General features: G+C 41.2%; 1 protein-coding gene across 5 annotated transcripts; it reads right to left on the bottom strand.

The window, feature by feature from the left end:
• Positions 1 to 44,984: 44,984 nt before the first annotated feature.
• Positions 44,985 to 57,453, bottom strand: nkx2.3 (NK2 homeobox 3). 5 transcript variants are annotated; one of them, XM_072557122.1, is made up of 3 exons: positions 57,041 to 57,453; positions 48,385 to 51,139; positions 44,985 to 47,156 (listed from the first exon to the last, which is right to left on the bottom strand). In XM_072557122.1, exons 2-3 carry the CDS (start codon positions 48,716 to 48,718, stop codon positions 46,522 to 46,524), a joined length of 969 nt encoding a protein of 322 aa, XP_072413223.1. In that variant the 5' UTR covers positions 48,719 to 51,139; positions 57,041 to 57,453; the 3' UTR covers positions 44,985 to 46,521. The 5 variants fall into 5 exon arrangements, with proteins under 5 accessions (XP_072413223.1, XP_072413225.1, XP_072413222.1 ...); XM_072557124.1 differs by having other exon boundaries at positions 48,385 to 48,817; XM_072557121.1 differs by lacking the exon at positions 57,041 to 57,453 and adding an exon at positions 54,538 to 56,013.
• Between the last annotated feature and the right edge of the window lie 14,636 nt (positions 57,454 to 72,089).

Below are 72,089 nucleotides of genomic sequence, written 5' to 3'. Positions count from 1 at the left end.
GGAATTGGGATGTCATGGCTGTATAGTTCATTGGTGGAGGCCACTTAGAGAATATTGCACAGAATTCTGGTTACCCTTCTATAGGAAAGATGTTGTTAAACTTGAGAGGGTGCTAAAAAGATCTACAGGGATGTTTCCAGAACTGGAGGGTTTGAGTCATAGGAAGCAGCTGAATAAGCTGGGGCTTTTCTTCCTGGAGCATCAGAGGCTGAGGGGTGACCTTTTAGAGGTCTATAAATCATGAGGGGCATGGATAGGTGCTGTATAACTTCATGGTTCTATGACACTATGCCTTATCATTTTCAACATTGATGATTTTCATTCACCTTCTCCTAAGGTTTCCTGATAACAAACAAGCAACTGAGCAGAAACTTTGCAAATTCCCTCATAAAATGCCTACCATTCACAATAAGTGGAAATAATGACAACTAAAGATATTAAAATGAATACTTAATATTTGTTGGCCAGCATTTAATTTGTTGATGAGATAATCATAAAGGTAAAAATCACCCTTGAAATGTCACCTTGGCTCACTGCTAGTACCTTTAAGTTCTAATCCAGGTTTTAGGCACTTAATTTAGAAAGAGACTTCATTGCAGTACTGAGGCCATATTGTGTTATCAGAGTTGTTATTTTTCTGTTGAGAATTTTGAAGAAAATCATTTTTCATTAACGTAAAACAAAAGTTGGGAAGGTTCTTCAGGTATTTTTGTTAATGTTTTTTTTCCCAGTCAAACCACAAAGTTTATTAATGGTATTTTTATATCATTACTATTAGCGGGAGTATGCTGTGAACAAGTTGGCTTCTGTACTTGCCTTCATAGCAACAGTGACTATGCATCGAAAGTAATTAATCAACGCTGAGTGTTTTGGCACATTCTGTGAATATGAAAATGACTCCCTTCATGTCTATTCAATGTTTAAAATGAAACATGTCAAATTAACAAAATGTGAAGCAATATTACAAAGCCAAACACTCAACTATATCACCTAGAAGAACAAAGGCAGCAGAAACATAGATACAATCATGTTCCCTCCAAATCACTCAGCACAGACTTAGAACTAGATCACTTTCTCACTATCACTGGATCAATATCCTGGAACTCCCTCCCTTCCTAAATAGCTGCATGTGGAAAGGCAAGGACTGATTAGAGATAGTCACCATGATTTTGTGCATGGGAAATCGTGTCTCACTAACTTGTTTGAGTTTTTTGAAGAGGTGACAAAGAAAATTGAAGAAGGCAGTGCTGTAGACAATTGCTTATATGGACTTCAGCAAAGCATTCAACAAGGTTCCACATAGTGGACTGGTTAACAAAGTTAAATCACATGGGATCCAGAGGTGTAGCACTTGGACAGCAGTATCATAGTCAGAGTCATTCAGCATGGAAACAGACTCTTCAGTCCAACTTGCCCACATTGACCAGCTATCCCAATCTGACCTAATCCCATTTGCCAGTATTTGGCCCATATCCCTCTAAATGCTTCCGATTCATATACCCATTGAGATGCCTTTTAAATGTTGTAATTGTACCAGCCTCCGCAACCTCCTCTGGCAGTTAATTTCACACAAGCTCCACCCTCTGCATGAAAAAGTTACCTCTCAGGTCCTTTTTAAATCTTTCTCTTCTCACCTTAAATTTATGTTCCCCAGTTCTGGACACCCCTATTCTCCAAAAAAGACCTTGACTATTCACCATATCCATGCCTCTCATGATTTTACAAACCTCTATAAAGTCACCTCTCAGTCTCCAATGCTCCAGGAAAAAAAGTCCCAGCCTATTCAGCTTTTCCCTTCAAGCTCTTCAACCCCAGCAATTTCCTCATAAATCTTTCCTTCTACCTCTCAGGTTTAATAACATCCTTCCATTATCAGGGCGACCAGAATTATACGCAGTACTCTAAAAGTGGCCTCACCAAAGTCCTGTACAGCCGCAACATGACATCACAACTCCTGTACTCAGTGTTCTGACCAATGAACGCAAGTATGCCAAATGTCTTCTTCACCTCCCTGTCTACCTGTGACTTCACTTTCAAGGAACTCTACACCGGAACCGTAGGTCACTTTGATTGGCAGTATTCCCCAGGATCCTACCATTAATTGTATAAGTCCTGCCTTGGTTTGCCTTACCAAAATGCACTACCTCACATTTATCTAAATTAAACTCCATCTGCTACTCCTTGGCCTATTGGCCTATGTGATCAAAGTCCCATTGTACTCTGAGAAAATCTTCTTCACTGTCCACTACATTTCCTATTTTGATATTATCCGCAAAATCACTAACCATTCCTCCAATATTCACATCCAAATTGTTTATATAACTGATCCTTATGGCACACCATTCATCACAGGACTCCACCCTAAAAAGCAACCTTCAATCACTACCTTTCATCTCCTACTTTCAAGCTAATTTTGTATTCAATAAACTAGCTCCCTCTGGATCTCATGTGATTTAATCTTGTTAACCAGTCCACTATGTGGAACCTTGTTGAATGCTTTGCGGAAGTCCATGCAGGCAATGTCTACAGCACTATCTTCTTCAATTTTCTTTGTCACCTCTTCAAAAATCTCAAACAAGTTAGTGAGACATGATTTCCCATGCACAAAATCATGGCAATGATCTCTAAACAGTCCTTGCCTTTCCACATGCATGCAAATACTACAATCCCTCAGGATGCCCTCCAGCAACTTACCCATCACTGATGTAAGGCTCACCAGTCTATAGTTCGTTGACTTTTCCTTACAACCTTTGTTAAATAATGGCACCACATTAGCCACCCTCCAGTCTTCCGACACCTCACCCATGGCTATCGATGATGGAAATAGCTCAGCAAAGGACCCTGCAATTTTTCTCTGACTACCCACAAAGTTCTGGGAAACACCTTATCAGGTCACAGGGATTTATCTACCTTTACGTGTCTTAAGACCTTCAGTACCTCCTCTTCTGTAATATAAACTCTTTTCAAGACATCACTACTTATTTCCCCAAGTTCCCTATCTTCCATATCCTTCTCCAAAGTAAATACTGACACAAAATATTCATTTAGAATCTCACCATCAGTGGCTCAAGAAGAATTCTTACCACCAGGATATTTCTCAAGAACAATTAAGTGTGGGAAATAAATGCTGGCCTAGTAAGTGATGCAAACATCCCATGAACAAATAGAGTCATAGAGTCATAGAGATGTACAGCATGGAAACAGACCCTTCGGTCCAACCCATCCATGCTGACCAGATATCCCAACCCAATCTCGTCCCACCTGCCAGCACCCGGCCCATATCCTTCCAAACCCTTCCTATTCATATACTTGTCCAAATGTCTTGTAATTGTTGCAATTGTACCAGCTTCCACCATTTCCTCCGGCAGCTCATTCCATACACGTACTATCCTCTGTGTGAAAAAGTTGCCCTTAGGTCTCTTTTATATCTTTCCCCTCTCACCCAAAACCTGTGCTCTCTAGTTCTGGATTCCCCAACCTCAGGGAAAAGACTTTGTCTATTTATCCAATTTTAAAAATATGGAAATGCACTGAGACGTTTTCATCTGAATCAGAATTGATCTCAAGCCCAACAAAATGAATAGGAAACTGAACTAATCCTCACAGTCTGCTAGCTTATTTAGGTTTTATTAACAAGATTTTTCAACAATAATGCACCAATTTTAAAAATGTTCAGTTGTTCTTCCTGACAGTTACATTGCTGTTTGTTGCGGTTTTTAACATGTCTCGTTTGGTGAAGAGAGTCTGCAAACATTGATTAAAATACCTGACAGAAACTGTAAAGCACTTGCTGATGCATGTCATATTGACTCCCTAAGTACACACTGTTGATAACAAATGAAATATATGCTTGACAAGAATCTGCAATCAACAACCATTTCAGTGAGATTAAAGGAATGCTATCATATGCTTTTGAAATTTATATGATAAATTAAAGGGTGCTGCTTTTCTGCATTTCAACTAAAATGAAACATGTGGCCAACTGATTTGCGTTACCTGGGTTTCTTCACAAAAGGTGTTGAATTTTTTTTACAGTGCAATTGCAGTTAAGAAGAAATGCAGTGAATGTGTTGGCATATATGTGACTTGGCTTTGTGTTGCATGCTGGCTTGCAATAAATACTTTTGCTTCAATGTGAGGTGGTTTCACCTTTACATCAAAAGCACTTGGAGTATAACTATATAGAAGTCACCAGAGTTTGATGTGGTACCATGTCAAGGAAGATTCAAACATTAGTCACTAATGTGCCTTTAATAGAATAGACAGGAATAATAAAGTGCTTCAGCATATTTGATGAACTTGTCAGATATATCTAGTTATGCCTGCCAAATAATTGTCAGCAATATCAGACTATTGAACCCATTTTGTAACTGCAAGCTATACAATTTCATTCTTCATTTATTGAGTGTCACCAAGGAATATGGCATCCCTACAAGAATCAATAACATTACAAGTTTATTTAGCATTCAAATAACTTTAAGCATGAATCTGTTCCTGTATGTAACCTATACAAATACATGAACAGGAAAAAACTTACCTTCTGGCACATTCAGTCTGTCACATCTGTACCCTGAGATCCATATTTTATGAATAAGGAGGAACTTGGTGATAGAATCTGTTGGCATTGGGTCAATCTAGAAGCAGTGAGAAACCAATGATTTTTTTTAGCAACACCACTAATTTATAAAGGCTGCCAAAAAGACCATCACCAAAGGAAAGAAATTTCATTAATGTTGTGCCTGATGTGATTTCAAGATGCTTCAAAGCTCTTTACAGTTAATTAAAAACTGTAATTAGTGTATTAGTGTAGACACTGATTTAATATAGAAAATATGGCAGCTAACCTGTGCACAGTATGGCCCCACAGACAGCAGTTAAACAAATGACTATGTCCTATAAATTTACGTGTTGATTGAGACATAAATAATGAGAAAGAGACCTTGTCTACCCTGTCTCAAAGAGTGCCTTGTGATGCTTTACATCCATCCAAGAAGGGAGATGGTTTAACAGTCCATCAAAAGGTGGAAACTCCTATATGACAATATTGTCTCAGTACAAGACTGAAGTGCCAGACTAGATTATATTGCTTTGAAAAACAGAACCAAATTAACTAATGAACAAAAATTAACTAGTTGACAGCCCCTTAGTGAGATACTGTAACAAAATTCAAGCCATCAAAGGAAACTTAAACTGAGCAAATTTAGTTTTTGGCAGAAGTGATGCATTCCAGTCCGCAGGATGATCACCAGCATACTGCCAGACATTATATGCCTTCCCTCCATGGACATCTGGGGACAGACACAACTGCAGAATCAATGCTGGTAGTCAGTGAGGGTGGGTTTGAATGCATAACCTTCTGACTCAGAACAAACAAAATGTTCTTCATTAATTAGATGATTGCTGACTGCCAATTTGGGCGGCACGGTGGCACAGTGGTTAGCACTGCAGCCTCGCAGCGCCGGAGACCCGGGTTCAATTCCCGCCTCAGGCGACTGACTGTGTGGAGTTTGCACGTTCTCCCCGTGTCTGCGTGGGTTTCCTCCGGGTGCTCCGGTTTCCTCCCACAGTCCAAAGATGTGCAGGTCAGGTGAATTGGCCATGCTAAATTGCCCGTAGTGTTAGGTAAGGGGTAGATGTAGATGTAGGGGTATGGGTGGGTTACGCTTCGGCGGGGCGGTGTGGACTTGTTGGGCCGAAGGGCCTGTTTCCACACTGTAAGTAATCTAATTTAAGATTAAAGCATGCCCAACTAATCAGTAATAATCACAGAAAATACTTGATCTACAATGAACACAAATGTTTGCATTTATTCAATGCTTTTGATAATTTTATCAGGGTGTAAACTCAGCTACATTCCCCAGATGGATGATGAAGGTGTACTGTTTTGCTATAAATATAGAATGTTTGTATGGGTAAATTGGCCACTGGGTCACAACCTCTGCTACAAGGGCTACAACAAACAAGATATAGAGACGGTGGACTCTGACAGCAGAGAAACAGTCATTGAGACTCCTAAACCACTGCTGGTAGTGTTTAGAATTCCTGATGAAGAGCATTTGCCTGAAACATCAACTCTCTTGCTCCTTGGATGCTGCCTGACCTGCTGTGCTTTTTCAGGGCCATACTTTTCAACATTAGCAATGAATTGACCACCATGGCACAACTCATCATTTTACAAGATGGCATCAAATTTCATCATTTCAGAACCAGTGTGCTTCAAATGTCATTTCACTTCTGCATGGTAGAAAATACACTAGCTAATTCATAGACAACAATATTCTGGGAAACAACAATGAGATAATTGGCCTGAAATCTTCATTTCAGATAGCTTAATATCTGTGAGTCAATTATGAAAGATGTAATAGTAGAGCATTTTAAAATGCATAATATAATCAAACAGAGTCAGCAGGACAAGGGAAAATTATGCCCGAAATATTTATTAGAATTGTTTCAAAAGTTAACAGGCAGAATAGGTAAAGAAGAAGCACTGGATGTAATGTATTTGGGTTTTCAGAAGGCATTTGATAAGGTACCACACGTTAGGTTACTTAAAACGATAAGAACCTATGGTGTTGGAGGTAGTATATTAGGATATATATGGACCAAGGACTGGTTAACTAATAGATTGGCTAACTAATAGAAGACAGAGAGTGGTTAAGGGGCCACATTTAGAAGGGATGGAAAGCTAAGTTGCAAAGATGACACAGAGAGTATTTAGAGGATTATAGGCAGGTTAGGTTATTGGACAAAATCTTGGTGGATGGAATACAATGTGGGAAAATATGAGAGTATGCGTTTTGGCAGGAAGAATGCAGGAGCTCAATATTATTTCAGTGGAGAAGAACTGCAGAAAGCTACCACACAGAGGCCATTTGTAATCCTTCGCCATAAATCACAAAATCACTAGCACATAAGCACAGTGGGTAATAGCTAAGGCAATACTGCTAAAACCATACAGGGCAAGTGTTGGGGCCAGATTGGAATACAGTGAACCATTCTGGTTATCTGAGGAAGGATATATTGTTATTGGTGGTAGAAAAAGTTCACTAGATTGATTCTGGGCATGAAGGGATTTTCTTATGCACTTATTGGACTTTATAAAAATGAGAGTCAACCGTATTGATATGCCTGTTAAGGCATTTGACAGGGTAGATGCAGAGAGGCTATTTCCCTGTGTGGGAGAGTCTAGGACCAGAGGGCATAATCTTGGAATAAGGCATTGCCCAATCACCACAGAAATAAGGAGGGTTTTTTTCTCAGCTGGTGGTGAATCTGTGGAATTCTTTACTGCAGAAGGCTGGGTCATTAAGTATATTTAAAGCTGAGTTAGAGAGATTTTTAATCTAAAAGTGAATTAAAGGTTGTGGGGAAAAGGCAGGAAAGTGGAGTTGAGAATAAGCAGATCAACAATGACCTCACTGAGTAATGGAGCAGAGTCAATGGGATGAATGGCCTACCTCTGCTTATATATTTTATCTAGCATTTCTTTGGTCCTGTGCTGAATTAGAGTGGAAAATGTTACTGAGGTCTCTATGATCTGAACTCACTACATTCCAATTCAGAAGGAAAACCGTTACCCACTGATCCACTGTTGACAACAGGTCAAACATTTTCTCAAAAGAGAGAAGATAAGGTGATATTTGTATGAGGAACATATTCAACAAAATATTTATTATCAAAGACCTCCAGTATTGGCATTATAATTCTCTCTCTCTCTCTCTCTCTCTCTCTTTCTCTCTCTTATAGATGGGCCTACTGTATATAGATGTATGGAAGATATATAGAATATAGAAGGATACATAGAACATTACAGCGCAGTACAGGCCCTTCGGCCCTCAATGTTGCACCGACCTGTCATACCAATCTGAAGCCCATCTAACCTACACTATTCCACGTACGTCCATATGCTTGCCCAATGACGACATAAACGTACTTAAAATTGGTGAATCTACAAATGTTGCAGGCAAAGCATTCCATACCCTTACTACTCTCAGAGTAAAGTAACTACCTCTGACATCTGTCCTATATCTATCACCTCTCGATTTAAAGCTATGCCCCCTCGTGCTCGCTGTCACTATACTTGGAAAAAGGCTCTCCCTGTCTGCCCTATCTAACCCTCTGATTATCTTATATGCCTTTATTAAGTCACCTTTCAACCTTCTTCTCTCTAACGAAAACAACCTCAAGTCCCTCAGCCTTTCCTCGTAAGACCTTCCCTCCATACCAGGCAACACCCTAGTAAATTTCCTCTGCACCCTTTCCAAAGCTTCCACATCCTTCTTATAATGCGGTGACCAGAACTGTACACCATACTCCAAGTGTGGCCGCACCAGAGTTTTGTACAGCTGCAGCATAACCTCATGGTTCCGGAACTCGATCCCTTTATTAATAAAAGCTAAAACACTGTATGCCTTCTTAACAACCCTGTCAACCTGGGTGGCAACTTTCAAGGATCTGTGTACATGGACACTGAGATCTCTCTGCTCATCTATACTACCAAGAATCTTACCATTAGCCCAGTACTTTGCATTCCAGTTACTCCAACCAAAGTGAATCACCTCACACTTGTGCGCATTAAACTCCATTTGCCACCTCTCAGCCCAGCTCTGCAGCTTATCTATGTCTCTTTGTGACCTACGACATCCTTCGTCACTATTCACAACTCCACCGACCTTAGTGTCATCTGCAAATTTACTAACCCACCCTTCTGCACCCTCATTCAGGTTGTTAATAAAAATGATGAACAGCAGTGGCCCCAACATCGACCCTTGCGGTACACCACTGGTAACTGGACTCCAGGATGAACATTTCCCATCGACCACCACCCTCTGTCTTCTTACAGCAACAATGTAGTTGCAACAATAGCAAATATTTAAATTACATAGCACCTTTAATGTTCTCAGGTGCTTCATAAGAGCATTTAAATACAAAATGTAACTTCAAGTCATTTGAGGACATATTAAGTCAGATGACCAAAACCATAATCATTTTTAAAAATTCATTTACAAGATATAGCCATCATTGACTGGGCCAGAATTTGTCACCATGCCTAATTGCAAGGTACATTTTTCATGTTTGACATCCTACTTTCACAGCAACAATCTGGGATTGTTCCATTCCAGACAGAGAGAAAAGGAGAAAGTGAGGACTGAAGATAGTGAAGATCAGAGACAAGAGTGTGGTGCTGGAAAAGCACAGCAGGCCAGGCAGCATCCGAGGAGCAGGAAAATTGATTTTTTGAACATAAGCCCTTCATCAGGAAGCGCTTATGCTCAAAATGTCGATTCTCCTGCTCCTTGGATGTTACCTGACCAGCTGTGCTTTTCCAGCTCCACACTCAACCCCAGACAGAGTTGGTTCCTGAGAGATTGCCACTGAACTAATGGGGATTGCTTTACTATATAACAGTGAGTCTATTTGGCTGAAATTTGAAATAATGTAGAATGAAGATTGCTAAGACCCCCGTAATAACATTCAAATTCACCTGCATCAGCCCACCTTCATTTGGAGCCGTCAATTCTGCTATTGATATCACCAGACTTGATTGTTCCAATGCACTTACTCATGGCTAGCCCCTAACATTCTATCCTTCATAAACTTAACATCATTCAAAACTTTCTGCCTATATCTTAACTCACAGCAAGACTGACTCCCCAGTCATCCTTTTACTTGCTGACTTGTTCCCAGTTCACAGCAATGTTTTGGTTTTAAAACATTAGCTTTATTTTCAAATCCTTCCATGGCCCTCACCCCTTCCTCCCTCTGCAATTATCTCCACCCTCAAAACACTCTGATATATCTGCTCTCCACCAGTGTAGCCACTCATGATTTGAGTCCACACCGACCCTCCAAAAAGTCACCCAGACCCTTTTCCCTAACACTCTGGGAAATTTAGCATGGCCATTTCACATGACCTGCACATGTTTGGACTGTGGGAGGAAACTGGAGCACCCGGAGGAAACCCACGCAGGCATGGGGACAATGCGCAAACAGACAATCACCTGAGGCTGGAATTGAACCTGGGTCCCTGGTGCGGTGAGCCACCATGCCACGACATATCATAGATTCACAATTTTAATTTCTCCATGATCAGTGGTAGCACCTCCAACTGACTAAGCCCAAGCTGCCCCCTTATCCCTCTCTGCTTCACTTTCCTTTTTTAAGTCACTGGCTTCAAATCTACCATAGCAAATGGTAGATTTAAATTAAACAAAAACCTGGAATTGACAGTCTAATGATGACTGTGTTGATTATTGGGGAAAAAACTCTGCTTCAATAATGTCCTTTAGAGAAAGAAATCTGCTGTCCTTACCTGGTCTGGCCTACGTGTGACTCTAGACCCATGGCTATGTGATTGACTCTTCTCTGCCTGGTCCTGGCTCAGAAACTCATGGACTTACAGTCCCATCCCAAACATTTGAGCACAACATGTAGGCTGGTAGGGGAGGGCTGCATTGTTGGAGGTGCCTAAAAAATGCAGCAATGCAAAATTCAAAGTGGATGGAATAGATCCCATGGCACTGTTCAAAAGAAGTTGGGGGAGTTCTGGCCAGTGCCCTGTTCTTCAAACGGAGTCACAAAAATAGATAATCTACTCATTATCACACCACTGTTTGTGTAACTTCACACTGGTGGGGGTGGAGATGTCAAACCAGGGTTTTGTAGATAACTTTATATCTATGCATATTAATTTTAGATGTTTCATAAATAATTATCTGAAGATGTCTTTAAGTTGTTCATATATCGGTTGAGAAGAATCAATATTCTCTTCAACTAATAAAATGTGCAGATCAAGCACAATGCAGTTTCACAGGATCTGCATTTAAACCCTTAGCACATCTGCCTGCCCTGATTTTAATGGATAGACCCACATTAATAGTGATAGAAGATAAATTTCTTTTGATTTTCTTAAAAAATAAAATGTGGTTCTTGCATCTCGTTATCCAATCCTTCTATGTTATGTATAGGACTAAACTAACCCAAGTCCAGTTGAGATTTGTTTTGTTGTGTGGTGTGTGTATCTTGCAGGACTGCCTCTTGAAAGCTGGGTGGTCTCTCTCCATTTCACAACTTTGCTGACAAGCTTCTCACCTCCTGCAAGCAATTTATTGCCCGCCAGTCTAGACCCACCACCTCCACCAGAACTTAATTTAAGACAAGTTTATTTGTTATAGCCGTGGTCCTAGCAGTTTAACGGGCTAATCACTATGTGACAAATTCAAAACTCTACAGTGCTGAAAGTTTTATGAAGAGGCTTTTTCATAAACGTGTTTAGTTACAAGGTTTAGAAAAGGAATCACCTGAATATACTTAAACATCCCCACCTGAAACATAACCTTACTGTCTGTTAATAGACACTCCATTTACATTGTAAGCTGGCTTGTTACCCTGATAGGTTAGGTGACTGTTAATATCTGGAAATGTTGACATTTAAAAATAATTAAAAAGGTACAGTGCATGAATTATTTGTTGCTGGGTCTATGTGGCTGGAAACAGTTTTTCAAAAAAAAAAGGATCGTTTTAGGTGAGATTTCTCAGTCAAGCTTGAAGATAGAAACATTCTCGGTTTGTTCTTTGCATTGAATATTATTGTGTCTGGGAATTTTTTAAAAAATGAATGTTTTCTCTCTAAATTAACACATTGATAATAGACAGTCCTGACTGCAATGTAGAACCCCAGTTAACATGTTTGCCTCATCATAAGATCACAAATGGTAGACTGTTGCAGGAATGTGGGCAATTTCTGTACGAAATGAACCATTAAAGTATATACATGCATAATCATTATGAAGTATACGTACATAAGAATCGGTAATTGAAGGAATAGACAAACAAGCTGCTTGTATTTACAAGCGATATACCCCGATAGAATTGTCTTTAGCATGACTGTAAGAATATTCATGCTTGCATTTTATATACAGAATGCATGTCTCTCTCTGACTGTGCATTGTATATAGTGCTATTGTTGAGATATATCTATATCTATACACACAAATACCGATGGAGATCCAAACACAGATATACATACACAGACACACATGCATACACATAGGCACACATAAACATATACACAGAGACTCACACAGACACAGCCATACCCACAGGCGCGCACACACAGACAGACACAGACACCGTGCGACAGCGAGTATTTCGTACATTTCAGTCACCGATGCCACATCGGAAGCGTTAGCCACTTACATAGTGGTCATCGAAGTAATTAAATTTTCGATGCCTCTTAATCAAAATGGACAGCCAAAGTTTGAAAACTGCTGCTAGTTCACTGATACAAAAATATCAGGATGTGTATCAAAAGGGAATTCGGACATATGGAATACATTGCATTTTCACTGGTAACAGAAGTTACGATTATCATAATGTTTCAACCAATTGGGGGGGGATCAACTATTTCAAAACAAAAGCTGCTGGCGCGAGGTCACTCTGGAGCCTAGCTCCTAAAATTTACAACCGTTCACGAGCTGAGGAACAAACCTTTACATCTACCCGTTTTTCCCAAATCTTGCAACTTATCTGTCTCCATATCTAGAACCAGGAAAACTTGATGTAGAACAACGAAATTAGTCAAAAGACGTGAAACCATTTAAAAGTACTTTTTTTTAGAATTCAGTCGAAAGGTTTCTATGATAATTATGCGAGTTTTACATTTCTTCATCAAAACAAGTAACGGCTTAAGGCATGACTAATGAACCTTTCGTTTTCCTTTTGAAGTTTAAGACACCGTTCATTAATACGTTGCAAATGATTAAATCTCAATTTTTGCCATACTCACATCACAGAAATGCTCCTGGAACGAGATGTGATTCAGACGCTTGTTATCCTTCTGCATTTGGCAGAGTTCATAGTTGATTTCTTATCACACAGAAAAATGATATGAAATCAAACTACACAAGAAGAATGGCATTTTGCTTTATCCATAGAACACTGCCGTAGTTAACATAGGAAACTAATAAGGAAATGTGGGTAACAGCGTCTCATGGTGTTCAAAACCGGTATAGCGTCTAACCGGAAAGCTGGTGGTTTAAACGCAGCAAATACAGTTTACCTGCGCTGGATAATTATGTAGCTTCTCCTGTTATGATTTCAAAACATGGCAGACAATACTTCAGACTCCAAGTTGTCTTTACTCCACAATTAGGAAGACAGAGGCTGGTCGTTTCAATTTGTGAAATCTTGCTCGGAGCGTCAATGCAGATTCTACAGCCCTGAACAATTTTACCCATCCTCTGCTCTTTCATTACAAATTGTTTGTTTCCGAGGCAGTGAACGATGAATTCATGATCGAAAACCATCACAACTGGCTTCAAAGCGTTAAATAAAACCGGAAAGTGCTGGGGAAACTCTGGCCAACATCTGTTGAGTGAAAAGAATTAATGTTTTGAGTCCAATTCGACTCTTCAAAATGTTCATTAGTTTCGTTGAGATACTGTTATTTTGCTCTGTTCTGTTTCTGTAAAATTGGAGGATAAACTAACTTCTTTCAAGCAGTTAAACAGGCTTGATCCAAACATGAACTCCAGAGGTAAATCAAGGCAGTACCTGAGCGTGATGGATTCAATGGGAATGCGAGGTTGGAGGGTGGGAACTGTCTATTTGTGGGAGACATAACTGACAAAAAAAGATGGTCGTGGTTGTTGGGGGTCTGATATCTCAGCTCTATGCAAAAAATTCTCAATACTGAAACCATTCACCTTAAAAAACGTACAAAAAAACTGGTGCACTATCACTTTAAGAACCAACACACGTTTCAGTTGGCCCATAGTTTGTAAAAACAGATGCATTAACTGACACAAATACTTTTTTTTTAGCAGGCCTCTTCATGCTGAATATGCCTGTGGCACTTAGGAATCTGACATAGAAGCACCTGCACTCTTGGAAGTGCCTATAAGTTTGCAGGCCAAGATTCTTGTGTATTTGTAATAGGCTCGGTTTAGAAAAATAAGGCAGATCCATGCAAAGCATGGAAGCGATTCCCTCTGGAGAATTCATAAATGGAAATCGGAGCAACGTTTTCCAAGGAAGTTTACAACCTCCTGTCAGGCTGTCAATCCAGTTTTTGCCGTGCAAAAGCTCCTGAGGTACATGGAAGGGCTGCCTTGTCAGCCCAGCAGCCTTGATGGTATGCATTTGTCCAATCTCAGATTCTTAGCTGCCTTCTTATTTTAGAACCCACACAGATATTTAGATGGAAACTATCTGCAGAATCTGACAGAAGTCAGGTCAGTTTCTGATCTGGTATGGGAGAATGGTTGGTTATTTTAAAAAGAACATCCAGGCCATTTGAATCAGACAGCAAACATGTAAAAGAGAGGTCTGGGAGGATGATACTTGTCCTGCAAGAGGTCAAGAACACAATCTCTCACCACACCACCCCTAAGAAAAATGTACAAGAGACAACCAACACTTGTTAAACTATTTACAACTTTAGTAAGTACAGGAGGTAACCAACACCTTTTAAGCTGTTTACAGTAAAAAAACAGTGAAAAGGGACAAAAAGCAGGCTAAATTCATGGGAGCAAGTTGTGAAATAATTGGAGACCAGCAAAGCAACGAGCTATTCCGTTTAAGGCAGCTCCTACTGCTGCTCGAACATCAGTTAATACGTTCACTGAGGACACTTCCCCAATTTGAGACATGCACTGGCACTAGTTTAACTGAAACTAATTTGAGGGCATCATCTAAATATGAAAAACTGCTTTGCTCAGATTTTTATTCAGCCAGATTTTTTAATTATGCTGACTGGTCAGATTTTGCATTGTACACTTTTTAAAATTCATTAACAGGATGTGGGGGTTGCTGGCAAGATCAGCATTTGTTGTTCAACCCTAATTTTTCTTTTATTTGTCCATGGAATGTGGGCATCACTGGCTAAGCCAGCATTTATTGCCCATCCCTAATTGCCCTGAGGGCAGTGGGGAGTTAACTACATTGCTATGGGTCTGGGGTCACATGAAGGCCAGACTAGGTAAGGATGGCAGTTTTCTTCCCTAAAGGACACAAGTGAACCAGATAGATTTTTCCAACAATTGACAATGGATTCATAGTCACCATTAGACTGTTAATTCCAGATATTTATTGAACTCAAATTCCACCTTCTGCTGTGGCAGGATTCAAACCCGGTCCCAAAAACATTACCTGGGTCTCTGGGTTAACAGTCCAGCAATAATACCATTATGCCATCACTTCCCAGAAGGTACATAGCACATATGGAGGTCAATAGACCCATCCAGTCCAGCAGGGATTTCCTAAGACCCCGCCAACCTAGTCCCACTCTCCTGCTCTTTCTCCATACCAGCATGTTTTGCATTCAGTCATTTATCCAGGTATTAATGAATTTCTGTCTACCAGGCTATGCATGCCTTCAGTGCAATGAAGGTTTACCAGACTAATGCCAGGAATGATGAATGAAGAGAGACTGGATGAGTCAACACTCTTGTCATCCAGATTTGGAAGAATGAAGGGTTATCTCCTAAAAACCGATAAAATTCTAATATGATTGGACAGGATAACCACACAAAGGATGTTCCTAATGACCAGAGAGTCCAGAACCTGGGATGACAGTTTAAGCGTGTGGGCTAGGCCATTTCGTACTGAGGTGAGGAGCAATTTCTTCACTCAAAGAGCAGTAAGCCTGTGGAATTCCCTGGTACTAAAGAAACTGAGACAAAACCACTGAACATTTTCAAGAAGGGTTAGATATAGTTCTTAGGGCTAAAGAGACTAAAGGGCATGGGGAGTAAGCAGGAACAGGGTGCTAAATTGAATGATTAGCCATGATCATGTTGAATGGCAGAGCTGGATGAATGGAATGTATTGACTATTGTCTCTCCTCATTGATACGATCAAAATGCATTACATTATTCTGCTCTGCATTTCATTCAACATTCTACCAGTCTGTCTACATTGCTCCAATTTTCGATGCGACCAACCACATTTTGCATCAAAAAAGTTGTCCTCTTGTAATCTCTGGATCTTATATCAATCACCTAAAATCTGTGGCATCTTGTTATCGATCCATCGGTCATTGGAAATAATTTCTCTTTATTTACTTCATCTGTCATGACTCTAAGCAGCTGTGTTAAATCCCACTTTATCATACTCTATCTCAATGAGTAAAACCTCTCGAATTATCCACATCAGTGTAATTCCACTTCTCTGGAACTACTTGGATAAACAATTACTGTATCGTCTGCAAAACATTCACATTATTCCTTAAAGATTTGTGCCAAAAATTGGAGACAAAATCCCAGCTGGGACTGTATGTCTTTTATATAAGTTTAACAAAATTTCCTGGCTTTTGTACATTATACTTCTATTTATAAAGTCCAGGTTCCCATACGCCTTGTCCACTAAAATCAAAGCTGAATATTGTGGATGCTGGAGATCTGAAATAAGAGCAGAAAGTGCTGGAGAAACCCAACAGGATCTGTAGAGAGAGAGTTAATGCCATGAGTCAAATATGACTGTTCTTCAGAACTGAATCCAGAGAAGTGTAATAGAATTTGAATCATTAAATGTTTATATCTCCACAGATTTAGTAACAGGAATAAGAAATGTTGTGAAAATTCAACCAGCTCAGTAATGTCTTTAAGGAATTGAAAGCTGCTAGCCACAGTCAGTCTGGCCTATGTTCAATAAATAAATACATTTCTCTTTCCCACATTAGGTCTTAATGGCTTCTCTGGAAGAAAGAAACTCTCATTTAAATAGTAACATGACCCACTGGGAAGAGTACACTTAAATTATGCTCATTATTCTATGAGTCATAACAAATGTGAAAAACTAAATTGCATCAGTAAGATGGTTAATGTCTGACTGTGACCACTATAACAGATAAAAGAAACTCGCACCAGATTCATCAAAACCCAAGTAAACAGAAATTTATTTATTATTGCAAACATATCCACTACCGCATGGTAAAATGGTTTATTAATTACATATATATAAACTAAAGCTTTTTGCCTTCTCCATTCAATCCAAATGTACAAACATTTGTCCATAAATAGGACAGACAGGAGAGATGAGACAAGCAAGAATATTGTAGGTGGCAAATATAGACAAAAAGGAACAAGAGTCTCTGTCTTAGGAGATAAACATACAAGGGGAAAGGAGGTAACTTACTCACTGTACTGTTTTTGTGATTGTATCATATTGTTGCCAACTGCAATTATTTTCAATTCAGTGGCTGGTCAGTTGGACCCAGGTCTTGCTTTGAATTAGACATTTTTCTGTTTGGAAGTCTTTGAGTTTTATTTCTTTTGCACTCACAACACGAGAGATTGATCTGGCCTGCTTGCAGGCTTTTGGAGTTTTGAGAGCCCAAGTGCCCTCTGTCCTCTTCGTTCTGTGGGAAACTGTTACTTAAAACCAGTCCAAAAGCTGTTGTTGGGCAATTTCCTTTTCCATAAACAACACAAAGACATCCGGTGCAAGATTGTCAAATGAAATCAATCAAATCCAGCTTCTTAGAACTGTTATGGATTAGGCCAGGCCACTCAAAACAGTCTTAAGCAGGCAGCCCTAGACCATAACTTCACAACTTGTTTCGGTAAGTGTACAGTGAAAATTACCCGGAGTAAGATAGCTAGATTGGCTAATAGGTTTTAAAACAGAAAAAATATATTCACAAAATTGCACAATGAAGCACAAAGAACAGAATAAAGAACCCGTACAGAACTCAATCTCTCCACCTAGACTTATTTATGCTGTTTCAAATATACACAACAGTCCCAATAATCAAACTCCCTTTAAAAAAGCCAGTATAAATGGAACACATGCTTACAGGTTAAAGGTGAAGGGCAGAAAGAGAGAGAGTTTCCACTTTTGAACTCCCTAGTTCAAAACTGAACTAAAATTGCTCAGCCCAGCTAAAGAGTTGACCACTCCCCTTTCATTGTATAAGTTACTTCTAAAACATGGTAAAAACAATGACTGCAGATGCTGGAAACCATGTCGTCTGAAGTCTCATCTGTTTACATATAAACAAAAGGCCTCTCAAAATCCTTTACATCTCTGTACCAAACCAGACTGATTGGAGCCCGGTCTGATTTATTGCCCTCTGAAAAGAAATCAAGGAGAGAGTCTCCTTGAGCCAAGAAACAGCATTTTTAGAAAAAGGGACTAGCTTTGTGACACCTACCCCCTTAAAAAAAGAACCATCAATACCAAAAGGTAGCTTCATTTTTAACCCTTCAAAACCTGGTTAGTAGTCTAAATACACATTCACACTATACTAACTATAACCATGCAAACATGCACAACCACATACAAATTCAGGCCGCGGTACACCCACCACTGAACACCTCTGTATCTCATTCTCGTCTTGATCACACATCGGCAATCACGTTTTACGCGATCTGCCACATGCACAATTGTCAAATTGAATGGTTGCAGCAACAAGCACCATATAAACAGTCTGGCATTTTGTCCTTAAATTTTCCCACAAATGCCAATGGGTTGTGATCAGTGTATACGATTGTCTCAGATGCATTGCTGGTAATATAAACACCAAGCTTAAAGTCTCTTTTACATCTGTTGAATATTTCTGTTGATGAACATTCAACTTCCTGGAAAAATACCCAGTGGGTCTTTCTATCTCTTCATCATCCTCCTGCAGGAGCACCGCACCAACACCCACATCACTGACATTGATAGCCATCTTAAAAGGTTTTGGGTAACCCGGTGTGGTTAATACTGGGGCAATGGTTAACACAGTTCTTAGGTTGTCAAATACCTTTTGACAGTCCGCTGTCCACTAGAACTTCTTGCCCTTTTTTAACAATTCGGTGAGTGGAGCAGCCACACTGCGAAAGTTCAATACAAACTTCTGGTAAAATCCACTCAATCCCAGGAACCGCAGTACTGATTTTGTTGTTGATGGTGTGGGAAATTCCCCAATTACTTTCATTTTCTCATCCAGTGGGGCCATTTGTCCATGTCCAATAACATGGCCCAGGAATGTGACTTGGGCTTTGGCAAATTCACTTTTAGCCAAGTTTATCACCAAACCTGCCTTCCGAAGTTGATCAAACAAGCCCAATAAATGCTGTAAATGTTCGTTCCACGAGTGACTAAAAATCACCAGTCATCAATATACACCACACAGTTGGGTAATCCAGCAATGACCTTATTAGTCAGTCTCTGAAATGTGGCTGGAGCGTTTTTCATACCAAATGTCATGACTTTGAACTAATATAGTCCATTTGGCATTACGAAAGCCAAAATCACCTTTGCTTTCTCTGACAGATGTACTTGCCAGTAGCCTCTGAGCAAGTCTAACTTAGAAATGTAAGTTGCTTGTCCCGCTTTTTCAACACAGTCCTTCTACCGTGGAGTTGGATATGCACCAGTCTTTGTAATGGCGTTAACTTTGCAAGAGTCCACAAATAACCGTTGGCTACCATCTGCCTTTGGCACCATAACTATAGGTGAGCTCCAATCACTGTAATCATTTCAATTATGCCATCTTGGAGCATATGCTCTATCTCCTTCTGAACTTGTGCCAACTTTAGAGGCTTATGCCTATAAGGATGTTGCTTAATTGGAACAGCATCTCCTATATCTACATCATGCACAATTAGGTTAGTACTTCCTAGTTTTTCAGCATACCGCCCCATGCGATAATAATAACTCTTTCAGGTCATTTCAATTTTCTTGTGGAAAGTAACTCAATAATTTATCCCAATTTTTGACAATTTCCTCATTGTCCAATTTAATTTGAGGAATATCCACTTCACAATCTGCTGAACTTGGTTCTTCCTTCTGTGCTGTAATCATGAATACCTTCTCCTCTTGCTTTCCTTCCCTATCAAAATAACCTTTAGAGCAAATGCACATGACACACTCTGTGAGATTTCTTCCTGTCTGGAGTCCTTATCAAGTAGTTCACCCCACTCAATTTCCTCTCTATTTAATACGGACCACTAAACCTTGCTTTTAAATGCTCACTTGTTCCTGGAAGTGACATCAATACCTTACCCCCATTGCAAAATTGCAAATTTGTGATTTCTTATCCATTTCTTGTTTCATTGTATGCTGTGATATTTTTAAATGTTTTATCTTAGCCTGCTTGGCACACCCTCCTCATTTGTGAAGAAGGGCTTATGCCCGAAATGTCGATTCTCCTTCTCTTTGATGCTGCCTGACCTGCTGCGCTTTTCCAGCAATACATTTTTAAGCTATTTTTAAATGTTGTCTAGCCAACTCTCCAGCTCTATTTAATCATTCTCTAAAGTTTGACACACAATCCAAATGGATGGTCTCTGAATTCTGATTTTTTAATTTCTCCTTAATCAGCTTTAATGGTCCTCTTACTTCATGCCCAAACTTTAATTCAAATGGGCTGAATTTTTGATCGATTCATTCATTGTATCTCTAATCGCAAGAAGTACAAACGGAATTCCCTTATCCCAATCATCTGGATACTCCTGACCATAAGCCCTCAATGTGGTCTTGTGTTTGATGCCATCTCTCTAGTGTTCCCTGTGATTCCAGGTTGCACACAGTAGATTGAATTGCTTAATTTCTAAGTTATCCATAACCTCCTTGAATAGTTTGGATGTGAAGTTTGATCCTTGATCTGACTGGATCTCTATTGGCAGTCTGTGTCTAGTAAAAAAAATTAAGTAATTCTTCTATAACCCTTTTAACTGTGATGTTGCGAAATGGGATTGCCTCTAGAAATCTAGCCGACACATCCATTATTGTTAATAAATACTTATTCCCACTTTTTGTTTGAGGTAGAGGACCTATGCAATCAATCAAGACTCTTGTGAAAGGTTTTTCAAATGCTGGGATCGATATTAAAACTGCAGGTTTTATTACTGCCTATGGTTTGCCGATTAGCTGGCATGTATGACACGTCTGGCAAAATTCAATCACATCTTTATGTAGTCCAGGCTCGTAGAAGTGACTTTGTATTTTAGCCTGTGTTTTCCTCACCCCTAAATGATCTCCAAGTGGTAGCTCATGCGCCATTTGCAGCACCTGCTTCCTAATACTGTACTGGTAAAACAATTTGATGAATCTCTGCCCATTTCTCATCTGCATGAATGTGTGATAGTCTCCATTTCTTCATTAAGACATCACTTGTTAAGTAATAACATACAAGAATGCATTCACTTTCTTTCTCAGTAAATGCCTTTTCATATAACCTTTTTAACTCCTCATCTTTCTGCTGTACTTCAATCAGTTCAGCAGAGCTAAAAATACTGGCATGTTTACCTATTTGTTCCTTCTCTGTTCCACTTTTCTGATCAAAGAGAGTTTCGGATAATGCTATGTCAGCTTTCTTACCTGTGCCATTTGATCTCTCCTGCTTCAGTTTGTGCCTCTGTGATCTTGTGAGCACACAATCAGGGAAAATTCCTGGATAAATATTCTCCATGTCTTTGGTTGCCTGCGTCTCCACAAGCTTTTCAACTAGAGTTGGCAGCACTCCTACCGGTGAATCAGCTATATCATTTGCAAGGGCAAATTGTATTCCTGCAGCTGCAAGTTTATCCAGTACTCCTACCACACATTCTTCCTTCTTCTCTGGACTCTCAAGCCTCACTTTATATAACTGAGCACTTTTTGTCTCACCATGAATTCCTGTTATCAGTGCCTTCTCTGGCAATAGTCTCTCAGGAGTGCATATCTCCTCATCCTTCAGCTTTACAGACTGACAGGATCCTGTGTCCCTTAATATTGTAACCTCCTTACTTATTACTCCTGGCCTACGTGAGTAAACTCTACACTTGCATGTATATTTTTTAAGCAGATCTGGCCCTTCCTCCTTAATTAACCTCTGATCATCTTGTACACTCTGAGGCAGTTGTCTAACTTCTCTTGTGCTTTTTGTTACTAGTCCAACAAAATTCCCAGGCTTGTCTGGTTTTCATACATGTGGCTTTCTCCTAGCCCATCAACACTGTGATTTTATGTGGCCTGCTTTATTACAATGAAAACGCCACAGCTTTTAAATTTCTTTGTACCCCTCAAGGGTTTCTTTCTTATCCTGTGGTAAGTTATCCTAATGATCTTCACTGACATCTACCTTCCCTTTACACGTGAGGATTTCTCTTTGCCTCCAATTTCTATCCCTCATGGACTGAAATTGATTCTGGAAGCCAAACTGAGTTTTATGGACCAGCTCATAATCATCAGCCTCTTCAACTGCTAACCTTGCTGTTTTAAGTCTCTGCTCTTTCACATGAGTTTGCACTATTTTAGGCAGTGAGTTTTTGAATTCCTCCAAAATGTTTACCTCTCTAAGGGCATCATAGGTTTGCTCGATTTTTAAAGCTATTTTCCATCTATTGAAATTACTATGTTTGATCCTTTCAAACTCAATATAGGTTTGACCAGGGTCCCTCCTTAGATTCCTGAAACATTGTCTGTTGGCTTCTGGTACAAGCTCATATGCACTTAAAATGACTTTTTTCACCTCGTCATACTCCCCAGATACCTTGTCTGATAGGGATGCGAATACCTCACTAGCCCTACCTATACTTTTCAGTTGGATCAACAAAAGCCACATTGCCACTGGCCACTGCATTTGTTTAGCCACCTTTTCAAATTAGATGAAAAAGGCTTCCACATCCTTCTCATCAAATTTAGGCAATGCTTGAACATACTTAAACAGTTTCTCACTGGGCTTCTGACTACCAGGGGCTTGCTCATCCTCACTTTCTCCCTCACTAAGCCTATCTTCAGCCTTTATCTGCAACCTTTTATGTTGACTTTCCTTTTTAAGTGTCAGTTTTTGAAGTTCAAAAGCTCTCTCTCTTCCTCTCTGTTCTGCTACTCTCTTTTTCTCTCTGTTCTGCAGCTCTCTCTTTTTTTCCTCTCTTCTCCTTTTAATTGTAACTCAAACTGCTTCATTTCTGCTGCCCTTTCCTTATCTCTTGCCTCTAACTCAAGCTGCTTCATTTGCAATCGAATTTTTGCTATCTCTATAGATTCTGATGGTTTCTCCAGCAAGCAGGCAGTTCCAATTCCAGCTTCTCTTTTAATTCTTGCAACTTGGTCTTATTCGCTTGTTGCAAAATTTCCAAAGTCACAGCATCCACATCCAGAAAGCTTTTGGCAACTGAAAGAGCCGTTACTATCCCAAGCTTTGACTACCCAACCAAACCAACACCCAAAATAAAGACACTAGCACCTACCACTGGCTTTTTAAAATCCCGCAAAGAGCCCCCAATTTGTTATGGACTAGACCAGGCCACTCAAAACACTCTTAAGCAGGCAGTCCCAGACCATAACTTTGCAGTTGTTTCAGTAAGTGTGCATTGAAAATTACCTGGAGTAAGTTAGCTCGGTTGATTACTAGATTTTAAAAACAGACAAAACTTTATTCACTAAGTTACACAATGAAACACAAATAACAGAATAAAGAACCCGTACAGAACTCAATCTATCCAACAAGACTTCATTATCCTGTTCCGAATATACACAACAGTCCCAATAATCAAACTCCCTTTAAAAACCAGTATAAATGGTTGAAGTTGAAGGGCAGAAAAGAGACAGAGTTTACATACAGCCCCCTGTTGAACTTCCCAGTTCAAGTCTGAACTAAAACTGCTCAGCCCAGCTAAAGAACTGATCACTCCCCTTTCATTACACAGGTAACTTCTAAATAAAAGACCACTTTGGCCTGAAGTCTCATCTGTTTACATATAAACAAAAGGCCTTCTCAAAATCCTTTTTATCTCTGTATCAAACCAGACTGATGGGAGCCCGGCCTGGTTTATTGGCCCTCTGAAAAATATCAAGGACAGAGTCTCCTTGAACCAAGGAACACCTTTTAGAAATAAAAAGGGACTAGCTTTGTGACAAAAAACAAGCCCTTATGTAACCAATAAGTTCCCAAGAGTTACACTTTTCCTTTGAGTTGTAATAAAATTATAACTAATTCAATCTCTGAAGCAGAACAGTTCAAACTTCAATTATCCAATTTATATTTCAATAAAATATATGTCATCCTTACATTCCTGCATACTTGGAGGGATGAAACACCATTTGAATTGCATTTCACCATGAGGTAAAGTTAACATATATACAACAAAACATGCACAAAATTATATTCATTCATCCTCATTCACTCTTTATGTAAACGTTTGTGCAATTTCTTGTTATTATTTCTTCTTCTTTCTACCTACTCCAGAATCATAACATGCTTAATTATGCAATTATGTTATTCTTTCCAGCAATATGAACAATTTTTACATTTTAAGGTTGAATTCAGCAATGGAGCAATCTCACATTTCAAGTTTTAACTTTCTCAACAGAAGCTAAGGGATGATGGCTAATTAGTATAAATGTTTCTTTGTGATTATGGTGGCCGCAATCAACAAAAATTTCAAAGCCAGTAACATTCTCTGAGTCATTTATTCCACAGCAGATTTTTTTATCCTGATACTGGTTTATGTTCTTAGAAAGATACCCCATTGGTTTCTTGTTCCTGATTAATTATCTTACAGAGATATTTGACCTACCTTCAGGTCATTAGTATCAATTGCCATTTTAATAGTTTAACACATTCAGGGACAGCCAACACTAGTTCATTTATTAGGGCTGCCTTCAGTTTCCCAAAAGTTAGATCAGCTCATAGTTGTCAGCCATTCCTACTGCCTATCTTACTTTGCAATCCTGTGATCGTCAACATGGGTTCTAATTATTAAATATATTTGGTTTTTGAACTCTTCTAAGAGAATGCTCTCTCTGAGAGCTTTCTAAGTGATAGTTATTCCTATTAGTTCTACCCATAGAATTCCTACAATGTGAAAGCAAGCCATGCGGCCCATCAAGTCCACACCGATTCTCCAAACAGACGCCCACCCAGACCCACTAGCCTATCCTAGCACCCTGCTTTTCCCATGCTTAACCTACCTCAACTGCACATTCCTGGGTACCAAGGGCAACTTTGTATGGCCATTCCACCTAACCTGCACATTTCTGGACTGTGGGAGAAAACCAGAGCACCTGGAGGGAACCCACACAGTGACAGGGAGAATGTGCAAATTCCAAACAGTCATCCGAGCATGGAATTGAACTGGGTCCCGAGTGTTATGACGCAGCAGTGCTAGCCACTGAGTCGCCATGCCACCCTGTGGCTTACCCATGAGACTTTGCTTTGCCCTTGTAAATTCAGTCTAAGTATTGCCATACTATTTGCTTAAGTTTGAGACTTTTGGCTGTATACTTCATGAATGAACTCATATGGACCCAGTCAAGCTGTTTTTACAGCATCATAATCCAAAGAAACACCCTCTGACAGTGATGCATGAATCTCATGAGCCCTGCCAATCAACCTGCTTTGTGGGGCAGTGTCCAGCTTTCCTTTAGTCATTTCAGTTATTTTGCTACCATTTCAAAAACATAAAGAATGACTCAACATCCTCTTCCATTGTGGTGGACAGCACCTTTATAAATTTAAACATTTTCTTTTATGATTCAGACTAAGGTTTTCTGCAGTAGAGTATTTTCATACATCTGAGCTGTCTTTTTTAACTGCAGCTTTCTAAGCCACTATTCTTTTCTCTTTCTATGACTCTTTCTTTCTTCCCCTCTCTTTCCCTTTGTACTTCATGCTCCAGCCTCTTAATTCTCTTTCCTGTTCCTTTTCCTCTAGTTCTTTTTCTTTTTTTTCTGGACCCCCGAATCTCTTAAGTTCCAATTCCCTTTCAATTGTTTCAATTTCCTTTTGCACTGCAAACTGCTTTAATTCTTTCATGTGTTCAAATTGGTTTAATGCCAAATGAATTTTTGCTAACTCAGGTGACTCACCACTTAATGTACTTAGTTCTTCTTGTATTTCCACCCATCCCAAATGGTGTGCTGATATTTTAGTTATCTCTGCCTTGTTAGCTTTTACAGGACATTCCACCTATAACGCCTTTGCCAATTCAACAGCCTTAACTTTAGTCAGAACTTGTAAATCAGTCAGGAATATCTACTCAACCTGCCAGGCAGTTTTTGTTGCTTCCAATGTCATCTTATTTTGCTATATGAGAAGCCTAATATCTGTCATTTTATTCTTTACCAATCAAACTTATTCCACATCTAATCTCAATATTGTTCATATTCAAAGATTGCACCGAACCCCTAAACTCCTGTCATGATCATGATAAGAAAACTGTAATGGGAATGAAGCCTCACTAGCTCAGGGGTAATTGCAAATGTGAAATGTGACCAAGTTAATCACCAAGATGGTTAATGTGACCATTATATAAGAAAAAAGAAACTTACACTACTTATTGTCAAATAACAAGAAAACAAAAAAGACCTTATTATTATCACAAACGTATCCTCTAACACTTGGCAAAATCGATTATTAACTTAATATGTGCAAAAAGTTAGGCTATGCCTTTTAAATTCAAGCAAGCACACAGTCATTACAGGATAATAGTACCAATAGGATGGACAGGACAGATTTTCAGGAGCATTGTGGTTGAGGAAGAAGTGAACAAATTCTGTGAACCAAGAATTCAAACCACAAGGGGAAATTAGATGACTTTTCTCACAATATTTTTTGAATTTTGGTGATGATATCAAGTTGCTGTTGAACACGGCAATCTTCAATTTGGTCATCGGTCAGTTGGACCTAGGTCTTGGCTTGATTTTCAGTTTTCCCTTTGCAGAATGTTTGAGTGTTAAGTCTTTTCCACTGACAGAAGAGAGAGACAGAGAGTTCTGCCTTGCTTGCAGAATTTTTGCCATCTGAGAGATAGGCTGCTTTCTCCTTTCACCTCTAAAGCAATTTGCCACTTAAAGCCAATCCAAAAGCAATTGCTGAGCAATTTCTCTTTTTTCAACCCCAATGATTCCCAGTACCTGCTTATGTATTAAATCCAGCTTCTGAAAAAAATGTCCTTGCATAACCAATAAGTGACTACAGAGTTGCACCTTTCCCTTGAATTGCAATAAAAAATGTCATCCTTGTTTGAACGTGATGGACTGAAGGGCCTTATTTTGTGCAGTAGATCTCCAAGACTCCATGATTCTATGACACTTCAACAAAGTAACCCAAACTTCCATTTTCCAGATAGTTTCAAATAAAAAAAATGTGGTATTCACAATAGGACCGCAGGAACATTGGACCTGGAGTAGGTAATTCAGCCCTTCAAGCTTCCTCTGCCATTCTAGATCATGGTTCATCACCTACCTCAGTGGCATTTGCCCATGCTATTTCCATATTCCTCTGCGACTTTAGAACCAGACTTGTGCACTTTTCACAGTTCTGCATAAGCTGCAGTGACCTTGCATGGTTCATTAGATTAGAACAGTGTCCCTTATTAAAAACAGAAGTTTTTAAAAAATAATTCATGTCTCAGGGATCTCCAGTGTAGAGAACAGTTTCAATAGAAACTTACATAGCTAATGAGATTAAGGGTTATGGAGATGGCGCAGGTAGGTGGCATTGAGATGATCAGTCATGAGGCTGAAACAAAAACAGAAACTGTTGGAGAAACTCAACAGGTCTGGCAGCATCTGTGGAGAGAAAGCAGAGTTAATGTCTCTACTCCAGTGATAACTCTGCTTTCAGTCCACAGATGCTGCCAGACCTGTTCAGTTTCTACAGCAAATTCTGTTTTTGTTTCAAACTTACAGTATCCATGAGATTGGTTTGACAGGCTGATTGTGCTAACACTGTTCCTTTAGTGCCCTACAGGCGGGATTATGAACTGACCATAGGTGGGTCATTTTAATGCACTGCTCGTTCTAATATCATGACATTGTGGTCACTGTATGGTGAATCTTGATGTGAAGCAATGGCCTGGGCTTCTATTTCAGACTAAGGTTGATATATATTTAGGGTGGAGGTTTGTTTGCTGAGCTGTAGGTTTGATATCCAGACGTTTCATTACCTGGCTAGGTAACATCATCAGTGGTGACCTCCAAGTGAAGCGAAGCTATTGTCTCCTGCTTTCTATTTACATGTTTGTCCTGGATGGGGTTCCAGGGGTTTGTGGTGATGTCGTTTCCTGCTCGTTTTCTGAGGGGTTGATAGATGGTATCTAGATCTATGTGTTTGTTTATGGCATTGTGGTTGGAGTGCCAGGCCTCTAGGATTCTCTGGCATGTCTTTGCTTAGCTTGTCCCAGGATAGATGTGTTGTCCCAGTCGAAATTGTGTTTTTTTTTCATCCGTGTGTAGGGCTATGAGGGAGACAAACCTTGCAATATATATGTATATGTCTAGTCTTCGAGAGAAGGCGATTGTGTGTCAGTTGTTTGCAAGTGCCTATGTGTACAAACAGGCTTGTGTGTCTCTGCAAGTTTTTGATTTGAGTTTTTTTTAGCGAGTACCTGGGTGAGTTGTGTGGGTGGCGGTGTGATCATGAGTGTATGTGAGGGAGTTGTTTGCGGGTTTGTATTGTGTACGGGGATAGAGTTGCATGTGCGTGTGTCTGTGTGGACAGGGCGGAGGGTAGGGACGCTACATTTATAATTGAGAATGGTAAAAGTATACGGAGGTTGTTAAGTAGGGACCCGGAGGAATATGTTAAAAATAGAGAGTATTTCACTTTAATAGTGAAAATTCAGACAGGGAACAGCACATAGCCGAGATAGCTGGAGTTCCAAGGTAAGCCTTATCATTCGCTCAGCAACCACTGTTCCCAACTCACCCGGGGCGATGCAGATCGATTCCAACTTCAAACCAAAGGGATTGACACATGGATCAAGGTCACTACGAGCTGTAGTATTTACATTTTTCTGTCCAAGACTTCAAGCTGGTGTTGCTCTCCTGAGAGAGACTCCCTGTAGGGAGTGCAAAGTAGGAAAGGAAGCTGCACTTGCAACTACATTGAGTCTCGATCCTCTGTCCTGGCAACAAAATATGTTCATAGATATGTTCACAGTGTTGCTGGAGTGAACTGTTCCTTTCTGATGCAGGAAGCTGGGTCAGTTTGATTAGGTTTCACATCGCATTGACAACTCAAGGTGAAGTCACATCTTCCTAACATTCAATCGATTGAGGAATCATCGACAGAAATAAAAGCAACAGAAAGTATCTATCTATCTATCTATCCATCCATCCATCCGTCCTTCGATCCACCCATCCATCTATCTATCTATCTATCTATCCATCCGTCCATCCGTTTGTCTATCTATCTATCTACCTACCGGCAGAAACTTGTTCAGTCTTTTTCATTATGTTCCCTTATAGACATTGTCATTGATCCAATTGTATGTACTTGCTTCTTTAGTACAGGGAGAAATTTGACTTGCAATCCCCAGTCTGATACTTGTTTTAAATATTCTGCACAGCTAAGTGTGGTCCAGCGGGATTGCTGCTGGTAAATGTCAGACTTGTACCTGGCATATGTCAAATTGATGTAAGTATCACAAACTACCAGATAATCAATGCTGAAAAAAGATATATTTTTGTCTTGCACTTAACAGGACAATTCACAAGAAATGCCAAATACTGTAAGAGAAGTGATTAGTGATTGTCTAGCAAGTGAACTCTATTTAGGGATGTTGCCATAGAGAATGCACCAATTAATGATGGTTGACAGTTAACTGTAAAACTTTGTTTAGGTTTTAAACAAGAAATGGTGATTCTGATTAGTGAAGGCATTGACCCTGAGAACTAAATTGTAGCCAGTTATTTTGTTGAGTTGAAACAGGTGCAACGTCTGTACATTTTTTTTTCTGTCTCACTGCAAAGAACTGGCTCTGTGCATTAATATATATACTTCAGTACACAAAAGTGAACCATATTGCAAGCCTGGCTGACAACGCTAAATTGGTTTGCAAAGTGATTATTCATACATTCAAGCAAATATTGTCCAGAAATTGTGGAAACACGTCTAATATTAAGGACTGCGCAGTAGCTTTGCAAGTACAAGTTAGTCAGGTGCAGTCATCACCTTTTGTTTTGAACAGCCAAAGGGATAAGCTATTTGATACAATTCATCAATTTTGGAATGCATATTCTGCATACCTTGCATCACAATGCTACTAGTTTAGTTATAAAGGACTTCACAGAAACACTCTAGTTAAATATTTTTGATGCACAGTAAGTATGTGAAGTATTTCATTATAAAAATGGCTGTAGGGTAAATGTACACAAAATCCACTTATCGATGAACTGGCAAGATGAAATACGACTGTATAAACTTGTTCATCAATAATGAAGTTATACGGGTCACTATACTGCCTATTATAGAAATAAAATGCCTGTCTTTATCCCTGATTCAGATCTACTTTTCATCAACTGATCAGAAGTCCAAGCAACTTATTGGCCCTGTAACCAAACTGCACTTCATCTTCCCACTCTTCCAACTCCTTGTTCTTTTATTGATATTAAATTAAACAGCAAGGTTCCCTATTCAACTTGTGCTCTATCAGGCTTTAAACTTTCTGAAGCTTCGAACCTTCCCAGGTTATATCTTCTTCTTAGGAACTGCCCATTGAGCCTGCTCTTTTGTATAATATGATTGCAGCTAATCAAACATATCAATTTCTTTTACCACACTACTCCTTAAATTCTTTGCATCACTTTTAGAAGAACAAGAGGTGATCTCCTTGAAACATGTAGGATTGTTAAGGGGCTTTACAATGCTGCAAGGATTGTTCTCCTCAATGGAGACTCCAGAAACAGAGGGCATATTCTCAGAATAAATGGGTACTAATGTAAGACTGAGATAAGGAGGAATTTCTTCTCTCAGATGCTTGTCAGTCTTTGGAACTCTTTGCCACTGAGAGCTATGGGGGCAGAATGTTTGTGTATATTTAAGACTGAGGTAGATTTTTGACCAGTGGGAGAGTTAATGGTGGTAGGGAAATGACAGGAAAATGGACATGAGGAATGTCAGATCAGCCATGATCCTATTAAATGGTGAAGTAAGAGTGAAGGGGCTGCATGGCATACTTTTGTTCTTATTTTCCCTGGACCTGATGGGATGCATCCTCGGATATTAAAGAAAGTAGCTACAACAATAGGGGATGCACTGGTAGTAATCTTTCAAGAATCCTTATGTTCTGGAAAAGTCCCAAAGGAATAGAAAACTGTAAATGTAAGACTGTTATTCAAAAAGGAAGACAAAAAGCCAGTTCATTTCACATCTGGTTTTCAGAAGGTGTTAGAGTCTGGTATAACGAAGGTAATAGCAGAGCATTTAGAAATACAAAATATGATCAAGCAGAAACAGCATGGCTTCATGAAGGGGGAAATCATGCCTGGCAAATTTATTAGAGTTCTTTATTTGAGAAGGTAGCAAGGTGGATACATAAAGAAGAACCAAAAGATTCCTAGAAAGCAATTGATGAAGTACCACACACAAGGCTATTGGCCATGCAAGGACACACAGAACACATGACCGGTGACATGGAAATTTCTAGCTGGGCAGTCATTCTCAGTAACATGTGATTGCTGACAATGATGACTTAACAGGAAAACAGGCCATAGAGTTGGAGGTGGCATATTAATATATGCTAATGCAATTCCAATCTTCTGGGATAACCACCTCATAGAAGGCTGAGAGTTGGGGCAAAGGGGGCATTTTTAGGATGGCAGGAGAAAGTGAGGACTGCAGATGCTGAAGACCAGAGTCAAAGAGAATGGTGCTGGAAAAGCACAGCTGGCCATGCAGCATCCAAAGAGCAGGAGACTCAATGTTTTGGGCATAAGTCCTTCATCAGGAATGAGGGTAGTAACCAAGAGGGCTGAGACATAAATGGGAGGGGGGTGGGGCTGGGAGTGAAGGTGATAGGTCAGAGAGGAGGGTGGAGCAGATGGGTTGGAAGGAAGATGGAAGGTAGGACTGTTCAAGAGATTGGTGCCAAGTTGGAAGGTTGGGACTGGGATAAGGTGAGGTGAGAGCAAGTGGGGAAACTCACATTAATCCTGTGTGGTTGGAGGGTCCCAAGGTGAAAGATGAGGCATTCTTCCTCCTGGTGTTAGGTGGTGAGGGTTTGGTGATAGAGGAGGCCTGAACCTGCATGATCTTGGCGGAGTGGGACAGGGAGTTACAGTGTTCAGCCATAGGCTAATGGGGTTGGTTAGTGTGATGTCCCAGTAATCTGCAAGTTCCTGTCTCCCCAGTGCAGAGGAGACCACATCAGGTGCATCTGTCAGATGTAGGAGAATCCTTTGGGGCCTTGGACTGAGGTGAGAGGGGAGGTGTGAGTGCAGGTTTTTCACCTAGAACAAGTGGAGTGGCACCAGGATCAATGCTGGGGCCACAGTTATTTACAATATATTTTAATGACTTGGATGGAAAAAGTGAATGTACTATCAGGCTCCTTGGATGCTGTCTGACCTGCTGTGCTTTTCCAGCACCACTCTAATCTAGATTCTGGTTTCTAGCATCTGCAGTACCCACTTTTGCCTAGGCAATAGAAAAGACAAATTGATGGTTGGCTTTTATTTCAAAGTAAGTGGAATACCTAAATAGGGAAGTCTTGTTAAAGCAATAGCAGGTATTAGTCAGATCACAGCTGGAAGAGTTTTGGGCCCTTATCTAATTGAGGATATACTGGCATTGGTGACAATCTACAAAATACTCATGAGGTTGATCCCAGGTATGTGAAGAGGCTAAGGAGATTAAGTTTGTACTCACTGGAGTTTCGATGAGTGAGAACGAGACCTCATTGAAATATATGAGATTCTAGTGTGACTTGGCATGGTCAATGCAGAAAGGTTGCTTCCCCTGAGGGAGAGTTTAGGACCAAAGGCTTATTCTTCAGAATGAGTGGTCAGCCATTTAAGACAGAAATAAGGGGAAACCTCTTCTCTCAGACAGTGGTGAGTCTGCAGATGCTTTAGTACAGAGGGCCATTGAGGTTGGGTCATTAAGTATATCCAAGGTTGAGATAGATTTTTAATCAGTAAGGGAATCAAGATGAATGAAGACAAGAAAGTGGAGTGGAAGGTTATCAGATCAACCATGATCTCATTGAATGACATGGGCCGACCGGCCCCCATCTCCTCCTACACCTCATTATTTTACAAACGAGTCCAGTGAACCTTCCTTGCACTCCCTCTATGGTACAACATGATTCCCAAAGGAGGGATTCGTCGAACGATGTAAAGGATTTAAAAGTCCGATCTTGGTGTCCACGTTTTTATTGCAATTTAATTTAACCTCTTTCCCCAATTATTTTAAAACTTTGGACCAATGGTCATCAATTATGTTTCTTTTAAAAAGACACTGTTAAAAAGAAATGACAGAAAGAGATCAGTGCTGCAGACTTCATGGGAACACGGTAAAGAGATGGCGGCCGCACGAGATAGACATCATGATGCTGTACTGAGGCGGTGCTGCACTGTCGAAGAGGGCTGCTTCCAGTGAGTGTCCAATCAAAGCCCAACTTGCCTACCCGGGATCGGAGCTATCCAGGGACATTTGTCCGCTCCTGCCCATTCCAAATCACCATAGTGTTTTTTTTATCCCTCAGCCATGATCATTGAACAGATGGTCAGGTCATTTTCGCGTTGCTGTATGTGGGATCTTACTGTGCGCAAATTGGCTGCTGGGTTTCCTGCTCTAAGACAACGAGTGTGCTTCATATAAAGCAGTTGGGACGTCCTTTGTGGCAGGCGCTAAGTAGACAGCGGGCTCCCTCTGTGCTGCCGGCCATGTCAGTGAATATTCAATCCTGGTGCAGATCCAGACAGGTCTCCATACCTGCTGGGATAACAGGCGAACACAAAACTGGGCTGGGGTTTGAAAGGCGGTCTCAGTTGTTGTGGTAGCCCCTGGGTTCTGGCTATTACGGTCAGGGGAAGCTGATTGTTTGCAACTTGGTTCCTTGTGACCTTAAAAACGTCGGCAGGAAGGCTATCACTACATTAAGAATGGTCGAGAGTTAATTTGAATTGGGATTAATTCTGGCTCATCCAACCTTGGAATGCTCATGTACACTTCTGTGAAATGTTTGAGTCATCTACACGTATTTTTTTTTTACAAATTAGGCCTGACTAAACAACATAAAGGCGGAAAATCTTGGCAGGATATGTGAAAAAAAGAGGGAGTAAAGTGTTTCTTAAGAGGCTGGTATTAGGACGATATAGTTTAAGGGATTGTGATTGTATTTTACAAAAAAGCGTTTGACAAGTTGAGTGCCCGCAACTGGGAAACAATTCCAGGTTGGTAACATGTTGGGCAGAACATTCTTCCTTAATTCTTGACAGATAAAGGAAATAAATTGATATTATACAACAAACTCCATACTCAATTATAGACATCTTTTGAAATGTAGTGGTTAATGCAATCAAAAGCAACATTTTACAACATTTTCCCAAAAACCTCATCAGACAAATCACTGGGTCGCAGATCTGTTATGGTGTACATGGTAGCCTTTCGGTCCATCTTGTCTACTTGATACTCCCAAAGAACAATTCATCTTGTGCCAATCCCTCGCCTTCTTAGCTGTAACCCTGCACATTTCACATTTCAAAACCTGCAGATGCTGGAAATCAGAAACAAAAGCTGAAATTACTGGAAAAACTCAGCAGGTCTGGCAGTATAAGTGGAGAGAAAGCGGAGTTTACATTTCTTCCTAAAGAGACTTCTTCAGAACTGCTGCAAAAGAGGGTACATAAAAACATAAGCACTAGGAGCAGGAGTAGGCCGTTCGGCCCTTCCAGCCTGCTCCACCATTCAATAAGATCATGGCTGATCTTTTCGTGAACTCAGCTCCACTTACCTGCGTTTTCACATGTCCCTTAATTTCTTTATTTTTCTACCTTAGCTTTAAAAGCGAGATCTGCTGAGCTTTTCCAGCGTTGTTTGCTTATGGTCCATTTCAGATATCTGTCTAATTCCCTTTCCAATATTTCTCGATTGAGCCTGCCTCTACCCCACTATCGGGGAGCGTTGACCGGACAGAACCTATCTGCACTGCTGAGCATTTTCTACCTTTGTCTATTTTAAACTTCAGATTTCCAGAATCTACAATCTTTCGCGTTTGCGTTGTTAGTTTTGATGGTTTCGCCTGGGGCTTGGGGGTGGTGGAGGTAGAATGAATGCTGGTCAGCCTACCATCCTTTGAAGATTCCTATGGGATCTTTTCATGTCTACCTGAGAAGGCCGGGCCCCACTTTACTTTCTCCTCTGAAAGACAGTGCCAGCAAAAGGCGTGTCAACCTCCCTGAGGGTCTTCAATCTCTGGAATGGGACTCCAACCCCACAATCTTTTGACCCAGCGTTGCGATACCTGCAATGAACCTTTATTTAGAAGCGAACAGTTTGAAGATGTATTTGTGGTATGTACGTTTTAATGTGGTATCCTTTATTAAGATAGAGTGCTTTATTACATTCGCACGTAACAAACATGCGTTTATCGTTTACTCCATATATTAGGAAAGACCGCCATCTAGCGGTATTACAAAGAACAGCGACTGAGTGGATCGAAAGTAATCATGGTAAAAACAAGGACTGCAGATGCTGAAACCCCGAGTCTAGATTAGAGTGGTGCTGGAAAAACACAGCAGGTCAGGCAGCATCCTGCGCCTCGGATGCTGCCTGACCTGCTGTGCTTTTCCAGCACCACTCTAATCTAGACTAAAGTGATCGTGATCTGGTGAATTGCTTGCATTTTTAAATATAGATTTATTAATCAGGTTTCGGGTTTTTTTTTAAAGTAAGGCGAAGCAAAATTATTGCAAATTAAAAGTGATGCATTTGTATGACCAGAGGAAAGAGGATAACTTATTTCTAAAATGAAAATCCATAGGATTTGAACGTTTGCAGATGATGAGCTGCCGTTCGGTTTGATGTAAAACGATTTAGTTCTCATCATTTTCCGAGTGAATTCATCCCTCTTTGAAGTGCACGTTAACCAAACATTAAGTCGTCTTTCGAGATTTTGCAGGACAGAAAGTTCAGAGAAGATTTACAAAATGACAAACTCATAACCAAACCTTTGAAATCTGCTAAGTTTCTTGTTGGAAAGGCACATGGAGTACATTTTTTTAAAAAAAAGATGGATCAAGTTTTGACAGTGGTTGGATTAAATGTACTTTCAGCTGTCCCACACCTTCACCCCAGGCTTGCATAACTGAGAACATATTTAGTGTTGCACAATTAAACAAAAGATACAAATCTTGTCTAAAGTGGTGGTGGTCGAGCCAAATCCTAAAAGGTCAGACACTTTCTCATTTTCAAGTTTAAAATGAAAGGAAGGAAACGATAATTCGTTGCAACTTTTTAAATTCTAAATTCAACATGAAAAAACAGTCTTAAAATTCGGAATTTGAGGAGGTTTGGGAGAAAGCAGCAGAGATGGGGAGAAAGGACGTCTTTCAAAGACAGGAGTGAGGGACAGACTTGTAACATGAAAGGGGTACTCAATGCACACAGAAACGGACAGGCGCACTGGGACGGCCAGATACAAGCAGAAAGACAAATGCAAAACTCTAAATATACCCACACAAAAATTGCCCAGAGAGGCGGCGGAGTTGGGGAGGTGTGGGAGAGGGTGAGAACTGTACACATCCAAAGATCTGGCTCGAGGGACCGTCAGTTAAAACAAAGAGATAAAAACCAAAGAACTGCGGTTTCTGGGAATCTGAAATAAAAACAGAAACTGCTGGAGGAACTCAGCAGGTCTGGCAACACCTGTGGAGGGAGAGAAACAGAGTTAACATTTCGGGTCCAGTGACCCTTCTTCAGAATACCTTTGGAAACGTTAACCCTGCTTTCTCTCCACAGTTGCTGCCAAAACCGCTGAGTTTCTCCATTTGTGTTTAAGAAAGACAAGGGATTGGAAATGAGTAGAGAACAATAGACAGGAGAGAGAGAAAAAAAACAGGCGGAGATAGATGACATAGAGAAGATACAGAGGGTGATTAATCACAGAACGAGGGAGAAGCTAATAACTGAGTGGATGAGATTTCTGACAGATCGGTTTTCTGGGCCCTGGTCAACAGGCGTTTCGTGTTTGCAGCTGCAAGCAGTGGGATTATTTAAACACAGAACCACCGCATTACCCAGAACGCAAACAGCAGCTAAACCTGGCAATGTAACTGAAGGTCAGTGGCTCGCTCCCTTGCCACAGGAACGCAGTTAGCTGGGCTGGAACCGGACCGCCAGCCCTCCTCACTGACCCGGTGACCCTAGACAGCGATGAACAAAAAGGTTTCGCCGGGGCGTGACAATGGCCCAGAAACGGGTCGGGACGTTGGGAAACGGGGCTAATCTGATCAAATGTGCTAAGAATGTAAGCATGAATTCCCCCCTCCCCCACAGTTCCCCCCTCCCCCCCCCCAAACACACACACACACACACACACACACTAATCGGAGTGTGAGAGAGGGAGGGGGAGAGGGAGGGTTATAGCTACATCCAGAATGTGGACTTGTCGTATCCCTCTAATTGTTTCTGCTCTTTCTGAGAACCATTGAGACGATATGTTTTACAGCTGCTTTTTTTCTGCGTGTGTGTGGGGGTGTGTTTGCGGGGTCAGTTTTATTACCATGGCAACTGACATTTTCCAGCCTCCCCTCTAACGCTGGAAAATTTCCATCTTGCGCTGTCATCGACAGCAAGCCGCTTTCCAGCCCATAACAGTTTGCAGACAGACCTAATTACTGATTACAGTTCAGTGCATCTCGATAACAAAGAAATGATTAGGAATTGTTTGATAATTCACCGCGAGTGAAAGGAAAACTATAATTTGGTGGTGTGATTTTTGTGCGCAGCTGTAGAGAGCATGCAAAAATGTCTACTGTATCATCTTCCATACAGTGGTATAAAAAGGTGAGCGGCTATGCTCTGAAATATGACCCAGAGTTAGGGCCTACTATGATCCGTTCACAGAGAGATATAAGAGACTGCAATAGAGCAAGACAAAACCATTCTATTTGGTTTTGATTTCGTTTATTATTATCATGTATACCTAAGTACAGTGAAAAGTTCTGTTTTGCGTGCAGTACAGGCAGATCAGACGTGCATTGGGGTGATAGAACAGGGCAACAAGTACAATGTTATGGCTGCAGAGAAGGTGTACAAAAAGCATGTTGAGCGCTAGATTAAAATTTGCGAGGTCCAGTCAGAAGTCTGATAACAGGAAGAAAACTGTTCTTGAACCTGGTGAACCTCCACTCTCAACACACGCGCACTTACATACACACACAGGCTCACACATGGACAAACATCCACACACATATACACACACAGGCTCATACATGGGCAAACATACACACACACACATATACACACACAGGCTCACACATGGGCAAACATACACACACACACATATACACACACAGGCTCACACATGGGCAAACATCCACACACACACATATACACACACAGGCTCACACATGGACAAACATCCACACACACATATATACACACACAGGCTCACACATGGGCAAACATCCACACACATATACACACACAGGCTCATACATGGGCAAACATACACACATACACATATACACACACAGGCTCACACATGGGCAAACATACACACACACACATATACACACACAGGCTCACACATGGGCAAACATCCACACACACACATATACACACACAGGCTCACACATGGGCAAACATCCACACATACATATATACACACACAGGCTCACACATGGGCAAACATCCACACACACACACATATACACACACAGGCTCACACATGGGCAAACATCCACACACACATATATACAAACACCCAAATATGCACACAAACTTCACATGCACATTGCATATCCATGTATATAGACATATGCATACAGTATATTTATACATATACTCTACCGTCATATTTACAGACATTTACATACAGGTTCGCATACATATATGCGCATACATTGACAAATTCACAGGCAGATGCAGATACACACATACTTATGCACGCTCACACGTACGCATTAAGACATGTATGATAGACAAGATATGCATGCGTAAATACACATTAAGATATACACACACTTACATAAGTCCACAGTAGCACGTGTACATGCACGCATATACAAACATGCACTCACCTAGACCCACGTATATTTGCACACGCCCACAAACACATATACAAATGCAGCCATGCGTATAAATAAGAGTATGTGTCATCACATACACACGGGGTGATCGATAGCAATGCAGTTACGTCCGTATTTCTGTGTGAATATGGATACTGTTTTTGTACGTGTGTGCGAGTGAGAGTAGGCAGGAAACGTCTGGTCATTTCTGATTTTTTTTAATTGGCCAAACGAAGTGAGTTTTGCGTGGCATCATATTTTAGGCTCACGGTAGAGGAAGGCTCAGTCACTGCCTATTTAATTGTTTTTCAGGTGTTATGAAGAGGGCATTTTGCCTATATCTGCCAAATGTCACCGGTTTGTGCTGTTTCCATGCGGACACACTGCTGTCTACTGGGCCAGTGTGAATTGGAATGCTCTTGGAGAAGATTAGGTATCAATGATGAATGATGTTGCTGTACTCCATCTAAATTTCTGTTCTTATCGCGGCACCCGGATGAGATGGCGAAACCGAGAGCAAGGTTGAAAAACGAAGAACAAACGAGAGAGAAATGTGGAAGCAATGATTGAGTGGCACAATATGACTGATGTTTGCACTGGTCAGCACTCTGGGACACATTTTTATTGGTTGTTGGAGATTGAGGCTGATTGTGATGTGCAAAGAAATACTGAACGATATTGCAAAGGGGGATGGGGGAGCATGGCTGGTTAGGGATGCATCAATACAGGTGATATGCAGGAGTATTTACATGCAACTTCCTTTACTTTTAACATACAAGTATTCAAGAGTGACACACTGCCCTGAGCCCACGGTAAATTTGCTTTAATAAAAGTATATTATCTTCGTCTGGCCAATCCGTTCAAATTGCAATCCCAAATAAGGCTGCTCTTCTTTGTGAAACGTTAGTGCTTGAAAAGATGCCATAAGTGATTTCGATCAAGACACCGCTCAGTCATATTCTCATCTTGCTCTTGTGTTCGAATGTCTAGTATATGCGCTCTGAAAGGTTTCTAACAGTGCTGTGCATCCCGTCAGAAATGGGGGTTCAGGGGGTGTTTATAGCCGACGGTGCATTCTGCTGTTCTTGTCTCAATGCACAGTTACTATGCCGTCCTCAAAGACGTTGGGCTGTGTTGGTGGCTGCATGTCACATCCTTCCACTTACCTCGACAATCGTTTCCCTGTTTCTCTCTGTCCATAATTAGTGAGAACCACAGAACCGCACAGTGGCCTAAGGCGGCTATTCAGCCCATCGGGGCTAAACTGATTGTTTGATTGAGCTGGCCAATTAGTCCCGTTTCCCTTCTCTTTTCCCCTGGCTCCGGGAATATGTTCCTTACAAGGGTTCCTCCAGTTCCCTTTAGAAATTGACTCCCTGCAAAGTGCATTCCAGACGACAACAGCCCGCTCTGCAAAATAAAATGCCCATCTCTCCCTCTCATTCTTTGGCCAATTATCCTCAAGTTAAGCGCTTGCCAGTGGAATCAGTCCGAGCCCGTTGATATTCAGCGCTCTTCTAAACCGCTGCTTCACTCCTAGACCCCTCCGTCGAAATGGCTATGGGTTAATCGCTGAAGGCAAAATGTGAATCTGAAAGCATTAACCCATACGATAGATTCGATCTCAATGATGAATGATAATATTTCCCTGGGGTTGCCCAGTTCCAACATTTTGCCTACTTTAAAATATACAACAGAATCTTCCAGTCTCGATATGAATTGTGGCATCATTTAATTGGAGTGACGCTGTCTTTTTTCTCTCTTACCCAACTCCCAGAGACCTATATTTGCCCGGAACCGATCCCTATTGGAGACTGAAATGTGTGTGTGTGTGTGTGTGTGGGTGGGTGGGTGCGTGCATGGGGTATGTGTGTGCGTGGATGTGCGTGTGTGTGGGTGGGTGCGTATATGTGTGTGTGGGTCGGTTTGTGTGTGTGGGAGGGGAGTGTGGGGTATGTGTGTGTGAGTGCGTATATGTGTGTGTGGGTCGGTTGGTATGTGTGGGAGGGGAGTGCGGGGTATGTGTGTGTATGGGTGTGTGTGTCTGTGGGTGGGTGGATGCGTATGCGTGTGTAGGTGGGTTGGTGTGTGCGCGTATGTGTGGGTGTGTGTGTGTATATGGGTATGTGTGTGTATATATGTGTGCGTGTATATGGGTGGGTGGGTGTGCGGGTGTGTGTGTGGGTGGGTGGGTGGGTGTATGTGTGGATGTGTGCATGGGGGATGGTTGGCTGTGGGGCCGGGGAAAAGTGGGATTGTTACATACTTTGAAGCAGTGAGAATGCAGTGGTTCGCTTTGCATTTGGTTAATTAAACAGACAATTAATAAGTTAAATAAGCAGATCTCAACGTAAAAAAAACAGACACAGAAATGTTTGACATGGCAGACAACCCACCCTAGTATTACACTGATCTTCCTACATTTAATAATGTTACCACATAGAATATGATACTTTAATCTGGTCCCTTCACAAAGTCGACGGATGTGCCTAGTTGATGTTAACATCTTGCTAGCCTTGAGTATTCAAATGGTGGATAATTCTTATTTTGCAACAGAAGTGAAAGATTGCATTGCACGGCGTTAGTTCAATCTGAACTGATACGAATCTGAAACCCCTATTACAAACACTCATCAGCTCCACTGCTAAAGTGGGTCCGCGGACAACGCCACTCTGTCGCCGCTTGTATTTGCTTTGATTCTTTGCCGAGTCTTTCTCCCTCCCCCTCGGTGCCACAGGTAAGTTCCACCGGTAGTGGAGCAGCCGGGAAAGTGGCCTTGTTCGCTGGGTACACACGGTTGAAAACCCTTCCCTTTGTTTGCTGCTAATTATCTGTCCATTAGACTCGCTCGCCCACAATCACAAGCAATACAGCCGCCTTATCTCTGAAGGATTATCGGTCGAAGTGTCCTCTGTAAACAAACCGACTGCAAACACATTAACAACAAGATAAGGGGACCCGAATTACAGAAATACGGGACAGCCTTTCAAAACGGGCCGGAAGACCAGACTAACTCGCACTGCCATCATGTTTATGTTGAATGTGTACGGCGGGAGTGACTCCTATATGATTGTAATCGCCAACAGTTTGAAGAGGCCACAGTCGCCTGTCTGTAGTCACAACCCAAACACCCAGGTAAATCTTAAAAGGTGAATCCTTAGACATTTTCCCAGATTCCATCGGAAATGGGATTGTCAAGGTAATCCTCCCCAGATTGGAATATTTCACAAGAATTTAGTTCAGCGGCTCTGCCTAGCAACTAGAGAGAGGTTTTTACTCCCAGTCGTACAAAACAGTTCAGAGCGAGGTGCAGGGTGTTGAGATGTTATTGGTTGGCCGAGCATTTATTGCCCCGTCCATAGTTGCCCTTGAGAAGGTGGTGGTGAGCTTCCTTCTTGAACTGCTGCAGGCCATGTGCTGTAAATAGATCTACAATAAGAAACAATTAAGAAACATAGGGAGATTAATGAGCTTGAACGCTCATTTTACCCCAGTCTTAGCATTGGTCTGTCAGATTTAACTTGTGTTTTGAGAAGCAGATATCAGGCTGTATTTGGTACCATCGACCGTATTTCTCGCGTGTAACTTGTACTTTGCCATAAGATATCCTTGCCATTGAGGCAATACAGTGAAGGTAAACCTGATTGGTTCCTGGGGATGGAAATTTGTGCTGAGTTTGTGTCGATTGGGCCTGTATTCACCGGAGTTTGGAAGAACGAGAGGGGATCTCACAGAAACATATAACATTCTAACAGGCTGACAGACTGGATGCAGGGGTGAGGTTTCCACTGGACACCGTTTATGGGGGAGATCACTTTGGACCGTGATCTGGAATCATTTCTTCAGTCTGAGGGCGGGGTTCCTGTGGAACCCTGTACCACAGAAGGCTGTGGAGGTCACATCACTGCATGCATTCAAGCACGAGCTAGACTGCTTTCTAGAGGATAAAGGTGACAAGTGGGATGGGGAGAGCGCAGGAATATGGCATTGAAATAGAGGATCAGCCAATGTCATACTGAATGGTCGGACGGATTCGAAGGGCTGAATGGCCTGCTCCTTCTCCTCTTTCAATGTATATGTTTACTTGCGTGTATTTATGTGTATACATGTGCCTGTGCCTATAATCATCACGTGTACAGGTATACGAATGAGTGCTCTTACAAACTTCCATTTTCATGTGAATGTGTGACAGTAATGGAGGACGTTACTATATTTCTGCATTTGTGTATTGCAGTGTGTGCGATATCGCTCGTTGTGTAAGAGCGTAGAATGTGTACCCTGTGCGCGAGGGTGTCTCTAAGAAAGAGACTTACATTCACAAATTCTGTCTGTTGCATAACTTCCCGTGGGAAAATAAATCGCCTCTGCGCGCTTGAAACCTACTGCGATTTTTTTAAAGGACTAATTTTATTAGGAACATGAGCTTTTAAATCAAATATATAAAACTTAGATCATTTCCTAACATAATTCTGCGGATACCATCTTCAGTCTAAAAAAAACAGTTTATCTTGACGGGATTTGTAAGTACCAGCAACTTTACCGCGTTGCAAAGCCCTGGATAATTGTGATTTAAGAGCCATGTCTGTGAGGCATTACAAGCGGTTTACGAGGATATAACAAGTCCCCACTTCCTCACTATCGCCTTCAATTTTATTTCATTAACTGCACGCGATAGAATCTGAGACAACAGGAATTCTCTCCCCTCCCTCAGAGGTTGGATTCAATAACGCAAGCCCTGCACAATGGGTTGAATAAAAATAAAGACTGTGCTATATTTACGCACAGTGTCAATTTATCATACTCTGTAAACATTATTCACCTATTGTAGTGGTTGGTCCCTCTCACTTCTCTGCCTCCCTCTAATGTAACTGTGCTTCAAAAAAAAACTTACAACCATGTGAAATATGCCAGCACAGGTTGCTAAATTTGCAAGAATAATAAGCCTACTTTGGCCAGGCTGCCTCCTGCTGAATCCTATGTTCGCTGGCCCTTCAGACTGCAAGTTCTCCCTCCCTGTCCCTAATCAAGCGCCTTTCACCACGGACAAAAAAAAACGTTAAGATGGAGAGGCGGGATTGGGGCGAGAAAAAAGCAAACAGAATTTGGGCTTGGTTCTATTAATCAGCCTATTAAATGGGGGCATATTTACAAATGTCAATCTTGGGTCTTTAGGGTTTTGTCTCTACGTGCGAAACCTCCGACACCCCATCTTTTGTTCCCGAAACTTATGAAAGCCATTGTAGGTACCACGGAGCCTAACTCGGACATTCTTTCAATGTACTTAGTGCTTCTAATCACACCTCTCAAAAGGTTTTTTCTATATAATAACTTTCTCTTTCACGGCGCTTGGCACATGAACAATTCATGTCGAGTGTGGCAGGCGCTGGCCTTTCCACCTCTCTGTACGAGGCAATTGAGCAAAGGACACGGTCTCACAAAAGCAGCTTTTTGGGCGGTTTAACACAGCGTTTGAATAATTTCATTACTGTGTTTTATATATAGATAGAATTACGTTTCGTGGGGGTGATTTCTCTCTCTCGCTTTCTGAAACAAAATTACTCTTTTTATTACTCCAAACGTTCATTCTCACCTTCCAATCAAAACTGACACTTAACGTCACTGGAACATGTTTGATGTTACTGCTATTTGTTCAGAAATTTAAGGCAACGGCTTTTGGCCTGGTGAAACACATTTTATTCCTAACCTGTCGTCTCATTTCAAAACGATTAAAATTCAACACATCCGAACAGCATGGCCTCTAATAACCTGCAACTCCATGCATTGTAATTGGGAATAACTTGCCAGTTACTTTTTTTCTCCACCCCCAGTACTTTAGACACAAATGTTTCAAGTTGAGTTACGTTTTGACTGGGAAAGTTTGATGTTCTACTAGTTATCTAATACAACTATATTCAAAAATGCATTATTAATCAAAACGCATTTTCTTTAAAGAGTGACAGTATTTTGCTAATATCTCAGCAATCACTGTACCCATCGAAAATAATACATTCCAAACAAGTAAAACAGGGACAAGTACACGAGGGACTCAATTATGAACATATTGCACCTCAACATTTATTCTTTTTTTTGTTAACTCCACTTAGTGTATTTCAGCAGTTTTTTTTTGAACAGCAGAGTATTATACAAGCTGGGGACGGGGGAGGGGAATCCTTCACGAACAATAAGCTTTGCTATATACATAACTTTATACACGCCACTGAAATGTTAACACTCGCCATTATGGTACAAATTAGAGTGAGAGCTTCTGAGGATTACTCGGTATGTACATGAGAGATTTTTTTGGCCAAAGTTCTATTTATGTTTGTTTATTTCCTGCCCCACCTAAAAAAAGAGTTCTAGCTCACAGCTAGTGGAATCTTTGCTTTCGCGGTGCTGTCAAATATTTAAATTAAACGTAGATTTCAGATGGAAGATGTTTGAGGCAAATCCCTGATTTTCCAAGTGGGATTTCAAAAACGGAATTCCACGGTGGAAGGGTCAGTTCGAACTAATACTAATATTGGGGAGGGGTAGCTTGGCAGTTACATTAATAATACCGCCACCCCACCTCATTGTGGTTTGAAAATTTGAACTTAGTTTACAGCATGTAGAAATAATAGCATTATTTTTTTAAAAAGGGATTGGTTTTAGCAAAACTGACCCATGAAGATTCGTTAAAATATATTTATATGGTTTTGTGTTGCACTTTACCTGGTCACAAGTTGACTCAACTCCCATAGCAGCATTGACTCTTAGCTGCCCTCTGAAGTGGCTTATTTTAGTCAAACGGCTTCAGTTCATAAAGACTAGGCCACCGCCTTCTCAAGGCAGCTCGGGAGAGGGAGGAATTGCTACCCTTAGAAACTTGAGCCCCGTCACCCAGAATGAGCCAACAGAACGTTTGTAGCAGAACGAAAATGCAACATACTGTGGATGCTGGAAATCGTCTATAGAATACAGAGAAAGTTAGTCAACGGGTCTGGGAGGAGAGAGAGAGGCAGAGAGAGAGAGAGAGAAAGTGACTACAATCAGGAGCAGTCTAATCCGCTGGTATCTCCGACGCTTTTCTGAGCTTGTATTGTGTTAATTATCTATAGTCTTTTCTCCAACCGTCTTTCTCTTAGAATTATGAGGATTCCTGAAATATGTGAAACACTCTTTTCCGCTTCTGTTAAAAAAAATCCCATACATACAGTCGAGATATGACGGTGTCTCTTTTCTCCCTTTTCTCTCTCTCTCTCTCTGCTGCTCTTCATAATGGCTCTTTTTGGGGATTACTGCCGAACTACACAATTCTGAACAGCAGAATCCGGAGGGTGATCTGTGCTCCATTCCCTGTCGGACACTATAAATCGAACGACAGGGTGTGAAATCACATGGCTTAACAGAGAATGTACAAAACATAGGGCAATATTTGTCGGAGAGCATCCAAAGGGATCTGAAATGAATCGGGATTGTCTTGGAAGGGAATCATTAGTGTTTTTTTTCCTTCAAAATAAGCTTTCCTTGATTTGTCAAATGACCTACACTTAAAAAATAGTTCAGAGCAAGTGAAGGCAGCCAACAGTTCTGGTCTCTCATGGTACTTTACCAGGCGCGGATGCCCTGCAGAGTCCCTTGGCATGCGGGCACAGAGGATCCTGGGTGAGACTGCGTCTGTACAGCGCCGTTCACATTACTGAGGTCCACGTTCATGAAGGCGTTGGACGCCGTGGAAGGCGGCAGCGACGGGATGCTTGTGTAGGTGCAGCTATAGTTAGCGTTGTAGGCCGGGGCGCCGCCGTAGCTGCCGTAAGAGCCGGGGTAGCCGTTGTAGGCGTAAGCGTTTGCGCCGACGCTGTAAGGGCTGGTGTAACTCTGGGATCCTGCTATGCATGGCTTGCCGTCCCGCACCAGCACGGGCACCGCCACCCGTCTGGGCGGGGGTGGGTGATGGTGGCCCGCGATCTCCAAAGATTTGTCCTGGCGTTGTCGTTTGCACTTGTAGCGCCTGTTCTGGAACCAGATCTTGACCTGGGTGGAGGTCAGTTTAAGAGTGTTGGCCAGGTGCTCTCTCTCAGGGGCAGATAGGTATCTCTGCTGCTTAAACCTCCTCTCCAGTTCAAACACCTGGGCCTGTGAGAAAAGCACACGGGGTTTCCTTCTCTGCTTTTGTTTCGGCCGTTCACCATCCTCTGCTTTAACGTTCTCGCTCTCTGAGCACTTCTTTAGGGAATAGCTTTCTGCAGAAACAATGCCGATCCATTAGTGACACAGTTTGCAACAAGGCAGGCAATTTCCAGCCATAACCGAAATGTGAATAACTCTGAGCAATTAACGATATCCGGTGCATTGGTGTGAATGCTTCTTTCGAGTTGATAGTAAACCGGGCAGAGGCAATTGTAACAATATTTGCAAATTTAGCCTTTTGCAGCCCAATTCTTATATTAAATTATATTTAAATTAAAGGCGAAATATCATGTATTTTATCGTGCTGTTTAATCCCACAATAATACGAGGCGCTGACTTAGTTTACTGAAAAAGTAAATAGTAGCGCTATGTGTGTAAATTCACAGAAACTTTCAACATTTGCACCAATCAGTACCTGGTTTCAAGATCTGTCTTGTCTCATACACGGGTCACCATTTGTCAATTTTTAAAATAATCCTATTAAAATGCCCCGGTTTTACGAACGAATTCGGCAAAATATTTTTTTAACAGGACTTGTTTGAGATGCATGAAACCAGGCAAGCACAGACCAAGCACAATATGATTTAATTTTTTTTAATCCACCTTGATTAGCAACTCTTTTGCTCAGGTTGTCAGTACTCACCTTATCCGGAGGCCTTAAATAGGATACATGGTTGTGGAGTTCTTTTGAACAGTTCAATCATATTAACAAAGAAGTACGAACACACTGCAGACTGCAAAACAACCTAAACATTGGGATTACACTAAAGGGAATGAGAACAATTTACAGCGGAATAGTTGATTTAGAGACCCGGGGATAATTGTTCAAAATGTTCAGGGACTGGGTAACTATACTTGGGTTTGTGAATTAAAATGTGGTTCTCGTGTTTTTGGTGTAAGAACCCTTCATTCTACAGTGTTAAATTGCACATTGAAAAAAAAAACTTTCGGGACCTGGAGAACTCATTTTATCCCCGGATCCGTCGAAAATTAATTTTAAAGGTATTTTTTCAATGCTGTAGCGTTCCTTTCGCTTTATAGGAATTATCCGAGGGTGCAATGTTAAGGACCTGAATAAGACGTTCGCAAAATCAATACAAAAGATTCTCCAGGAATTTCTGTTTTTGTTTCAATTTCAAAAATATGACCGAAACAACGAACAACGCCGGCTTTGCAAAACATTTTAAGATTTTAACATAGTTACATTTCAATGCAGCAGATTTTTGCAATGTTTTACCTCCGGCTCATCTCTTAATAAAATCTGGACTATTAGGTACTTACTCTTGACCTCATCTCGTAGGATCTCCTCATCTAATTTGGTTTCACACGGGCTTCTCAGTCCTGCGTGAACGTAAAGCTCTGGGGAAAGGCTCGGGTCCCCCTGACTGTCTTGTACTGACAGAGAGTTCAAAAAGGGAATTTTCTCCTCCCCATCCGAAAAGCTGGAGGCCTCCCCGGCAGCGTGCATGCACGAAGGCGGCGGCGGCGGCGGCTGGAACTGAGACGATAAATCCTGCTGCAAGTGATGGGCCACTTGCTGGCGCGATTGTTGCTCCAGATTCAGAATATCTTTGACCGAGAATGGCGTCGACGTGACCGGGCTTGGAAGCATCATCGAGCAAGATGCGTAGGGAATTAGTTATAAACCCGCCAGTTTAATCTCTCTTTTGCCAAGAAAAGAAAGAGAAAATCCAGCAGGCTTTCCTTCCCCCACCTAAATTGCAACCGAAAAAAAGAATTCAAGCTCCCTTTAATTGCACGATTATTTTTCCCTCCCTCTCTTGTAAAACTGACATGCAACTAAAGTGGATTAGGTGGGATTTCTTTTTGCTGCAACCAATAGCTTGCAAACTGCCGAGACTCCGAGTGCAGTTTTGTTGCTGCTCGGCCACCCCAGGGGGATGCGGGTGACGTCACAACGGAGGGGCTCGGGGCGGGCCCCACACGCGTCATTGGCTCCCAGGCACCCGAGATTCAAATAAGGCCGGTGGGATGGGCGGAGCAGGAAGGGGGAAAGCATCCATTGGCTGGCCGCGTGTCACGTGCCGCCGCTGGCGCGCGGTCCCGAGCCCCTGGCCATTGGAGGTGGGCGCGTGCCCTTGGCTACAGGAGGTGGGCGCGTGCCCGCCAGAAACTGAAGCTGCTCTGTGTCAGAGTCAGGGGCGCAATTAGGGCAGAAAGAAATTCAGAATTATACATATTTGTAGACTTTGCTTTGATACGATTGATGTGAGAGGTGAACTAACGCATAAGGCAACCCAAAACCAAATCTTTAGCCTTTCCTTTGGTACGATTGTTTCGAAGAGTGAATTAATACAGAAAGTAATTCCAAATTATGTATTTTCTTTAGACCTTGAGGTGATACGATCAACATGAGGGGTAAATTAATGCAGAAAGAAACTCTATTTTAGATCTGCGTTGCTACGAATGATGTGAGGGGTGAATTAATGTATAAAGGAATACCAAATGATATTGTTTTACAGTCTTTGATTTAAAACGATTGATATGAAGGATGGATTAATGCAGATAATATTCAAATTTTTTTTTAAAAATTGCTTTGATAATTCGCGTGAGGCGCGAATTAATCGAGAAAGCAATTCCAAAACAAAGAACTGTGGGTGCTGAAGGTCTGAATAATTAAAAAAACATAAATTGCTGAAGAAAATCAGCAGATCTGACAGCATCTGTGGAGAGAAAGCAGAGTTAACGTTTCGAGTCCAGTAAACCTTCAGAACTTTTAGTTGTTGCTTTGATACGATTAGTGTGAGGGATGAATTAATGCAAAAACGAATTCCAATTTATTAACTTTTAGTCTTTGCTTTGATATGATCAATGTGATGTATATGGATCTGAGATAGACATTATTTTGTTAACCGGATACGAGCCAAAGGCAGGTATATGGAGTTAGGCCACAGAGCAGCCAAAATCTCATTGAAGAGCAGAACAGGATTGAGCGGCTGAATGACCTACTCCTGTTTCTTAATGCAGAAAGAATTTTTTTTTCAGGCTATACGTTGATATTATTGCTGCGAGGGTTGAATTGATGTATAAAGAAATTCCAAATAATATTGTTTTTCAGTCTTTGCTTTAATATGATTGATATGAAGGATGAATCAATGCAGATAGCATTCCAATTGTTTAAGTATTTGCTGCGATACGTTTTTTTAATCCATTGCTTTGTTTGATTAATATTGCAAGATGTTGGCCATGTTTCTTTTTAAAGAAAAGGGAATATAAATCATTATAAATTTTGAGCACACCTCGTTTCCACATAACAACGGCAATCGCTGGAGAAACTCAGTAGATCTAGCAGCATCTGTGGAGAAAGACACAACGTTTCGAGTCCTTCATAACGCAGAAATATTTTTCGTCTTTGAATACGATTGACGTTATGTGATGTTGGCTGCAGTTTTATTTTAAAGAAAAGGAACTTAAATTTTAAAAGAAATCCAACTTATATACTTTAGCACACCCAAAGTCGGCATAGATGTATCCCTGCACTTGGTGATAGTCGCAATTGCATTTTTGAAATCCTTTAATTCATCCTCATTCCTACAATTATCTGGTGTACTAACTGCACATATACCAGCTAAACTTTACAGGCCAGCAATTGAGTATAGTGCGAAACAATTATTAGCTGTGAATACAGTAAGATAATCTCAGAGACACGTGTGATTATTTTTTATATAGAGAAAAGATCGAAGATGTAAAAAAATCTGTTTGGTTTTCTCTTGAGGTCACATATTACTCCACTCCTCCAGTTAAGAGATTATGGTTTCTTCAATGATAATGTATCTTCAGAATGCATTATAATAATAAAAACTATCATTGTGAAGCATAATAATCAATTCAATGTAGCAAGTGGTTGCAGATGACACTATAACAATATAGAAACCCCCATTTTGCTCTGAATCTACACATATCAACATTGTACTATATCAGAAACCATGCAATAGAATTGAATAGAGGCAATGTTATTTTCCTCATTGTTGGTCAGTGTAGATCTTTTTGTATATTTAAAAATCCTTCATCGAATCTAGAAATAAGCAAGAAGTATATGAGTTGGTCATTTCTGTAAGCACACTTACGCCTATAGGCCTAGTTTTGATCATTAGACCTCTTGTGAGTTAAGTAGTTCAGAACGTTATAGAGTACGAGTGAGCAGGAATAAAATGGACAGCAATACATCGACAGCGATACAATGGACGGCGATAAATTGGACATTGATACAAGAGACAGTAATACAAAGACCCTGTATATAGAATTTTATGCGGAATTAAATCCTCCCCCCGCAAAATGGGCAATTTAGCAAAACGCTTCACTCTGTAAAAAGTGACACGCGCACTTGTCAGAATGAAAGAACTTGCGCAATTAACTTGGGAAAATTAGTCCCCTTCAATTTTATTTTTCCGCCTCTCGGTATTTCCTCCTGATTGCTGCACCACGAAAGGAATCCAATCTGCCGTTTAATTTATTGGAATGTAGGAGGTATCGATGAAATGTCGAATGCAGCTGTACAGGGTGCTCACAGCACTTTCTCGATGCTATAAGGAAATGGATACATGAAGAGTACGTTGGAAATTGCAGTTTTGTTATACGATTGCATTCAAGCCAATAATATTGGGAGAGAGTCTGCTGATATCGGAGGTATGCTGGCGAGAAGTCTTTTATTGCCCCACCTGTGAGTTACAGGCATTTTCTATCTTCAGTTCTGGGGCGGGGGGAGGGGGTTTAACACTGACAAAGGTGGTTTAACTGAGATTGGTAAAGATTTACAAAAAAACTAATATTTGGGGAACTTCGTCATTAGGTAAGTGCAGTTACAGCGCTATCACAGATCAGTAAAAGTCTTGTTTATCAAATAGAAGAAAGGAAGTGTCACTTAAAACACCGATAATATAACACGCTCTTTCCACTTCATTCATAACAACCACCATCAAGCTTCATAGAACTGCTTATATTCTACAACCCTTGAAAACTCGGGATTAGCGTTATCTCTGCAGGAACTTCGAGTTTTGAAAAGTGCCGGTAAACATACGAAATATCAGAAATAATTGTGTTCCGCGCTGGTTACAATTGCATTGCTCTCCCTCTCATTACATTTAACTTTCATCAATGAAGACGCAAGAAGCAACATGAATGTCTAAATTAAAATAAAACAGAAGCTGAATTTATTCTGGGGGAGGGGGGAATCATGCTGGTCTGTTGAGCAAATAAACTCATCTAATTTTAAATTGTCGAATTGCCCACGCCTCACCTAAACTCCGAAGCAAATCTCCAGACGCCCCTATATTTTTCTCTCTTCGGTTTACATTTGGGGCCTCTGCATCTCACTTTCCTTTAAGTTTCAAGTGAGTTGAAATCAGATGTAGCTGGCGATTCGAGGGCTCATTACCCAACTCCTGGTTTTTCGATTTTGTAAAGAAATATTTAAATGCGAATTTATTGAACTGCTGTTTTAAAACAAATTATCTGTTCGCTTCATGGCCGAAACGAGATGTATGAAATCTGATTCATACCCTTGGTGCGAAAACGAACGCGCTACGTGTTACCTCCGAAATGAATGATTTCACTAAACTGGCGCTCAGTGAAATTAATTTGATCAAGGGGTTTCTCTTTAGGCCAATTAACACAACGTAACTAATTACTTCTCAACTGAAGACTGCAATACTGCGTTAAATCTGGAGGGAAAATCTGAGAATTGATGCATTCCTGTTATTAGCGATTCTTAAAAGTCTTGCGGATCTCAGACAACGCAATTGGAATTTTTTTGCAATCGGGAGAAACGAGAGATTATAGAGACGGATATTTCAAGGAACAAAAAATGGGGAAATATGATTAAAGATATGATTGAATCAATAATTCACTCAATAATTTTCATTTCGCCAATAATTAAATCCAAAAAATGAATTCTTTTTATGCCAATTCCGTTATTCATCACCTCCGGTTTTTACTCTAACTGCTTTCGCTTGTGATTTGTTTTTTAAATGAGATGTGAATTGCATCGTCTGCCTTGCGTCGACTACAAACTCGCCAGGCACAGAGAGTGAAACAAAAACATAATTTACGGGATAAGCTCAGCAAGTCTGGCAGCATTTGCGTAGAGAGAAACGAAATTAACGTTTCCAATCCAGAATTCTTCAGAAGTGACAGTGAACGGACATGGTCTCACGTTGTGCCTCTGCTTCCCTAGTTCCCAGCGCTTAAACAGAACCAGGAGCTTAGAACTTCATGTTTTGGGCACATTCCCAAAAAAGCAAGAGTGAACTTGCCTCGCGGTCCCTCCCAGTTGAATATCGATAACGCACGAGTGAAGTTTTGTTCACTCAATTTACCTCCTAAAGCTTTAGTTAATACTCAACAAAGTGAAATTAAACTGATGGTTTGAAACTGAAGAGGAAAGGATATCTAGCGGATGTTCATCGCTGCATTTTTTTTGGCATATCGTTTAAAGAAGTGATGAAAAAGTGTTTCATTCGTCATACAATTTTGCATCGCCTACTTGTAAAAACATAACAGAGCACATGGCAGGACATCAGAGAGAAATTTATGTTGTTACATGGTTCTTCGATCACTTACTTACAAAGGAGAGAATTGAAAGCAATCATTTGAATGAAGCGAACCTAGTTAAACTCTCATATCAAACAAGAAATATGATTTAATCATGACTTTCTGAAGAGGGATGGCTGGAGTTTCCTATTAATTTCAGAGGAAAAATTATATTTCAACAACCTATATCTCTTTCTCAGATCTCCCTTTAAATTGGCAGGTAATTGAATTATTAAAATGACGGTTGGCAGTTTCGCTGTCAGACGTGCAAGTTACAAACACATTTAAAACATTACTTTTGTAATTTTGTACAGGAGTCATTTCCCGACGTCTATTGAACATCCACTGTTTTGGAAATAAAGGCGAGGTTTGATTCTGAGTACGGTGGAATCTGCTCCAGAGCTACAAGAAGAAATTAATATCATTTCAAATTTTGTCAGAGATGTAAACAGAGGATGAAATAGAGAGAACCAATCCTTACAGATGAAGAAGCCAGCGACCATTCAGCCCATCGCTATGTGCTGTTTCAGTGAACTTCTATTATTTCTCAATGAAGCCTGCAACTCATCCGTATTTACACATACAGGAGGTTAACGCTCCTTTGCAACACACAACTATATTTTTACAACACCGCTTTTTTGACTGCACGAATTCACCTGATGATTATTTCCATTTCCGAAGCATTGTAAATATAAAATTCCGGCATTAATTTGAAACTAGTATGTTAATTTGCTGACATGTTGTTATCAGGTTAACTAATTTAACCACGCATTTCAAATTTAAACATACTGAATATTTTGCATCCATTCGTTCTACTGATGCAAACGAAATTTGTCCGATATAATTGTTCGTGTGTAGTAGCAATGTTCACACGCAATAACTTACATCGTTCTGTCTCTGTTTCTCCGTTAGAATGAACAGTTAATCAGGTTGCTGTCAAAATGGGCGTCAAATTTTAACGCAAAGTTCGAAACAAAAAATATCCAATATTTGAATGTGATATTTGAGTTCATTCAAAATTATGATTATAATGTACCATGTATATAACCCTTTCCCCAAAATAAATTATTGCTGTTTTGCAATTCACCAAACAGGAGAGCAAACTGCTAAGAGTGTATCATTATTGTACAATCTCTATTGTCTGTACTTGTCTTTAAAGGTCTATCATCTCTGGTTTATTAATACCTTATCAAGTGAAAGGCACCCATCTTTCCCAATTAAAATTCCGACAGCAAACAGAGCCGGCGGTGTCGGCCGATATGATCTGACACTATCGGGGCGCTGACTTTCCGCTCTGCAGCAACTGTCGAATGGTCGGAGATTACCGAGACCCTCCAGATATTGGAGAGGGACGGGAGTTAAAGAGAGAAGCAGTTAAGCGACCTTTAAACATCCCTTTCAAAACTAAAAGATAGCGAGAGCTGCAGATAACACAATCGCCAAGTGCGCCCAGTCAGCCTGCTAAATTTATATCCGTCCTTAATAGGTTAGTGGAGGAATAGCCGTCAGAGAAAAGGCAACTTTGGTGTGTTTACTGGAACCACGGTAATGGGCTTCCGGAGGCCTACTTTAATTCTACTGCACTTTGCACAAATTCTCCAGCTTCCTGCTGACTTAATAGCAACGCGCGCTCTGTTTCTGGTGCATTTAAATGCTACAGTGATATACATTTGTCCACCCGAAGATTCAAGGGCAACGATATGGACTGATGGGTTCAGGTTGAAACATTTCCATCTGGGCTTTGACTCCAGATCTTCAAACACAGTGACTAATAACTTCCATTTGAATCTCCGATGTTTGTTAGAAGCTCATGATTAACGGGCGTTGTCTGAAATTGGTGCCTGGCCTTTGAGGAGAAAAATGTTTTAAAAATGCTACCGGCCCAGTGTGGTAGAGGCTTAAAACACCCCCAACACATTGTTAATTCAAATAAATGTGATTGATAACTTGCGCTGACCAAAACGTTAAGGATCAGGAGGCTATGGAGTCTACTTACAGGTCAACTACGATTACATTTAAGCGCTAAATAGTTTCATTCTTTTCCTGTCTTTCTATTATCAGACTCCCTGGTAGGATGCTAAGCGAGGAAGGATGCAGAAAATGCAACTATTTGTACAGTAGAGAAAGGTCCCACGTCGACTAAATCTGGCAGGACGTACTAAGTATCATCTTTACAATTTGCACCCAGGTGTGTAAGGAACAGCGGGACAGTAAATAGCAAATTGGCTGATTCAATTTTCGCGGCGTTAAAGGGGTCTCTCTCTCTCTCTGAAAGCCCATGGAAGGCAATCCCTTTCCATAAACTTGCCAGCCCTACTCCCCTTCAACTCAGCTGTCCAAACAGCATGACTGAAGATGTTTAAAATACTGGTTGTTTATTCTACGGATAATTGAGCATCCGGGGCCTTTAATAGATTTTACTTTTTCTCCCCATCCCGCACCCCCCACCATCCTCTTTTCAGGCTGTATAAACAAGTGTTGGCCTTGCCTCGTAATCGTCAAAGAGTCATAAATCACAGGGCGGTTTTTGCTGAGAAAATGACTGCGTTTCTCGTTGTCACGCGAATATAACTGGCTGTCAAGTTCTAAACCGCGAGGGAAAGGCTCTTATTCCGTTTTCGTAAACTTCCGAATTCTGCCCGTGCGCCTTTTGTTTGGTTGTGTAGCAACTCAAGGCACTTAGGTCGCTCCCTGATCGTCTGCAGCCTCCTCCCCTTCCCCCACTCCTCACAACCTCTCCCCAAATCGAGACGGCGATTCTCACTCCCTCTCTTTCTAAAAAACGTCATTAACGTTCATCTCTGCGTGTTTGTAAATAGCAAGCTCACCAAGTAACCCTCGCTATAGCATTGTTTCTCTGGACCTAGCGCCATGTGTCCACGTTAAGGGCGTCAGGGTTCATACATGGAGAAAGAATCTCGTTTTTAAGGTTATATTTATTGTATATACTTGTAGATGTGCACTCGTCTCGCAGAGTCCGATCTACTAAAGTTAGTCAGAATTACATTTTATGATCTGACACAAGGAAAGTCACTTGCAGATGTGAAACATTTCTAAAAAAAAGTGACGAGAAACTATACAATTTCAAGTAGTTTATAATTCCATTTTTTTTACCTTTAATCTAGTTGCCTCATGCCCACTCAGTATCAGTATTCACACAAGAATCTTATAATATAGGGGAATATATTCAGATAAATTAACTGCATTTCGCCTTGACTCATTCTAGGCACCCACACTTATTAAATGAAACGTTCATTCTGAATGCTAACGGATGCTATTTCCCAATTTTACATTGTACTTTTTTTGTGTGTATATAATCTAGCAGCTAAACAATAGACGCGTTATCTTTTTTTAAAAAATGTGAATAAAATAGTAAGGCTCAAGATACCGTTAACTGCGTTTCTGTTTGATTTCTCATCCACTGCTGAGGGTTGTGGCAAATCGTCTCTTGATCAGAACAAGGTAGATTCCTCGTCTTTTCAGCCATCCCTACGGCATTTACATGTATGCATGCTTTACCTGGCTCAGAGAGAAGAGCAGCAAAACAAAGAGAAACGCTACACCTGTCACACAACCCGGCGCCAGTGCCAAATGCTTGGATGCTACTGAGACTCCGGCAGAAGACAGCTTGATAATCCCCATCCGCTCGCCATCAACAATATCTTGTTTAGATTAAAGCTTCCACTCTCTTTCCAGCACTCCCACTCCAGACTGTTAGTACAGACACCCAGCTTTTGTCTTTAAATGGAGAAATCGAGACTCAAGCCATTTTTTTTCCATGATGCAATACCCCGCTGGCGGACCACAACTTAATACATCCTAAGATAAACAGAGAAGGGAAACTAAAGAAATCCCCCCTCCGACCCCCACTCCCAACACCAGGCCAACCCCCCACCTAGGCCCCCCCCCACCCCCTCCACACACACACCAATAAGACAATGTTCCGATTTAGAATGGTGGGGAGTGCCACGATACACGCAAATGTATCAGCAGGTAAGGACACATTTAAAACAGCTATCTGTTATAATACGTACACGGATAATATATTATTTATTAATAGAGTGTGTCGGAACGTTCAGTCTCCCTACTGTGGTGTCACGGTTATTCTTAAAACATTTCACCCGATTTTCTACTTCTATACGCGAGTTTTTTTTTTCCCGAAGGCTAACGGCCATGAACTAAAGAGAAATGACAGGAGGATGAAAATGATTAACCGCCGAATTTTCCCGTATCCATTCCGAATAGTACAGCGTTTCACAACAACCGTCTGACAGTGACTGTATTTTTTTGTGATTTGGAAGTGCCGGTGTTGGACTGGGGTGCACAAAGTTAAACCAGATGAAGGAGCGACGCTCCGAAAGCTAGTGTGCTTCCAATTAAACCTGTTGGACGATAACCTGGTGTTGTGTGATTTTTAACCTTGTATTTTTTTAAACAACAACAAAGAGACTCACATTCATTTTGAAGAAGTTTGTGCAAGTTCAAACGGCATTTAAACGGGATAATAGTTAGAACATAGTTGTTATTTATATCACGGTGTTTATCGAGATTTAAGTAGATTGCACGCAGTAAACTTGTCGCGCTTTTTTATGTATGGAGCGTTTTGTATGCAGGAGGACAGCGGCATTGTGTTTAGTGCCTACATTGATTTAAACAATCGAATACCAGCTGCTTTAATAAAAAACACCGGAAGCACTTGTCGCGATGGATTTAAGATTGGGCACATGGGCTGCGAAATTTGGTTTTGGAAATATGTGCCAAAACAAAACCGATGGCATATAACCTGCATGATCGCTATAAATCAAACCGAGGGGATGGTTTAGAGAGACACTATTTGTTCACGAGAGGATTGCTTTTAAGTGGACTCACGTCCATTAATCTTTTCTTTTATTCGCCCACCATTACAACAACCAAAACAAAAACCGGTCGGATATGAAGTTACAAATGAACTCTACCAGGATCTGTCCGAGCTGTATAACAAGAGACGTTACAAGCAAGTTGGTATTCATGGCGCTGAACAAATAGGACGTTCAGATCCAAATGGGCAGCTACTTCCTAACAAAGGAAATGCCTTTTCTTTAACGAAACCTTATTAAACACAGAAACATATAATTGTTCATGTTTCACTGACTATAACGTGTCCCAATAGGACACACCTCTCAAACTGACTACATGCCACACTCCAGGTTAACCAGGGAAATCATTTATTCAAACACTGGATGTTCCCTCAGCAGCTCACATTTTCTTTGTTCAGCTCCAAAATTTCGAGAGAAGCAGCAGTTTAAAATGAATAAATCAAATTTCAAAAACGGGCGCTGGTTTTCTGTCATCCCAGATCAGCGCATCTTTAGGAAGGGTGCAGCCCGGCGGGAGGTATCTTTGGATCTCATTAATACATATTAACAAAGATCCATAGTTGTTATTTCGATGTGGCGCAGTGCTGTAAATCAGACAGCAACCTATCGTTCACCCTATTGCTGAGCCCTGAACAAGGTTAACATAAATATGTCATTTGAAAAGAAAAACATACGTATTATCTTGATACACAACTCGAAGCATTCATGCTGTCGAAGACAATAGTTAGTCCAGAGAATTTATGATGGGATTTCGCATGTTTAGTCCATGTAGCAATCAAAAGTAATAAAACCCAGTTTACTGAGTCTGAGGAATTGCATGCTGAATTTGTGTCCATATTTACCTTTTGCTCTTTCGATTAAATACATTGTTTCTTTTTTTTCCCCTCAGTATTCTGGTTCTTTTCGGTATTATTCTGGAGAAAGTCCCTGGATTTCGAAGTCTTCTGGAAGCTAGAGATGGTGATTTAAAGCTCAAGGAGTCAACAGCTAAAACTTAGCTTCGCAGGGACAAAGGACACTCTTCAGCTTCGAAATCTTAACAATCAGAACGTTTTATTGTCTGTGCGCCGTGCTTACTGACAATGTAGGGACACAACTGTCAGTTTTCGGCCTATACCTTACGGTGCTCCTTTACACAGCCCTACACTCTTTCAAATCAAACGCTCGGAGCCGCTCCACCTTTAAAATATATCTTTTTATATTCTTTTTCACTTAAAGTGGGCCAATAAAATGTAAATATAAAGTGGACTGGCAAATTACGAAGGAACTCAAATGCTTGGAAAAAAAAAACAAAACGGAGAGCAATACAGTTCAGCTCCAGTTTGTTAGACAATGATTAGGCGAAAGTGAGGACTGCAGATGCTGGAGATCAGTCAAGATTAGACAAATGCTGGAAAAGCACAGCATATCAGGCAGCATCCTAGGAGCAGGAAAATCGACGCTTGGGGCAAAAGCTCTTCATCAGGAATGAAGGACTTTTGCCCGAAACGTCGATTTTCCTGCTCCTCGGATGCTGCCTGACCTGCTGGTGCTTTTCCAGCACCACTCTAATCTTAACAATGTTTAGAACAAGATAACGATTGGGGCGTATATTCTGGTGGGTAAAATCGCGATGAGATGTGACAAATGAGCAATTGGACATGGTAACTTTGCTCTAATTTCAGCGAATATTAACTTTCTGCTGCGTGTTCTGTTTGAACCTAAAAGAGGAGTATATGTGATTGCAAGGGCCACATAGACACTGATCTGAAGAAGTGGATAGACAGGAACTATCCAAATCTCTGGTGGTTTAACTCGCGTCTGTCAAGGTGAACTCATGATAACAACTCTGTGACAACATTCATCAAATTACGTTTGAAGATCTATTAACAGCTGGAATATGCACAGTTTAAAAAAATACAATACTCAAATATTTGGTTACTATACGGGCCTATTTTAACTTTCACTTGTAAAGTCAATGTGGAATTTTTTGAAGCGCCATTAAAAATCGTGTTTAAATGATTGATTGAATTATTTATTGTCACCTGTACCGAAGTACAGTGAAAAGCTTCGTTTACCAGCAGTACAGGCAGATCATAGCAAGCAAGGATGGAGAGATCAAAAAGGCTTAGGCAAAGACATACAGGTTACATTGCAACAGGGAGTGTGCCCGGCGAGATCAACATTAGTAAAATCAACATTATTTGAGGCTAAAGAGTCCTTTCATCAGTCTATTAACAGTGGGGAAGAAATTGTTCAAGCTTCTGTATCTTTTGCCTTACGCAAGAGGTTGTAGGAGATCATTACCGGGTTGCTATGGGTCTTTGATGATGTTGGCAGCTTTTCCACGCAGCGAGCAGTATAAATGGAGTCCATGGATGGAAGGTTGGCTTCTGTGATGGTCAGGGTTGTGCACACCACCTACTGTAGCTTCTTACAGTCCTGGGAAGAGCAGTTGCAGTACCAGGTCATTATGCATCCGGATAGTATGCTCTCAATGATGCATCTGTAGAAGTTGGTGAGGGCCCTTATGGACATGCCAAATTTCGTGAGCCATCCGAGGAAGAGTTGTTGTACCTTCTTCACCATCGCATCTACGTGGGAAGGCCAGCACAGGTGGTCGTTTATCCTCAGTCTGAGGAATTCGACGCCCTCCATCCTCTTAACCTCAGTTCTATAGATTGAGATGGGGGCATGTACTCCTCCTTCCTTTCTGAGGTCAATTAATTCAATCAAAGCATCATACAATGGGATGGCTGTGCTGTCAATAATGTGAACAGATATTCAGTCAGTTGTACTTGAAAAATGCCAGGGCAGCGTAGCGGAAAGGAGATAGTAACTAGTGGGAGGGCCAATGCTCTCTTCTCTAGTGCAGCTATGGGATGGCCGGTGATTCCCGAGCGCACAAACCACAAACAAAAACGCTTTCAGGAAATCACTGTATAGTGCATAGAGGGACTTGCGCCTGTAAACTCGCCCGAGAGAAACCAGAAACCCCCCAAAGCCCACCTTGGCAATCTTGCTCCACTGCATTCGTAGCCAATGCTTGTTCATCATTTTACTCTCCCAATCACTTTTCTTTACCCAATTGCTGTGTAGCAATCATTCGCTTGAAGTAGCAACACTACGTTTTCGATATGGGGGTGGGGGGTGCGGTGGGGGGGGAGTTGATATTGCCAGAGAAATCTTAAAAGGACTCTTTAATGGGAAAATTCCAGCGTCTCGTCCGTAGTAGAATGTCGCGATGTTCAGGAGCAAGGCGATAAGATTCCCCGCGAAGCCAGTCATGTTGGCTACTACATTGTTCATCCTCGTGTGTTTCGAAGTAACTGATTCTAGCTGTTCTGAAGATGGGTCACTGGACCTGAAACCTTAACTCTTGCTTTCTCTCCACACGTGCTGCTAGACCTGCTGAGTTATTCCAGCAATTTCTAATTTTGTACCTAAGTTTTTATCATGAGCTGTGTGGGATACATAAACGCATGCAAGGTGATAGGGACCAGTGAGTAACCTGAGCAACAAACACTTTCCAGGGCCGAGTGCGAAGAGTCGTTTGCTTCTGGATTTTGTACTCCATTCGCTTCTGGAAGACACTCGGAGAAGGGGAGCGGATGGCCTTTTTGTGCATGTTCGTGGGATATTTGCAAGCTGCTCCCAACTAGCCTGCCACAGTATTTTACACCTTAGATTTTTTAAAAGAAAACTTTAAACTTACTTTATCCCGGACATTGTAAGACTATCCCATAGCGAAATATATCGAGTCATTGTGATGTGCAGCACGAAAACAGACACTTCGCTCCAACTCGTCCATGCCAACCAGGTATCCTGAATTAATCTAGTCCCATTTGCCAGCACTTGACCCATATCCCTCTAAACCATTTCTATTCATATACCCATCCAGATGCCTTTTAAGTGTTGTAATTGCACCTGCTTCCACCACTTCCTCTGGCAGTTCATTCCATACACTCACCACCCTTTGCCTGAAAAAGTTGTCCCTTAGGTCTCTTTTATATCTTTCCCCTCTCACCCTAAACTATGCCCTCTAGTTATGCACTCCCCCACCCCAGGGGAAAGACCTTGCCCATTTACCCTATTCATGCCTCTTGTGATTTTATAAACCTCTATAAGGTCAACCCCCAACACTCCAGGGAAAACAGCCCCAGCCTATTTAGCCTCTCCCTGTAGCTCAACCCCTCCAACCCTGGCAACGTACTTGCAAATCTATATGATGACAGCACATTTCACAATATGATTTGTTTGGAGACCAATTACCACTCTCAATGGTTATGTGAAGGCCTTACTGGATTTCCTCTGTGATAGGTGGCTATATTAAGTGCGTTCATTATTTACATAAAGCACATTATGGGCTTACATTTGCATGGTCCTGGATACGACCGATTGACATATCATAAAACAACACCAGCTTTTATTTATATGGTGCCTTTAACGGTATTTTCTAAATTTTCAAGCAGCTTCTCAGGAACATTAGCAAGCACAACATTAACCCCCAGTTAGATCTGATGATATGAAGGCAGGTGGTTAAAATGTTAGTTTCCAGGATAGCCTTCATGGATGAACACGAGGTAGAGCAGTGGAGAGGTTTAGGGAAGGAATTCCAGAACATAAGACCAACCAACTGAAAGCATGGCCACCAATAGCACAATTATTAAACCGGAGATGCACAAGAGGCCAGACATCAGGGTTTTTGGTAGTGCAGTCATACTGTCCCTATCTCTGAGCCTGGAGGCCTGGATTTAATTCCCACCTGTTCTAGAGATGTCTAATAACATCACTGAACAGCTTGACTAGGAAATACATCAAGAGACCAGACTTACAGGAGTGTAGATGCCTCCATGAGTTGACGGGCTGTGAGCTTCATAGAAATAGGAAGGGAGGCTATCATGGAGCACGCGATTTTTAAAATCCGAGTTCCCTTAAATATCAGCCATTATAAGCCAGTGAGCACAGGGGTGATGAGTCAGCAGAGCATTGACTGCTGAGTCTCCGGTGATCTCAAGCTGTTGGAAAGTTGAACACAAAACTGACCAAAAAGGCATTGGAATCGTCATTGTCTAAATGTAACAAAGACATAAATGAGTGTTTTAGCAGCAAAAGGACTTGGGTAACGGGAGGGTCAGGTGATGTTCCAGAGGCTCATCCAAAGGCCAAATATGAAACTAAGATTGTGAGCAAGCTGGTTGCACCATAGGCCGTGGCAAGGAGAAAAACGAAGGTGGAAACTCAGGAATGGAGTTTCTGCCCTTGGATCAGTCGCTTGTCCCAGTGTTTAATTGGAGGAAGCTTCTGCTCATCAGTATTGAATGTTGAGGAAGCAGTCAGGCAACCCTGAGACAGCGGAGGGTTGAGAGGGATCATAGTGAAATCGAATTGGGTGTCTGCAGAAAACACGTGGCAACTGCTGCTCTGGATCAGGTCAACTAGATACAGCATGTAGTTAAGAATTTGGGCAAGACTAAGGGTTCACCCTTGAGGACATTGACTACCCTGGCACATATTTTCTAACCAACCTGATTATAACACACATCGAGAGAACGTGAGACCTAAATCCAGGCTTCCCACACCAGAGGTAGGGACAGTACCATTGCACCACAAGAGCTCTAGTACATTAACCATTATGGGATATGTTTTCTAATTAAGCTGTTCAGGGACGTTTTGACACACCTCTGTAGAAGGTGGGACTTGAATCTAGGTCACCTGGCTCAGGGGTGGAGATACTACCACTGCACCACAAAAGCCCAACCATACTAACATTGGGAAGAGATTCATTGCAGGTGTCAATCCAGCTCCAACCAGACAAATCCCACTAAGCTGGACAGCAGAAAACAAGGGTTGGAGGACGATGGTGGGGTCAACCACGGCAAAGGCCGCAGACGGGTTGAGAAGAATTTCAAGAGATAGTTAACTTTGTCAAAGTCACTTAATATATTATTTGTTTCCATAGTGTAATGAGAACAGAACATCTAATAAGAAAGTTTCAAAGCGAATTTGGAAAGACTTAAAAGTAATGGTGACGAATAGATGCACTTATTTCTAGAGTTCAGAAATTAGTGATGGAAATAACGATGAGTTTATTTAAAAACTTGTAGACTCTTCTAAATCTTAGACATTTAAACCAGAAACCGTACACGTTGTTTCAGACAGAAGATGTTGCTGAGGGGTCAAGTTTTGGAACAAGAAGTGTTAGAAAAACTGAACAAGTCAGGTAGCAATCGTGGAAAGTAAAGTTAAAAGTCATGAAGATGCAGCGATTCGAAAGCTAGTGCCTCCAAATAAACCTGTTGGACTCAAACCTGGTGTTGTGTGATTTTTAACTTTGTGCACCGCAGTCCAACACCGCTCTTCCAAATCGTTGAATGTGAAACAAGAGTTAACATGGAAGCCTTACACCAGAAATGCAGACTGTGGAAGCTGGGTTTGGATAAATTCCACTGATCCGTTCTGATCTTTGTACACGTCTTGTTTGACGTTCAAATAATTGGACATTTTAGGGAAGGGAGGTTGAGGGCGAAGAACAACGGTGGATGCGATAGATTAAAAGTCTGGAAGTGGAAAACTAAACGAATTAAAGTGTTACGGGATGCATTGAGGGAATGATCGAAATAAAAGCTTAAATTCAAGAGGATCAAACTAATATTTAATCCGATTTGGATTTAAAAGGGAAAGTTTGCTTATGTTCAGTTCCCTCCCGAACCGTGGTTAGAATATCATTGTGGCAGACATGGTTCCAACAATCCAGAGCCAAAAAACTTTCTTGGAATAAATTACATTTAATGGAATTCAAGAGCCTGGGGCTTTGAAGTAACACGGTAGTAGCACATGTCAGAGACCAGACAAAGCAGTGACTAGAGCTCAGTGAAACCCGCAGACACACATTAAAAAGACGGTAATCTTGGTGAAATGCAAATCTGGACAAACGGGATACATAGCTGACTGCTCACTCAGTGCAAAGAGATTAGTATCTGTCCAGTTCATTTTGAAACGACCAACAGGAAGCTGAATATTTTAAGTGAGGAGACGGGTTTCAGCATTGGTCTGCGAGTAGACAACGTATGGATAAAGTATTAACATCGTTACCACGGTCAGGAAGAGAGTGAATATTCTCTCCACATGAGGTTATAAGGTGTCTCGGTTAGCAACAACAGCGGAAGTAGAATCCAGAACAGATTTAAAATTTATTTGGTAGAAGGAAAGTTCAGATGTGTGCTGAGAGGAATAAAGGCATGGGAAATTTAAGATATACACCAGGTTCAATGGACAAAATGATCTCCCATACTACCTTGTTTTTTTGTGTGAAGGTATTTCGTACAGCTGTGATAAATGCGGACCTGCTATTATGAGTGAATGTAATTGCTATCTTAAAAGCATTTCTAAAATTGCTACCATACATAATGCAACTTTCATCGCATCCTTGTATAATCTCAATGTTCGTCAAACTTAACTACTGATCAGTACCCATATTCTTATCGCTATGATTATTTGTAAACTCACACGCACAGCCCTGACATTTGGCACTTCTTAGCACAGACGTCTTGACAGTTAACATGTAAATACTCTTTGTTTCTATCTCCTGCTTTTCTTGAAAACTTGTCTCATCCCTAAATGGATCGTAGGCTTACTTACTTGCAGTTGACATTTAGATTCTAAACCGCTGCCAGGATGTGGTCAGGTTGGGCAATAGGAGATTGTTTGACGATGTCACTGATTATCCTTCTCTGTTCGGAGTGCTCCCTACAGTAAAGTAGCGATCAGGATTTACCAGGCCTGCGAATGGAAACATATTTTCAGCAATTAGTTCCAACTCTATGATATCCCAGATCAAATATAAAATGATTGTAAAAACAGTCTTTTAGTTGAATTTTACTGACTGAAGCCAGAAATTTATAAACAATTTTCAAATAGCAATCTTCCTTTGCCAATTGCATTTAACTTAGAGTTACAGTCATAGAGTTCAGACAGCACGGAAACAGACCCTTCGTTTCAACTCATCCGCGCCGAACAGTCATCCCAATCTGACCTAATCCCATTTGGCCCTCTAAACCCTTCCTATTCATGCACCCATCCAGATGCATTTTAAATGTTGTAATTGCACCAGTGTCCATCACTTCCTCTGGCAGCTCATCCCATACACACATCACCCTTTGCGTGGAAAAAGTTACCCTGCAGATCCTTTTTAAATCTGTCCCCTCTCACCTTAAATTTATGTTCTATGGTTTTGGACTCCCTAAGAAAAAGGCCATGGCTATTCACCTTACCTATGCCTTTCATGAATTTAAAACATCTCTAAGGTCACCCCCTCAGTCTCTGACGCTCCACGGACAAAACGTCAGCCTTTCCAGCCTCTCCCAATAACTCAAACCCTCTAGAAGCGGCAACATCCTTGTAAATCTTTTATACACTCTCCCAAGTTTAGCAACATCCTTCGTATAGAAGGCCGACGAGAATTGTATGCTTTATTCCAAAAAAATGGACTCACCAGTGTCCTATACTGGTGCAACATGAAATTCCAATACCTGTACTTGATGTCATGACAAATGAAGACAAGCGTGCTAAATGCCTTCTTTACCAACCTGACTACCTGCAACCCCATTTTCAAAGAACTATACGCCTGCCCCCCTCGGTCTCTTTGTTTGGCAACACTCCCCAGGGCTCTACCATTAATTGTTTAAAGCCTGCCATGGTTTGTCTTATCAAAATGCAACCCTTCACATTATCTAAATTAAACTCCATTTGCCACACCTCGACCCATTGGTCCATGTGATCATGGTCCCATTACAGTCTGAGATTATCTTCACTGTCCACTACACATTTCATTTTGCAAATTTACAATCCATACCTCCTCTATTCACATCCAAATTATTTACATAAATGAGAAAAAGCAGTGGACCCAGCACCTATCCTTGAGCTATACCATTGGTCACAGGCCTCCAGTCCAAAAAACAACCCTCCACCTCCACCCTCTGTCTCCTACCTTCAAGTCAATTTTGTATCCAATTGGCTAGCTCTCTCTGGATTCCATGTGATTTAACCTTACTAACCAGCCTACCACGTGGAACCTTGTCTAACACTTCGCTGAAGTCCAAATAGACAACTTCTAATGCTCTACGGTTGTCAAGCTTCGTTGTCACATCTTAAAAAAAACTCAGTCAAGTTAGTGAAACATGATTTCCCACACACAGAGCCTTACTGACTATGCTTGATCAGTCCTTATCTTTCCACATGCATGTAAATCTTGTTGCTCAGAATCCCCTCCAATGACGTACCATCGGTGTATAGTTGCCCGTTTTTCCCTTACAGCCTTTCTGAAATAATGGCACCATATTGGCTATCAATCATACAAATATCTCAGCAGGGGTCTCAGTAATCTCTTCCCTAGCTTCGTACAAAGGTCTGGGAAACACCTTATCAGGTCCTGGGGATTCATTTACCTTTATATGTTTTTAAGACCTCCAGCAGCTCCTCTTCGATAACATGAACTATTTTCAAGACATCAATGTTTATTTCCCCAATTTCCATTTCTTTCAAGTCCTTTTCCGTTGTAGAAACTGACACAAAATATTCGTTTACTATCTCACCTAACTATTGTCGTTCCACACATATATGACTAACTAATCTTTAAGGGATCATATTCTCTCCCTACTTACTTTTTTGCCCTTATTACAGTCTCTTTGGATTCTCCCTAATGCTATTTGGCAAGCTATTTCATGTCCCCCTTTTGCCCTCCTGCTTTCCATCTTAAGTATACTTCTACTGTCCTCATACTCTTCTTGGAATTCACTCGACCCTCGCTGTTTATACCTGATATATGCATCTTTCTATTTCTTGACCAACTTCCAATTGATTTAGACTTATAAAATAATGAGAGGCGTAAGCAGGATAGATAGGAAGAAACTTTACCCCTTATTGGATGGATCGATGATTAAGGGTAGAGGATGAAGATTTGGAGGTGACGTGAGCAAAGATTTTTACACGCAGAGGGTAGAAGAATCTGAGTGAGGGCGGTATTTAGATGTAACTTGTGATAGCAAGGTATACAAGGCTATGGGCCAAGTGCTGTAAAAGGCTTTGGAATAGTTAAGTATTTTTGACTAGCTCAGACACTGTGGGCCAAACGGCGTTTTCACGTGCTGTGGACTTCTATGACTTTGATGTTATTAACCGTCTACAAAAAGGCCATATTAAAAAAAAATATTCTCAGCAGAAATGCGTTAAGTATCGATGCTCCTGTCATTATATCTGTTTCACAGAATGTTATGCTGTTGGGTACTACTGCATAAAAATACTCGCAGCATATTCTTGCTGCAGCGCATACTGCGATTTTGTTTACAATATGCTATGTAAGCTACATAGTGCCTCAGCAGGGAGTAGAGTCCCAACCTATTTAACCTTCCATCATAAGATAAATCCTCCATACCAGAGATCATCTTTGTGAAACTTTTCTGAACTAGAGAAAGAATGTTGTGAAACTTGAAAGGGTTCAGAAAAGATTCATAAGGATGTTGCCAGGGTTGAAGGGTTTGAGGTACAGCGAGAGACTGAACAGGCTGGGGCTGTTTTCCCTGGAGCGTCTGACGCTGAGGAAGTTACCTTATAGAGGTTTATGACATCACGAGGGGTATGGATAGGGTAAATAGTCAAGATCTTATCCCTGGGATGGGGGAGTCCAGAACTAGAGGGCATAGGTTTAGGGTGAGAGGGAAAAAATTTAAAAGGGAACTAATGGTCAACGTCTTCACACAGAGGGTGGTGTGCGAATGGAATGAGCTGCCAGAGGAAGTGGTGGAGACTGGTACAATTACAACACTTAAAAGGCATCTGGATGGGTATATGAATAAGAAGGGTTTCGAGGGATATGGCAGTGCTGGCAAATGAGACTAGATTAATTTAGGATATCTGGTCAGCATGGACGAGTCGGACCGAAGTGTCTATTTCCGAGCTGTACATCTTTACGATGACTCTATGACTATAACATCTTTTCATCACTATGGGAGCCAAAACGTTTCGCAATACTCCAGATAGGGCCTTGCCATCACCTTGTGCAGTTACTGTAATACTTCCCTGCTCTTATATTCCAACACCCTTGAAAAAAGGGCCAAGATTCTCTTAACCTTCCTGATTACCTGCTGTACTTGTGTGCTAGCTTTCTGCGTTTCACGTGACTACAGTACATTCGCTTCCTTGTTCAAAGCCAATAATAAATACTGTAAAGAGTTGTGGTTCCAGCACTGATCCATGTGGAACCCCACTGGTCACAGTTCGCAAACCTGAAAAAACCCTTATCCCCACTTTGATTTTCCTGTCCATGAGACAATTCTCTCTCCATACCACCATACTGCCTCCAACACCATGGGCTCTTATCACCTAATCTTTGGTGAGGCGCCATGTTGAACGTCTTCTGGAAGTCCAGTTACTCTACTTCAGGTCATTTTCAAACTAGGGTGTTGAGAGGGGCTATTACAAACTTCAAGAGATTCGAACTGAGCCTCCTACCAGAGAGGTAAGGGCACCACAAACGCCTTGTACCGCTACCAGGTAATCTGAGATAGCCTTAACTTTGTATTCGCTATCAAATGACCACATGCATCAGGACTGGTTTCTAAAGCATCTTCAGAATAACGACATGTCCATTCGCGTTTGTCACAGATATCTGGGGAATCCCAGCAGGGGACGCTGGAAGTGGATACGGAATTCTGGTGATTTGCATGGTTCAAGAGTTTTAATCGGGACTTTTGTTTTATTGCATTAGCCACCAGCTCCTCACTGAACTTCTGCCAAGTAGCTATAAGGCCCTTAAGACGTAGTGGTGATATTGGATATTTTACTCCCGCATTGCCCGAGGTTACCATATGGAACTCTCCTTCTCAACCTCGCCCTCACCTGAGGCACGGTGATCCTCAGGTTAAACCACCTCTCACTAATGAGAAGAGAGTCCTATGGTGCGGTGGGACAATGGCGAGTTTACATTTCTAATACTCGATTAATAATCCCAACGATCTGAATTCAGATTCTAGCAATGTCGCTTCCAATCGGTTTAAAATCCACCAACAAGTCTGATATCAGTTAAAACTAAAAATCACACAACACCAGGTTATAGTTCAACAGGCTTGTTTGGAAGTACCAACTTTCAGAGCTCTGCTCCTTCATTTAGGTAGCTGGGGAATAGGGTCATAACACATCCACAACTACCTGATGAAGGAGCAGCGCTCGGAAAGCTAAGTGCGTCCAAATAAAAGTATTGGACTATATTTTGGTGTTCTGTGATTTTTAACTTTGTCCATCCAAATCCAATACCAGCACGTCCGTATCAGTTAGAATAACCACACGGTTGTTAGTTCGTGGTCAAGTACAGCTACTTCGCTTTAGGGAAGTAGATGTTATTATCCTTGCCAGGTCAGATTGTACGTGTCTTCAGTCTTGCCCTCTGACGTAGTGCACTGTTGCCATTGCTGCCCTCAATTCACGAACAAAACTTCACTACGACCCACACAACTTCATAAACGCAGATGCTCCTGGGCCTCGTTGTGGGATCTTGCTGTCCACATTAGATGCAACATCCCTACCTGTCAGGTAGGAGGCCCGAGTTCAAATCTCCTGAAGCATGTAGCAACGTCTTTGAAGAGGTTGGTTCGAAAATGGTGAAGAAGAGTCGAAACTACAACTCTGTTTTCTCAGCATAGATGTTGCCAGACCTGTTGAGTTTCTCTAGCAATCTCCGTGTTTTGCCTACTTCAGAGCTCCAGCATCAATTGTCCTTTATTTATGCGATTAGGAAATACCTACAAGATGTAGCCAGGAACTTTGAGGTCGTGTTTCTTTCTTTACATTGTGCGGGGACATCCTTTTGTGTCTGTGTGTGGGAATATCCGTTATTTCGTCTGGGTGACTCCCCGTCTACGTGTGAACATTTTATTTTTTGCAGACGGACTTACGTGACTGAATGTGTATGTGCACCCGTGTGACTACATGTCTCTGTGAATGCACCTCTGTGGAAATGGACAGATGTATCCCAGTCTGTTTGTGGGTAATGTGTGTGCGTTAACTATGAATATAACCTTACTGAAGGAATCATGCTTCTTGTAAATCAATGTCACCAGGTCCCAGTGCTTTGTAGCAACCACGTGGTACTACACAGATTACGCTTAGTTAAACACACATGAAATGGGAACACAAAGAGAAATTGCTGAAAAAGTTCAACAGGTCTGGCAGCATATGAAATGGGACTCGAACTCAGATTTTCGATTCAAGTTCAAGAACTTACAACTGAAGAGCTGACATCTGCCATTCAGGTAAGTGTTTGCGTTAAAACTCGGCAACGGGTGGAATATATTGGGAAAGCGTCTGTGTATGTTATTCTGATCGCCTGTGGAAATTTGGCTTTTTATCTTGATGTATTCCAAATAAAATTGCTCCTCGTCTGGAGTTCGTCTGGCAAAGCCCACAAACTTTCCATGTTGGACTGGGGGTGGGAGTGGGTGCATGCACAGGAAACATTGACAAATGCGTTATTTGGAAGCTCATACGGTCATCTCTCCTCAGATAAAAAGGTCAGGATGATGCTAAAATGCAGCAACAGAGACCGAGGCA

This window comes from Chiloscyllium punctatum, chromosome 38 (genome assembly GCF_047496795.1).
Source record: "Chiloscyllium punctatum isolate Juve2018m chromosome 38, sChiPun1.3, whole genome shotgun sequence".
NCBI lineage: Eukaryota > Metazoa > Chordata > Chondrichthyes > Orectolobiformes > Hemiscylliidae > Chiloscyllium > Chiloscyllium punctatum.
The sequence above is the reverse complement of the archived record's forward strand: the minus strand, read 5'-3'. Positions and strand labels throughout refer to the sequence as shown.

Bases quoted from the DNA above. Each gene is read 5' to 3' on its own strand.
- nkx2.3 (XM_072557122.1), bottom strand. From the start codon at position 48,718: ATGATGCTTCCAAGCCCGGTCACGTCGACGCCATTCTCGGTCAAAGAT. The intron at 47,157-48,384 runs GTAAGTACCTAA...TTGTTTCTGCAG, and splicing joins CCTACGAGATGAGGTCAAGA to AAAGCTATTCCCTAAAGAAG.